This window comes from Anastrepha ludens, chromosome 2 (assembly GCF_028408465.1).
Source record: "Anastrepha ludens isolate Willacy chromosome 2, idAnaLude1.1, whole genome shotgun sequence".
Classification (NCBI taxonomy): Eukaryota; Metazoa; Arthropoda; class Insecta; order Diptera; family Tephritidae; genus Anastrepha; species Anastrepha ludens.
The window spans coordinates 107157819-107229907 of record NC_071498.1 but is presented as its reverse complement, the minus strand read 5'-3'; positions in this window follow the sequence as shown (position 1 = coordinate 107229907).

The window sequence follows — 72089 nt, the reverse complement described above, 5'->3', positions numbered from 1 at the left end:
CATGTTTTTTTTTTTTTAATCAAAGAAAAACACATTTTTTTCATTTTGACGATAATAATCATTTTATCTGGTTCAAGTAGATTTGTTGACATCACTTTTTGAATATGATATCTCTCAAATGGACGCCTTGAGCCTGTACGGCGTGTTGTGCCCGTTTTGCAGCGTTTTCCATAGTTTTAGCTAACATTTCGGCTGCAATAGCAGCTATTTCCTCACGGATGTTGTTCTTGAGCTCTTCTATGGCCTTAGGCTTATTAATATAAACCTTTGATTTTAAATATCTGCACAAAAAGAAGTCAGGTGGCGTTAAATCGGGCGAACACAGAGGCCCGTCAAAATCGCCATTTTTCGACATCAAATGACGAGGAAGCAATTTCTTCAAAAAATCGATTGTGATGCGAGCTGTGTGTGGTGGAGCGCCGTCTTGTTGTAACCAGAACAGCCCTCATATGCTTTCGACGAATAATTGGCATCACAAAAGTGGTTATCATATCGCGATAACGCTCCTGATTGACGGTAACAGCTTGACCATCTTCATTTTCGAAGAAAAATGGCCCAATAATCGTTTTTGCACTAACGCCGCACCAAACAGTGACTTTTTCGTCGTTAAGAGGTACCTCTTGAATTTCGTGAGGATTGTCAGTGGCGTAAATATGGCAATTTTGCTTGTGTACCGTCCCTTTCAATAAGAAATGAGCCTCATCGGACATGATGATTTTGTTCTTCTTCTTCTTATTTTGACTTCTTTTGTTGAATGTAAATTTCAACAATTTAGGAGCGCTCGAGTGGCGTGTACTGATCCATGGTGAAAATCTGCTTAGACTGAAGCTTCCAACGCGGTATGTCATTAAGCGATCTGACGTCTCTGTCAAAAGATACAGGGTTGCCAGATGGGTCCGTCGAATATGGGCAACCCTGTTTGTATAATATGTTATGATTCATTTCAAATTGTTCACATATACTTTTTTTTTTGCTCGCCAATTGAGCAAAATCGTAGGAATAAGAAGTCCAGAAAACAAGCTTAAGGAAACATTGAAACATAATTTTTTTTCAAAATTCACAAAAATGGAACGAGCTTCAAGAACTTCTCATTTAAATTTTCAACTTTTACCTCAGAATCTTTAGAAATCTTCAAGGTGTGCATTTTTATAACTCGTTTCATTTTTGTGTGATAAAGTGTAAGTTTAAAATCAGTCGAGTATCGCGGTTATTTTTATTTGCTTAGTTTACTTCCATATTGGCACACTGTGCCATCTTCCTTGCCATTGCGCATTGCACTTGTAGCGCTCAGTACCACATACACACATACACATATTCATATGTGGTACATACAAATGTTCCTGCCATATTCATTGCTAACGGCATATTTGTTGTTGCTTTTGCTATTGCAAATTAGCAAGTGTGTTTCACTTTAAATTTCAGCAACACGTTTTTTTATCGAGCACGAAATTCCGTATAGGTGGCATTTGCAGTGAACGCTTTTTATAAATTTCTTCAATTTTGAAAATTCGCAGCGAATGCTTAGAGGCAGTAAGTACTCACACATGCATACATGCAAATACTTTTCTTTATCTCCATTCGACTTTCCTTGGATTTTTTCTCTTTTCTGTCTACATTTACAATTCTTTGCTTTTCGTTAACGGTTTTTGCTTTGTTTGTTTTTCGGAATTTTTGATTTGCAATTGTTTTTTTTTCGTTTTTGCCTACTTTTTTTTGGTTTGCTATTCTTGTTCCTATCCTTTGTCTGTTGCTTATAAATGTTGAATGTCCTTTGGTGTCCTTTTAAATGTTCTTCCTGCCGTATGTATAGCATTTGCTTACTTTGTTATTTGATTTTTCGTTTTATGGATTTTCTTTTATTTCCGTTTTCCGTATTTTGTTTCTTTTTGAAGTGTTTTCAACTTGAGTGGGTATTTAACATTATCTGCGTGCTTGAATGTTGCAACAATGTCTGCTGAAACAGACACCGACCAATATCTGCATACATGCAGACATTTGTACATTTGTATGTGTATGTGTGTCAGCCAGAGTATTGCCTTTAAAGTGCATATGCTGCAGGGCATTCATGTGTTAAGTTAGTAAGTATGCATGTGTGGGTGTGCGTGCATGTGAGTGTGTGCCGATATGGCTTTTATTTTTATTCGTTATTGTTTTCTGGTTTCATTTTAAGAATTAAATTGCTAAAAATAAAGGCTCACAACTACAAAAGAAACAGATATGTATTTGCTTCTTAGTTAGGGCCAATTAAACAGAAAATTTAGTACCAAAAGAGAATAAATGGCTTATTCCAAAAAAAAAAGAAGAAAAATCAATGGAGAGGTCATGAATGTTTGAATCTATATACCAGAAAATTCTGGAAAAGTCCTCCGAGATTCTTAAGGACTTTATTATTTCGTTAATTTCTGACTACATAATTTGATCAAACAAGATCATGTCCAAATTAATACAAATTTATATCAGAAATAGGAGTGACCGGGTCGGTCGAGAACGAATTACAATAAGTAAAAGAGATTAAATTCTTAAGTTTCTTTTAAAATTCTACCCTCCACTATCAGAGCACGCAATACGCCTACGGAATACTTCTTCAATTTAAGTATTATACCTTTTTAGTTAGCCATATAAACACTATTTTTAAATAATTAGCAAAATATATAACATAAAACATAAAATTTTCTTCAATGATGTGAAGTAGGAAACACCGGGTGAAAACTCGTGCACTCTAATTTTTATCAGGCATCAATTTTCACTTTCAGAGCTTGGTTCAAATTATATTGATTATTTTCATTCATTTGAAAATAACTAAAAATAGAGAAAAAGTCTGTTGCTTGAACTAACATTCAAAAAAATAGATGTCCACGCAAAAAAAAAGATATATGGAGATTTCCTAAATTAACTTAAAAATCTAGCATGACAAAAACGGGTACGTGTTGGACGCCATGCGATACATTAAAAATAATATAAATACTGATACTTAAGTACTTACGACATCTTTCCTGGTAAACCTGTATAGTTGCATACCCAACTATGTTCCATGAAAAAAAGTTTGCAATTGGAATATGCGTCTGCGAATGACTTAGTAAAAGTGCGAACGATACTAATTAATCAGGGTGCATTGAAGGTCTTAGACCAGCACAAGACAGCAAGAAAAGGATCGTAAACTACCGAAAAGGTCCTCTGAAGCAATTGGGTTCTGATAGTAATATAATAGAAACACTATAGTATACTGGGTCTCAGGGCATGAGAGACACACAGTTAATATTAGGGCTGAAACGTGGGCGCCTGTGAGATCCAGTGTCTCTTTGCAGAACATTCCAAGGACACGCCGCAGAGTAGTTGAGCAAAAGGAAGCAATATTAAATTGCCATCACTGGCATGGGTAAAACAGGGGAAAAAGTGATCAAAAAGATACCTAACTCTTTTTCGGAGTCGCAATGACTTATTCGGCTCACGAAACTGCTACTGATTTCCTGACAGGTTCTCGGTTCACCAATCGATATTGCATCAGGCTGAACTCCAACCTATCAAAAATCAACGAGCCATAAGTCCGACAAGTGAAACACATGCCATATGTCTAACCAGTTCTTCATATGCTCACATAAACTCACTCAGCTAATACACTCTTCTTCTGGTTTCACCTCATCGAAGGGACTTGTTTCCAGATCACACACTTCTTTGACATCGACGGCGATGTCTGGTGGACTCACCGCGCAGTAAACTATTATAAGAGCAATATACCATCTTGGTATGGCAGAACTTTCTGAGGAAGCGAATTGCGGTCTTATACGTAGGTTGCTTTATGGAACACCAGACGTGCTTAAGTGCCGTATCTTATGCGATTGCCCCTTATCAAAAGTCAAAGGCTCATGCACTCTTGAGTGCGACTCCATTCAAAATTCGGAATTTAATCAGCCTGCGGTTAGAGTGTCCCCAATTTAACGGTCAGCAAAAAAATTCCTCTTAACTCGCGATATGACTTAACCAGAGTTATTGTTAACAACGGCCTAACGAAACCGTGTTAGGTATGGACTTATAAAACATATGTGTCGAATATGGAAATCTCTTCGAGGGATCGGGTTAAACATGTCTTTTCATACGTCCGGTGAAAAGAGTTCAGAAGGTGTAGCCAACAGCACACCGACTTGAAGGAATTAGCTGATTAGGTGATGTAAAAATTACGAAAAAGCTGAGATTATATTGATGATATAAAAAAAACATGAAAGCAACTCTTGCCACTTCGTTGCTGTCTGCACAACAACCGATTGGACGAGCGTAAGAATACTTGTGAAATGAGCGGGCAAAATTCTGCTGCCGAATCCCTGATGTCGTGGCAGGCGAAGCTACTTTCGCAATTTTGCTTCGGCTGGTCAAACTTTGTAACATATCATCCTTGCATGTTATTACACTTAGCCTGAGACATGTTTGTATTGAAGCTAGATAATGTTTTAATAGGTCAAACTCTAACCGGAACCAAGCTTACTTTTCGATATTTTTCATCTTAAAATGCCGAAAAATGGGCATGAAACAACAACCGTTCAGTAAAGGTGAGTATATCCAAATCGATCTCAGTTAAAGAATAATTAATTTTATTTAATTGCTGTATAAATTTCTTATGTTAAGTTGGACTGCGCAGGCTGATATTTAACCAAGAGTTCACTCAGAGACTCATTTTGAGCAGTTACGAGTATTTTATGCGATTAAACCATCTTTACGAATTCCATCAGCGCCTTCAAAGAATTAGTGCTTAAATCGTTCAGAATCTCGTTAAATAATACTCCAGAAATAGGAAGTGCAAACCACTGACCGAACCTGGTGATCATATGACCCACGACTAGTTTAGTACTTTGTCAGAATTCTGCTAATTTGCTAGCGCCATGAGTAGTCCACCTGCGACCGCATTCCAGATTAGTAGCTTTTAGTTGTTAGCTTTAGCCTTCTTCACAACTTGTGAGAGTAGGGAGTTATTATTATTAATATTGTTTTTGCGCCGTATTGAGGGCGTGCTACACTAAAATATTTCCATTCTTGCCGATTTCTCGCTAAAGTCTTCAGCTGGTTCCATATTAGAGCGCTGTCAGCTAATTGGAATTCAAATTGAATTGATCTTCGGCAAAAACCTTTGGTTGTTCCGCGTGCGCCTTGGAGATTCCATTCTAAGAAAATATTCGGGTTTCCGGAGTTTTTGATGGGTTTTTGCTTATTCCGCTTCATAAGTTCTGCGTTGAAGATTCATATTTTTCCGGCTACCAGATTTGCAAGAGTGTACGCAGGCATCAGTTGACAAAGGGCTGCAGTTTTTCTGTGTTACAGCAGCAGACCGACATAGATTTAATATTGCAGTTGAACAGTCGTAAGTTGGTTTTTGTGCTCAATTCTTCCGATTGATAAATTCATTTCCCAGAATCTTAGAGTAGGGAATCTTAGCTGATAGTATCCTGATACTATCTCAATTCGTCTCTCAGACTCTGTTCTCGCGCACTCGTCTACCTCCTTATTTCTTGATACTTCACTGTGTCCAGGGAGCCAGTATAGATGAGGATATTTTTTCGAAAAGATTAGAAATTTTGATTTGAAATTAAAAATAAATAATTCTCAACTGAATCTGACGGAATATACCTACAAACTCTACCTAGAGCGTTATTTAAAAAATATAAATAAAGTGTTCTTAATACTACTTTCACTTATCCGATAGCTTAAGTTTATTGGAGCCAAGTTTCGCGATACGATAAATTCTTTAACGGAGTGTAAGCTTTTTACGATGCAGCATCTATTTTGTATGTGTGTGTTTATAAATTCCCAATCTATTTATTTTTACAAATCTCAGACAGTTGAACGAATCGAGAAACACTTTTCTAAATCAATTCCTCGGTTGCCATTTTCAAATACTCTGCACAACAACATCAATATTTTCACTTCATTACAAAGCATAACATCCGAAATTATTCACTTGGTGCCACCACAACTCCCTCACTAACCCAACTTAAGCCCTGCTACACACACACACGCACGTACTTACAATTCATACATGTGCGAATCGCTCTATGCCACCCTATTGCAGCCAAAAGCAAAAAAAAAACAATTCTTCTCTCCACGGTCAAAAGATATGAATGTACATGTATATATGTATGTATGTATGTATGTATGTATGTATGTATGCATGTATGCGCTACAATTTATTGTAATAGGATGAAAAAGTTGCGTTGAGGCTCATTGACCCCTGAAAACGCTTGACAGCCAGACAAAAGAAACAAAGTCTAATAAATCTTGTTTGGTTACACTTTAAATATGCTGACTTCACTGTTTGTTCACTGCCAGTCCGGTGCGCGCTCTAGCAACTCGTCGTTCCACATCCTTGCTTGGTTGCTGGTCATTTCAAATATCGTTTTGTGGATGCAAAATGATTGGGTGGGCAGAATTTTGTATTGTATTATTGTATGTGTGTGTGTGTGTGTGGACATATATATACATACATATATATGTATAGCAAGAGTAAATAAATTTACCAACTCTTGACATCTCGAGCGATACTCATGCAAACGAAAAGTTCAACTGGTCGCCTATCAAAGGTTTGAAGCTACTGGGTACAAAGCGAAAATGTGAGTAGATGAGATAAGTTGGTAGCTTTCAGTGTTAAGTGAAGTCAATTGATAGCATAATAAGAACTGCCAAATTTGTGGACCTATTTTTGATAGAGTTTCTATATCGCATTTAAATGAAAGTGAAAGTATTAATATTTTCGGTTTACAAAATTATTTAGTTCCCTACAGAGCATATGAGAAAAAAATTTATTATTTTATTAATTGTTTAAACAGCGATTACGAGGCGCACGTTCCCACGACAGTCGGTTCTACGTAACCGGAAGGACCCGGATTTATATCCGGCCAAGGACTGTCACTTCAGCAGCACTCCTCGTATATGTACGGGGAATGTTTATGCTGCTACAACAACAACAAGGCGCATAGTACCAATTTTTCATGCGTTATGCTTAACTTTTTATCCACTGGTCAGACTCAAATTCCCATTGTATGAATGGTAATGCAAAATTTAGTTATCTGCAGCTGTTTTCTGGGAAATTTTCCATGCAATAAACTTGTTTATTGACCTGCCAATCGGTTCTATGTTACTGGAACGACGCGATTTTATATCCAGCCACGGACTATCGCTTCAGCAGTATTTGCTAAAAAAATCATGGGGAATGAATTATGCTGTTACAACAATAACAACAACGATTTCTATAAAAACACTTTACTGACACAATTTTTAAACAGGATGAATTGAATATTTCAATAAATGAAAGTTTTGGCAGAACATTTTAATGTGGTATGTAGAATCGAAAATCGAATCGAGTAAATTAGTTAGATCGAAAAAAAATATAATTATTAGATTAAAATATTGTCCAAGCTAGTTAAAAATCTATAAATACTGCTAATGAGACCTTTTTAATTATTTATTTCCAGAAGTCAAGAAAACATGATTTCAAACTAAAGAACAATGCACACATAATAATAAATTGTACACATAATTAAGGGGGGAGCCTGGTTTATAAGGTCAAAAAAATTAATTTTTTCTTTTTCGTTTTAAGCGATTCCTAATATATTTCAGAATATTCATACAAAATTACACAGCCAAATTCTCAATATTTCCGCAGATACAAGGCCAAAGGTAGGCGGGCGTTAAATAGTTACGCTGTGACCGGACAGCTATAGTACAAACTTTATCTTCTTTTCTAGACTTTTCATTTTTATGATTTCTTTGAATTGGCGTACATGAATGAAAAAAAAATAATGAACCTTTTGAAATGAATCATAGCTTGTTCCCTTCAGTATTAAATTCTCTTCTATTTGAACTAACAAAATAGATAAAAAAAATTTTTTCAAGATTTTTATACCAAGTTGAAGTGAATTTTTTTTTTATAGAGAGGCATTTTTTTTCTTTAAAACCTCCAAAAAGTTGAAATTTTGGAATTTCTCTCAGTTTTCTTAGTTCATCTAGAATAAAAAATCATGATAATTAGGAATCCATTTGAATTTTTTGCTTTAGATAATAATTACGAGCTGTATCTTGTACGCCAGTTGGAAACTCCAGCGTAGCAGCGCTCTTCTAATTTCTATGTTAAACATTTTTTTCAACTTATTTTAACCAGTACAAATATTTTTATACTTTTTAAATGTTCATTAAAAGATAGAAAAAACTTTGCAGTGCTAAATTAATTTTTTCCTTAAAAAAAAATCGCAAAGAGATGCAATTTTTAGACCTCATAAACCAGGCCTCTTAAATTACAAACTCACATCTATCTAAACTAGAAAAATAGAATCCCATAGTATAAAAAATTCTTTCGTTGAAAATAAAAAATCTAAGAAGTCAGAATTTGGGATCTCATTAAAATCACGAAGAGCACGTACAATACTAGCATAATTTGTATTGAACATATTTGAATAGAAAGGAAGAGCGTGACGAAGAAGTCTAGGAAAGTGAAACCACTCTCAAGCTCCATTTTCAGTTCCAAACAGGATGCTGGAAATGCCAAGCAATAAATACAATTGGTATAACATAAAAAAATTTCTCTATACCTTCAAAATAGGCACAAATAGGTGACTTTCTCATCTATCTTCTCTTATCTTTACATAAGTAAATTTTCCTTATCAAAGCAGTTTTTAATTTTAAGAATAACGAATGAGCTGTAGCGGTCAAATTTGGATATACATATTTGGCGTATTGTAGGCATACATAAATACACCCTGAGCCATTTTTTCCACTTCTATCCTTAATAGCATTTTTTTAGTTTTTCTAGAAGTATAGCATAATATTCTTTTTTAAATATATATATTTTTTTGCTTTATAATCGACTAATAAATTGAATTTCTAAAACATTAAGTTCAAACAGAAAACATTAGTCATAGTTTTTCAGCCGATTTTGACATCACGACTTCTCATTTGCTGCAGCTTTTCTGTGAAGCTGCATCGGTAACTACTTCAGCTCAGGTTCAAGTTCTGTTTTGAATAATAATTAATTTTATACGTTCATCCTTGTTCTCGCTATACATATTCAAGCACTCGCGTTAACATTCGACGCGCTATTACTTCTGAAGTCGTGTGAGTAGGTAACCTCATTACCCATTTCAAAATGACCTCAGGCGCACCAAGACGATAATGAAGGAAAACAGTCGTACCTATGTGATATTTAATTCGATTATTTTCGCCAACAAGAGTTTTTCATTTATTCAATGCCTGAGGTCGAAGCATCAGTCGATCTGCCTGAGCACTGGTCGTTTTCAATAGATTACTTACATATACAAGGTGGTGCAAAATTAATCAATTTTGTTTTTGAATAACGTTTTTACTAAATAAAAAAAATAATTTCTAGTGATGAGGATTTTTTTTTTGTGACCTTTATGCGCTCAATTGCCTGCCTGTTTGAATATTGCAACTGCCTTATTCACAAGTTTGCTGCTGATTGAAGTAGGACGCCATTTGATAAAATTTAAAATATTGAAAAGGACGATTAATTTTGCGCCACCCTGTACAAGGTGGTGCAAAATTAATCGCCCTACCGGAAGGTATGTTGTTTTGGGGAAAATAATTCCAATATTTTTATTTTTTATTTTACGCAAATTGTTTACAACTGTTTTATCTGATCTTTATCTTCATGCCGGTGAACTTCGATTATTTCTGTGATTTTATCGACATTTTGTTTAACATAAAAAATAACTGAATGGAATCAACGAAACCAAAATTCCACGTAATTAGCTGTTACAGTATCGCCAGCATTAATACCATTCATAATTGCGGCGGTCGGCCTTCATTTTCACCTGTATCACAGACACTTATTGACACTTGTCAACTAAACAGCTGCAGTATAGAAACAGACAAGTAATGAAGCGCGTAAAGCTCAAAATAACGGTTTCCATGACTTTTGTAAAATCATTTTTTTTTTATTTAATAACTTAGTTCGTGAAATTGGATCACTAATTTCGTTTTCCTTGGATTGCCTCTTTTGAGCCTCGGAAATTGTCTACGAAAACTAAGAGCTCTATTCAGTCGCCAAGTGGTGCAAATAAAACAAATTCTCTCTTCCTTTTTCAACACATAAATTTCACGCATATACTCTTAATTTAGCCATTCCAAATTATACGCAACATAAACTTTGATTGTGCTTAATTTTGCACACGGACTGAGTTCATACTTTCATTCAAACTGATAGAAATGGACTCACAAAGTTTTTGACATTTTTTCACAAAAGCTGTGGAAGTGGCAAAATCAAAAAGATCCCTAACAAAATGTACTAAAATCCGATATGAGTTATAATTTTCAAATCCGTGGTATCGTATGGAAAGGCTGTACGTCGGACAGTATTTGAACTTGATTATCTTTATCACTTTTCACACCAAATATTTTTTCAAAAGGCTCTTCTTTTAATATTAAAATATTAACTTGCATAAATTTCATAAAAAACTAAGAATATAGGGGTTGCGCTGAACCCACACTTTTATGGAAAACGTGCAATATACTTCCTTCTGAATCTCAATAAACGTTGGAGTTGTCATCTACATGTATCCTATGGATACGTACTATAGTGCTACGACCGACTTTTGGGTATGCAAGTATGGTCTGGTATGGTAGACTAATCTGAAAGTGCCAGCTGAGCTTGCTTGCTAAAGTGCGTCGTACGACCTGCTTGCAACCATTCGGGTATTTACTGCCGCGCCGGGAAAGACGCTCAATTTATCAGTTTACCAGCTCTAGATTTATTTCTTTTGGATGACATATTTCAAAATCTCTCTTCTGGGACAATGAAAATCGTGACTTCGACGGGATCATATTGCAAGAAATGCCTTCCTGTTGTGATACCCAGAGTTAATATACTTTTAAAAGTTAATATCGCCATAAAAACAGGTCAGGAAGCAGGTGCGGCATACTGCAGTTTGGTCAAATATCAAATACTAACGACTTAGCTTACATTTGGTAAACTTTTGTAATGGTTTTTTTGGGCATAAACAAATTACGCAATCTACTGATGAGTGATTTCATACCAAGTGATCCAAGTACGTTGGACTTGGATTTAAATTTTTCGAAAGTGTGAAGTGAAAAAAATTAAAAAAAAACTTTAATAATGATCAGATTTATTCATTGTTGAAAAATCGGGTATGGAATTTTTTATAGTGAAATATATTTTATGAATTTTTGTTTTTAATTTACAAAAAACAAATTTTTTTCTTAGAAATTTTTTGGGAAAATTTCTTTAAAAAAAATTTGAGAAAAAAAAGAAGCTTTTTCTAGTTAAATATCTTCGGTTTTTATAACATTTTATGAATTTTTCTTTTTAATGTACACAAAATTTTTTTTCTTAAACATTTCTTGGGGAAAAAATATTAAAAAAAAATTGAGTCAACAATTTAGAATGTAGAAAAATTTTGTTTTTATGATTTGTGAAGATTTTTTTCGATTTTTTTTTTAATACCTGAGACTGCTTAATGCATTTGGTAGATTTGAAAACGGACGTAATATACGAGTACGTACGTATGCTAGCGCTTCTTTGAAATAGTATTTTACACAAATTTTTCATTGGTTGGCTGAAAATGGCACTTGAATATAACTCGAAAAACTATGGGGATTCCACTATGAAACTCTCAGCTACTAAACAAAAAATCAGAGTGGGATGTTTTTCATAAATGTCATACAACTCATGATTAAATTACAAAAGATTTGCTCAGTAAGCAGCTTTCCCGTTTCCTCTTGACTAATCAGCTCCCTTAGCAAGACCAACCCAGTGTCTGTCTAGAAATTAGAGTAAAAGTGGAGGAAAAGTAAAATATGTAGGAAAAACATTTCGCTTTTAGAAGGACGTGCTTATAAGCAAGAACTTGTGTGGTATGTCCAAGACCAATATGGACCACGATATGGAGTACATCCGGACATACCGCTTAAATCAGGATATCATAGATGGGGCAATGAGCGTGAAAGATGGACATTTTGAGCCCGATGCCTTTCAAATATAGTTTGCGGAAGTACTCACTAGATTGTTATCAAAATATATAACTTACTAACAAGAGTTGATTTTGTAATATGTAGTAATTACTGACAGCCTCCGAACGGCATATGGTTTTTTATGAACAGCTTTTTCATGCAAATACACTCGGAGGTTTACCAGGGGCGATCGCTAACAATAGTTTCTATCATTTAGTATTTCATGCCCGAGGTTTCGAATTCGTGCACTTTCGAATGGTAGTCATGCACCAACCCTTCGGCTATGGCGGCCACCACCAATGTAATAATGATTAATTAGAATATAAGAATAATCATGACTTGGTGGTCAAGACTCCAAACTTACATGGGCAAAGCATAGGTTAGGTTAGGTTTAGCAGCAGCATCGCACATAGAGAAAGCGATGCCACTTAGACCACGAAATGGGTTCGTTGTGAGCCGCAGCGGCTGGGCTACATTTCCCTTTCCATATTGCATATTGGGCAAAGCATAGTTAAATAAGGCATGAGTATGTTCAACGTTGGTTTTTAGTCAACTAAATTTATGATAAATCCATTTCTTCTATGAAAGTATTCATTAGGGTCATAATGCTTGGACAACACAATAGCGTTATATTGGCAAACAATCGCGATCAATTTTAAGATTAAAAATTAATTCATAAAATATAATTTTGGGATTATATTTGTTTATAATTTAACTAATTTTTACCAAAAAGGTATTCAATTTCTCCACTTTCCCCGCCCTTCCTAAATGCGACCTTTTGTAAGGGAGTGTCAGAATTCGAATGTCACAAGTGAGCAAACCTTTATCAATTGAATCACTTTCCCAAAGAATTTGAACAATAAAATTAAGTCTTTTTCCATCCATTGCCTACAATAAGCAAATTTCAGAAAAAATCATAACAATGTGTAAAATACTCAGGACATTTAATATGTAATCGCTCTTATAAAACTGCTCAAGCCCCTTGAAATTCACTCAATATTAAATGCGAAGGAGAGAAATTTACTATTTTGCACTAGGCGCTGTCATATCAAATGGAACTATAGTTCAACTCAAGGACAAATGCCATTAGTAATTTTTAATATTTTTTTAAGTTGCTGTAAATCGAAAAAAGTTGGTATTAAAGACTTTGGCGTGTAAACAAAATCTATGAAAAAGCAATGTTTAGAGCAAAACAAAGGAATACTGAATGGGCATAACAATCCAGTGAATTAGAAAACAGCCAGAAAGAATCAACATCAATGTTATGAATGAAATGTTAAGAATGAATTTTATGACCGGAAAATAGGATGCCAGTGTATCACGAAATTCGTGTGCGCAACCAGGAATTAAAAACAAAAAATTAACAAAAATTACAAACGTAAAACATCAAAGAAAAATAAAAAAAAACGAAATAAAGTCAGTCAGCGACATGCAAAACATGAACTAGAGTAGGGGGAAAATTGAGAGTCATACAAATGAGTGCAAAGCACCACAACAATAAAACGCAACTGCAATAATACAAACAAAAATGGCATTTTGCATGAAACCAACAACAGCAACCACACAACTTTCAGCAATACAAGTGGCAAACGAGCAACGAAATGACTCACAAATGTCAAACTGCCTGAAATTTATGACTTTTGCATTGCAGAAATACAGTAAGCGCGAACATATGTTTGTATATGTATGTTTGTGTATGTGTATTTATGTCACTACTTTTATTACTTTATTTTTAACAACAGCGTCACGGCAGAAATCCTCATCATCATCATCATCACCATCATCATGTCGCAGTTATGATAAGCATGGCCACATTCGGCCGCAGCAATAACTACAGTCAACAACTGAAAAAATTACAATTTCATGTCACTTGTCAATAAGGTGCAAATGAAATGAAAATATTATATTGCCGTACATCACCTCAAACCGCGCGCATTTTCATTTGCGTGCGTCCTGCAGGATAGCGCCAAAGTCAAGTATTCATCTTCACCACTTGTTGTTGTTAGACAGTGAGTGAGTGAGAGCAGCAGGCTCCAAAGTTTATTTCTGACTTCCATAATGTTTCCCTTTTCGTTTCACACACTTAACGGTATATACATACATACATACACATATGTTTGCATTATTTTCTGCTGCTTGTGACTTTGGTACGACGGCGTAGGCTGTTTTTCGGCTTGACTTTGTTTGTTGTTGTCATTTGGTTTTATATTTGAATTTTTACGCATGTTTCCGCTTCCTATAACGTGCATTTTTATAGACTGATGACATTTCCTTCCAGAACTTTGCGTTTATGAATATATTAAGTGACAAGAACAGCCGTAGTAGAATGAGTTTGCGCTTGACTATCACGCGGTTGGTCACATGTTCAGTACTCACAGCGAGGATGAAACGTCAAATGAGATCACAACTTTTTCTTTTAATAGGTAGGCAGTTTTATATCAGTAGGCAAAGGAAACAGAAATGAAAATTTCGGTTATAACATAAGGCTGCTCATAAAAAAAACAAAGAGTGCAGCTCCTCCGACAACACTAGCACCACAAATCACAGGAAAAGCTCGGCCAAATATTCTCCAATGGATAGAACCGTCAGTTATATACTACATACGTACATATGTATACATATATATGAGCAAAATATGTATGTGTACATATATACGAGCAAAATAAAGTAATAAAACCATAACTTTCGGAATAAAGTAATAACAATAACAAAGCAGGCATAACTGCAATTCCTTTGTTTCTACAGTGTGTGCAATCAACAATTCTACGACTTCTGTAAAAATACTCGTACATATGTCAAATCCGTCTGCTCACTCGTCACACAAATTTGCGCTTTGTGACAAATGGTATGCAAATTACAATAACCTGCAGCAACAAAGGACCATTTGGAATGGAAAAATTCATGCAAATAGAGCAACAATTTTTTCGGACGGTATAAACCTAAATTGTGATGCATGGGTTAATGTTAAAGGTCATTCAACTGTATCTAAAACCAGAAAAAAACAAAAACAAAAAATAAAAACTGCTAAAAAAAATTCTGCCATAGAGAAAATTAAGCGTACTTCTATTTGCCAGAGCATTCAGAGAGCACTTTCGATATGATGACACCAGTATGTTAAGCTCATTGTAATACTAGGACGATCTACCGGGTTTATCGCAACCAAAAACAATGATGGGTAGCTTTAACCTAAGCCAATTTAAAGATTGTTTTGAATTAAGTAAGCATAATTTTAGAATCATTACATTTTGAAAAAAATTGTAGATAGAAGCATCAACTTACTTATCCACTGGAACTCGCACGTTCTGAAGGCAGGTAAATGAAACCGCCAACATATGCTGGCATCGTGCCCAGCACTGGTGCATAAGCGACACAAACACCACAACATATGTTACCATAGGACGAAAGGCAACTCAATAAAATAGGACAAAATAAAAGGTGGTTAAATTTCAACGGCCGATGTTGAATGTGAACCGCACCTAAACGTCAACGACCCCGTTCGACTTATTTCTTTGGGGTTATTTGAAAGAAGATATGTATGTACATCGATAAGCCAGCAACAATTCAAGAGTTAAAGAATGAGATAACTCGACACATTAACGGCATAGAACCTCAATTATGCCTCAGCGTCATCGAAAATTTGGACCATGGGATGGAAGTGTGCCTCTGAGGTCGCGGTGGCCATTTGGCCGATATTTTGTTCCATACGTAATTGAGCTATACCAATATTATCATAATATAGAGAAATGACAATAATTTCCTAAAAAAACTTGTATTTTATTCAAAATCAACACCGGCCCTTGAAACTTAACCATCCTTTATAATGATATATATTGATGAAATTCGACGCACAGAAATATTCTGTAGCTATGAAGGGGTCACAATTATTATTATTATTATTATTAGGCTACTGCTCACCCTATATTTTAAGGCTTTTAAAACATTCTGGAGTTTATTGTTTAATAATTTATGCACGCCAATACAACCTTTTTCAGCCTAGCGCAGACAACCAGAGAGACCAATTTTGTTTAAGTGATATCACAAGATACAGTGGCCTGTAAAGTAATCAGTTAAAAGTCTTAAGTCTACTCTACTGAGCGAAAGTAGAAGCAGAAGTTCCTCTGTTCGGCGTCAGGAATTGAGTCGTTTGTTGCTGATCAATAGAACCTTTCCCGTTTTCAACGAATTTCTACGCCGCCTGAAAAATTTGTTAATGTGGCCACAGAAAGTCCCAGGACCAATTAGAGGGATGTTTGTTTTCTTTTTGCTAGATGAGGGCCGCAATACGTCTTTCAGGTCCTAGTACTAAATCTTTTCAAAATAATAATAATGATGCGCTTATTTAAGCAATGGAGGTATAAGGCCTGAGTAAGCCTCTTTAGCCATTGCTTGGGCAAGTAACTATATTAAGAGGGAAGACCAGCGAGAAATTAAAAAAAAATTACACTTTTTTCATATAATTTTAAAGCGCGCATTCCTAAGATGTTTCCGAAAATCTTTTTAAAAATATCTAAATAATTAGAGAAGTCATGGTTACTTGAAGATAACGCTGCGCAAGGGCCCAGAGTGCTTTTTTATCTTCTTTTACATTTTACTTGTAATTTTTCCAAAAAACAGTGGGCACTGTAGCTTAAACAATTTGAAACCGATGGACCTACAACTCAGTGCATATTTTCTCAAATATATTCCAAATAACATGAGATGGGATTTTTTTGGAAAAAAAATTTTATGCAACTAATTTTTTTATATTACAAAAAATAAAATTTTTATGTCGCAAATTTTCATAAAATTTTGGTTTTGAAACGCTTTTCATCGCTCATCAGATGATTCATTCTATTTTTAAGAAAGTCTTTGTCTACTTGCTTCGGATCAAAATTGTTGTTCCTATCACACCATCACACACACCATGAAGAAGGTGTTCAGGAAAAACTGCCTCACGCGGGGCGATGTATTTCCGCCATTGAAAACATTTTTTGTTATGAATTAAACACATACGCATAAGTTTTTTGAAGTTCGTTACATTAACTGAACGTAAATGAATGTCAAAACACTATTTGCAGACCTCTAATCTTCATGCCGTTAAGTTTTTTTTTACTTTCATTAACAAATGCTAATTTTTTTTTATGAAGAAACCGCTGAACAGCGTGAAGAAAAAAAATTGTAAAAAGTCAACGATATATTTCTTCAACTGCAAACTCACAGTTTATTACAGATGTAGTACTGAAGTACTAGTCTGGCACTCCTCAAGTAGGACTTGAGCGTCGTTTTGGTACCATTTTGAGGCCTACAACGAGCAGATGTCATCAGACAGCGAATGCTGTTGATTTAATGGAGAAGGTTGATGGTATTTAGGCTGGAGCACAACCCCAGGCTATCGAAGAAAGGAGCACCCAGACACCTTAACCGTCTAACTGCCAAACCGGGACATTTACAAAGGAAGTGCTAAATAGTCTCTGTGCCCATAGCACTTTAGTTTTATTGCAAATAATAAAGGATTTTCCATTAAGAGGTGTTATTTTTATATTCAAAGAAAAATGCTATTTTTTAATATAAATGATCGCACGTTTATTTCATTATAAAGAGGAAGATATGCCGTTAATATTGCAAAATAACACCAGGGAAATGACCACCACGACCACGCTTACAGGACAATATCCTTTTCATGAAATTTTCCATACGAATTGATATATACAAATTACTTTAGCACGATTTTTTTATTTGACGTATTTTCAAAACGTCTTAGGACTTGATTTTATGTCTGGTCTAAATCTTCAAACATAAATTCTCTTAAGAGCTTTACTTAAGGGGGGAGCCTGGTTTATAAGGTCAAAAAACCATTTTTTTTTTCGTTTTAAGCGATTCCTAATATATTTCAGAATATTCGCACAAAGTTACAGAGCCTAATTCTCAATATTACCGTAGATACAAAGCCAAAGGTAGGCAAGCGTTAGGTAGTTACGCTGTGACCGGACAGCTATAGTACAGTACAGAAAAGAAGATAAAGCTTTTCTCGACTTTTCATTTTTATGATTTCTTCGAATTGGCGTACATGAATGAAAAAAACTAATGAACCTTTTGAAATTAATCATAGCTTGTTCCCTTCGGTATTAAATTCTCTTCTATTTGAACTAACAAAATAGATAAAAAAAAAAATTCAAGATTTTTATACCAAGTTGAAGTGAATTTTTTTTTTATAGAAAGGATTTTTTTTCTTTAAAACCTCCAAAAAGTTGAAATTTTAGAATTTCTCTCAGTTTTCTTAGTTCATCTACAATAAAAAATCATGATAATTAGAAATCCATTTGAATTTTTTGCTTTAGATAATAATTACGAGCTGTATCTTGTACGCCAGTTGAAAACTCCAGCGTTGCAGCGCTCTACTAATTTCTATGTTAAACATTTTTTTCAACTTATTTTAACCAGTACAAAAATTTTGTAAACTTTTTAAATGTTCATTAAAAGATAGAAAAAACTTTGTAGTGCTAAATTAATTTTTTCCTTAAAAAAAATCGCAAAGAGATGCAATTTTTATACCTCATAAACCAGGCTCCCCTTTAACACTTTGAACTCCTTCGGGTATCACAAGTATTCTTCGCTTTCAAGAGAGGTGCGTGCTAATATCTAGTAATACGCACACTCCTACTATTGACGTCCACACAATTAACTTTGTTCTTCAGACAACCACTTACTCCACTTTCTGTAAGTAGCCTGTTGCTTTCACCTATTTTTGCTGGATATTCTATACTACGTTGCACAAGAAAAAGAGCATAAATTTTCCAATTAACTTCAAAAGATGCTAATTTATTTATTTTAATAATATTCACACGCCCTGCCCAAAGTTATATAAGTCCACGCACATACATACACTGAAAGGCTGCGCTACCTTCTCGCTGATAAGGTAGCGTGAAAATGCAACAATAATAAATAAGAGCAATAAATCAAGAAGGTAGAATTTTAAAGCAGCTTTGTAGCAAATTTTACGCCACAGCCGCGATACAGTGCTTCAACAAAAGTAAAGGGCACAAGATCTGTGAGAACAACGAAGGCGCGAAATAGCGGTGTAGCTGGAAACTGCAGAAGCAGTAATTGATTAATGGAAAACAATTAAATTCGTTGGTAGTGTTAAAGTGTCTAACAGCGTAGCACTTTGCTTGACGGAAGCAGTTTTTCCGCGCACAGCGCAATCTAATAAGAAGCAAAGGGGGAAACAAAAGATAGAACAAAAATTTTTTTTTGCAATTCTCTATATGTATATGCAGGCGCCTGTGGTGGTGTAGTGGGACATACAAAAAGGTAAGTACACAGAGCAATTAAGCCAATTTCACAAGCAACAAATCAAGTTAGTTCGAGGTTCGGTGATGCAGAAGCAGCGAATGAGTTTGATGTGGAGCAGGCATATTTGGAATTTCTTGCACTAAATTTTTTCATTTTACATTAGGAAATAATTATATACGTAGCTAGGCTCTCATAAAATATATGATGTTAGTTGTTTGGCCGAGTTTCGCCCCAAATTATGGTGAGTGTTTTGCTATTGTTCCACAAATGGAGGGTACCGCAGCCTCCGTATGACAGATCGTTTTTTAAGGCAGAAATACGCTCGGAGTTTTGACATTGCCTGCTGAAAGGCCTCCGTTATTAGAAGAAACCTTTTAATAGAGTGGGCTTCGAGTTTGGGCCTTTCCGAGTGGCAGTGAATTTAATGATATTTAAGTTTGAAATTATTAACAAAAAATAAAATTGCTATCACATTGCGTACTTTTCTCAACAAAATTATTTTAAATATTTTATGCATACATTCGTTATTAAATATTTGGGAGAGTTTGTATACAAATCGAGGAACTTGTAGTTTTATTCCAACTGGGAACGGAAATGTTTATTTATGAGAAGTTTTTCCCATGGCAAAAATGAACTTAGAGGTATCCACTGATCCATTGATTTGCTTTGTTAGTAGCTTAATTTTTTTGCTTTAAATTAGAGTAATTGGAGATTTACACCTCGATCTAAATGTATTTTGTGCCGCACAGGTTTAAGTATAAACGAAACAATTTACCGAAAACTTTTAATTTTTTAGCCTTAATTTATTAAATTTTTTCTTTAAAAGATATAAAACCTGAAAAGATTAATAATTTTTTCAAAAATTATTTCTTCCATCAGAAAGCATAGACAATTTCATTACCTGTCGTTTACTTTGATTCGCATTAAGATTGCTCAGCAGCTTCTTAAAATATACGTGTCTAAGTGGGACTACCATGGATTTTTGGCTGATTAATGGTGACTTGGATATATTTCAAAAACTTGGCGATAAAAAAATTATTTTGGAATCAAGAAGCGATTCTACATAGAATTAGACAATAGTTGGGATCCAGTGTTATTAGTCAAACTATTCAAGCTATACTCAAATATATATCCGAGCCTGAAAAAAACTTTTCCTAATAGAAATTAAGAGCATATGAATTGCGCCAAATTATTTTCATTAATCAAAAAATTTAGCTTCCGTTTTTACTAAAAATTTCGCTCCCTTCTCTCGGTTACGAAAAGAAATAACTTGGTCGTCTACTACACGTTGAATAGCTTCAATTCATTCATTACGCCTTTTTTTTATCAAATGAACTTTCAATGAAGTTACAGGAATAGATAATAGTCGCAGCAGAAAGTTTGAGTTCTTAGGCTGACTTTCAGTGAGGTTCTCACACTGCTCAAACCGCCTGATATTTTGGTAGTGTGAGGCACAGATTTTGAATTGAGCTTACGAAGACTTGAAAAGGATTTGTCTTCCTATTCAAAGTTTTTTCATTCACAAACAAGTTCTTATTATTCATCAGCAAATAACGCGCTTTTATAATATTTTCTGGAATTAATGACTTCTGTGGACGATCTTGCTTTTCATCGCTATTCAGCACTTCTCTTTCTGCGTGGAAACTACTTGAACCACTTTCTTTTTTGAAAGATTTGGCGTGCTTTGGGTAAAAGATTTACTAATTCTACTGGAATATATAATGTCAAGTTTTGACAATTTGTTTATTTCTTATTTAGTCTTAAAGAAGTTGTGTAAAAATATGGTTACTTCTACTACAAAAGCCGTACAAAATCTACTACAAAGTTTGTACAAATTAAAAAAAAAATCAAGAAATTTTCATCAAATCTCAAACTTTTTAATCAGAATCTCTGGAACAATTTTGGTTATGCATTTTTGTCTAACAAAGTGCAAATTTTAAGAAGATCAAAATTAACATTGATTTTTGACAATTTTTTGCGTACGCTTTTGTTCGAGTATTCGTTAAATAGAGAAAATGCTAGAGAGCACAGGCAAAAAAATTCTCAAAAATCAGCGCAATTTTTCACCTCCTTAAAACTTATACTTTATTGTAAATACTAAAATTCAATGGGTTGTAAAACTGCATACTCGAAATGTTTTTAAGTTTCCAAAAAAAAATTCTGATTAAAAAGTGTAAAATTTTTTATGGAAATTTACAGATTTTTCCTTAATTTGCACAAAGCCAGAAGGCAGGGAGTTATATAGATTTGGCAAGAGAACTAATCACATTTAACGAAAGTATTAAAATTAAATAGGAAAAAAATAAATTGGCAAAAATTTTCAGTGAGCCCTAAAACTGGGTTTGTTTAACGCAGTGAATATCGAAATAAAAAAAGATGTTCTGTTTAAAAAAAAAAATGCGTTTTTTTGGGTTAGAGAGTACACAGATTAACGAAAGCATCCTACACATCCAAAAATCTTACATTCCAGATGAGGTAATAAGATCGAGTCCGCTGATTTCCGGCCAACGTCACGAAGGAACTCAACTTTGACATATGGTAGTACCCAGGTCTTATATTCCTACGATAGTTTTAGAAATTAAGGATAAATTATTGACCACAAGAGTTGAAAATTGAAGTCACAAGATATAGGCAATTCAGTGGCGTCTATTGGATATTTACGAACAAAAATAAGGAACACGTATTAGGGTAAAGGGTGGTTAAATTCTAAGGGCCGATGCTGAATGTGAACCACACCTAAACGTCAAGTTTATTTCTGCATTTCATTTGACATTCAGACTAACTCAATTTGAACCATGGAAAGATACATAATCGAATAACGCGTTGAAGTTACTCAGGCTTATTATGAAAACGGGCGTTCAAATCACAATGCATATCGCGCACTTCATCTTCAGTGATGAGGCACATTTTCACCTCAGTGATAATCCAAGAGTGATTGCCGAAAAACCAATGCACCCACAACGAGTGACTGTTTCCTGCGGTTTATGGGCCGGCGGCATCATTGGGCCGTATTTTTCCCAAACTGAGGCCGGTCAGGCAGTTACTGTGAATAGTGTTCGCTATCGTGAGATGATAACGTACTTTTTATGGCCCGAATTGGAAGTATAAATGTGGTGCCACTTGTCACACAGCTAACGAAACAATGGTTCTTTTGCGCGAAAAATTTGATGGCCGAATAATCTCACGTCGCGGCGATGTCAATAGGCCGCCAAGATCATGTGATTTGACACCGTTGGACTTCTTTCTTTGGGGTTATTTGAAAGAGAAGGTGTACGTCGATAAGCCAGTATCAATTCAAGAGGTAAAGGATGAGATAATTCGGCATATTAACGGCATAGAACCTCAATTATGCCTCAGCGTCATCGAAAATTTGGACCATCGGATGGAGGTGTGCCGCTGAGGCCGCGACGACCATTTGGCCGATATTTTATTCTGTGCCTAATTGAGCCATACCAGTATTATCAAATAAAGAGAAACGACGATAATTTCCTAAAAAAATTGTATTTTATTCAAAATCAACACCGGCCCTTGAAACTTAACCATCCTTTATAATTACCACTAAATACGGAGATTCGGGAGTCAGTCAAAATATTGGAATACTTTTTCATATGTGTTAGAAATATTCCACCAGCTTTTGCAGTTTTAAATGGTTCAAAAAGCTCCTCTGTTTTTCGCACTTTGCTTTTTCTTCTTTAATTTTTTTTTTAATTTTCTGAGTTCTGCCTATGAAACCAGGAAGGAATCAGCAGGATTTGCTTGGGGTAAGCACTTATTTCTAAGCAGTAAGCACTAAGCACATTTTTCATTTTGTTATGCCTGTGGTTACAAACCGACAGCTATTCATTTTTTTCGAAACATTGCACATTGTCCCCTAGAAGATTTAAATCATCAAGTCTACGGTTACAAAACCTTACAGACTAGAGAAACAAAATAACTTACAGATAAGACTTTTAAATAACTTCATCCCAGCTTCGATAAAAAAATAGATTATGGAAGGGAGAAATAAAGTTCGAGACTATTAAAAAAATCTTTCAAGAAAACGCAGTACTCTTTGGGGAATATTCAAGCTTATTTGCTCCAGTAGACCAGGACAATTGATAAGACCATAGTGCCATAGATTAATATCAAAGAGTGTATTATATGAGAAGGCCTTGGGAAAATTGATTTCAAATTTATTAACATACAACGGACTCCATAAGACGGAAGTGGTTCTTCCAAATAAAGACACAAACGGAAGAGACCTAAGTGGAACTCTACGATTAAAAAATATTCTAGAACACAGTATTGTTACGTACTTAAGAGTTCTATACTATTGGACAAAATTCTGTACCGCCATGAGACCCCGAGCAGTGTTATTGTAGACATCAACTGATACGTCCAGTATTTTTCTCTTAGAACGTCTGACAAGTGTGTTGTACACTTGCAAGAAAGCTGTCGCACTATAAATGAAGTGTACAATCTGAATTGATGCTTTTTATTTTGTAAAACTCAATTCCCTGATATATGCGCTGCATCTGGCTCTAAATTTGACCACTCTGCACCAACAAGTAACTAGGTTATTTCTTCATTATTGCTTCATTTCCACTTTGCTTCACTAACTCGATTTTCCTATGGGACATGCGCTCATTTACAAAAGCATAGGTATTTATATTGTATGCTTATAGGCACTGGGGCATTCTACTGCTCGCATCAATGTCTACGTTGGCATTATCAGCGCCCTCGAACGTTTAATAATAAAACTCCTTTCCTCAGTTAACGCCAACGCCAACGCCAATGGAAACACCATTTGCGATTGAAACAAAACTTTTTTATCTATCTGACTGTCTGTCCGCCTGATTGCCCTGTTGTTTTTACCTCCACTCCTACGCAATTGTTTAACTACTGCCATATGCCGGAGTTACGCTGCGTTGCTTTACGCGCCAAAGGGTGTGAAATTTCAATCCGCTCACTCATTTATCGCATCAATTGCAACACATTTTTGCTGTTCTCGCACAAAAGGGTGTTGCTCGATTGTATTGTTTGCAATGAGTTCGATGTTGGTTTTTGGATGCTGTTGCTAGTGTTGAGGCAGTGAATAGAGATGGTGATGGAAGGGGTCATTGGAAGCAGCCACGCCACAAAAGTGCAATAAATTTTTCAATGTCACTTGCTCGTCGGGGCCATCACCCTTCTCTCCTTCACCAACGTTGCCCTACCCAAAGCGAAACTATGTATACTTACTTGGCTGACTGCCTGGTTGCTTGGTTGCTTGGTGGCTGAGCGCTTAACTAAATCGACTTTGTGATAAATGATGCGCGACGGAGCACGAACGTTTACTGCAATCACCGAACATGAATATAGAAATGGCTTAAACGGGCGCGTATTAGCTCTGTCACAACACTTCTTACAGTAGTCGTCTGCTCAGCAACTTCAGCGATAGCAACCTTAAGGAAAAGTCGAAAACTTGCATATCTCCACTGCTTTACAACTTTACTTTGGGGCATAGCGGTTTTTGCATATCGCCTTACAAGTCAAACGAAAAAGGAACAATGCAGTTACTATCGACATAATCACACCAGAGGGACTAAGTCATATACTTATTACCACAAAAAAATAAAATTAAACAAATACCTTCTATGCAACGAACGCACCTTACAGTTTATTTAAGGAGTAAAAAAATTTGAAGAGTTTCAAAATAGTCATATATATTTACTTAAACAAAATTTGTTATTATGCTATGTTCACACCTATTTAGAAAGATTGCTGGCGCTGACTTGAAGATGGTGGGAAGTCCATTTTCCCCAAGCTATGTAATATATTAAAAAGGTGAAGAATTTTGAAATACTCATACAAATGTATTTATTTTACTTACTTTTTTCCAATTAGACTATGTTCACACCTATTTAGAAAGATTGCCGACTCTGCCGTGAAGATAATTACAAGTCTGAGCTTATTATGAATTTAAGTTTTAACATTTTTTAAGGTGAAAGCTAAGTTCTAAGTTGATATGATATCAAGGGAAATATATCTAAAAAGGTTTCCTTCACAAAATATTTTTAAATGGCGTTGCCACCTAATTTTTATTTGTTGAATTACGAATGTATAAAAAATTTATATAACTAAATGTTTTTAATATTATGATATGTTCATGTCTTGTAAGAAATGGAATGGTTTCTTTCACAAAATATTTTGAATGGTATTGACACCTTATTTGTAGTACCAAAAAAAATGTATTCGTAGGCGGACTTAAATATAGGAATGTGCCGTCAGTACGATTTACCTAACAGAGCTCTAAATTATTCTACTCAATCAATACTCCTGGACAATTTTAGTATTTTACAGGCTGAGTCATGAGAACTCCACTACGAAACGCTTAGGTATTACAGAGCAAAATTCTAGCAAATAACGAAAAAGTAAAGGGCGGTTAAATTTCAAGGGCCGATGTTGAATGAAAACCACACCTAAACGTCAAATTCTTTTCTGCATTTCATTAGACATTTTTCAATTTCAACCTAACTCAATTTGAACCATGGAAAGATACACAATCGAGCAACGCGTTTAAGTTATTCAGGCTTATTATGAAAACGGGCGTTCAAATCACAATGCATACCGCGCATTTCATCTTCAGTGATGAGGCACATTTTCACCCCAGTGGATTCGTTTTTTTTTTTTTTTTAATTTGGGGGACTGCCTGGCTGTTAACAAATTTTGAAGTGGTTTAACCATTTGAACACCACCTTTTTTTGACTTTGAAGATATATGTACATTTTGAATATTTTAAAAATTGTATGAGTTATTTGGGTTATTCACAGATCATCGTAGGTATTCCTCCACCATTTTTGGACAGTACATAGGCAGCATTTCGGTTCTTTAGTGCACTCTTTCATGGGCCCAGCTTCTCCACATCCGATGCATATACCTTTTCCGCTTCTATCTGGTCCTTTGCAGTTTGATTGAAGGTGCCCGACACCGAAGCACCGGTAGCATCCTTGCACTAACCCATCCGATTTTGATATTATTTTGCTTGAGCAGCTTTTCTGCGCTTTCAATAGCGGGAGTAACATAAGCGCGTACTTGTTGTCGTTGATTAGATTTTGTGATCCTAACACCGATATTTTCGTTAGTGCCGGCTAGCATTTTTCTCACAGCGTCATCAACTTCCTACTTCTTCTTGACGTCATCCAAGTCTCTGATGTTTACAGTTGAAGTTGGTCTGAGGGTTGTAATGGAACCGACGCTTTTACGGTTTTCTCAAATTGTTTCAAAAAATCAGGGTTAACTGTTTTTTCCTTTTCTAATTCAAGTAAGGTTCTTCTTATGACTTTCACCGTTGTGGTTTCGTCTGGCATGGCATTTTCTCGGATGGCCCTCTACTGGCTTTACCAACACAACCTCCGATTTTGGTTTTGGTATTCGTTCATTCTTCTTTTGATTCGCTTTAGCCTTCTTTTCTCCATCGTTCTGCGCTCCATCACTTTCCTTTGGCACGGTATTGGGCCTAGATTTTTGCCGGCTTACCACTTGCCATTTCTCAGGCTCTCGAACTCTTAGTTTCTTCGAAGAATCGGGTGCGGCAGGACTTGGTACATTCCGTTTTGCGGTTAAAGAAGTACTCTCCTGAACAACACCTGTTTTTCGAGCTGTTGCGGGGGTGTCACCTCCGATTTCTTTCGTTGATGTGTCCGGTTTTCTCAGCTCGAATCCAACCTCTTCTGCAGTTTTTCATGACGTCGAATAGTTCAACAAGCTCTGAGACTCTGGTATTTATTTCCGTGGATGTATTCCTATTCAATATAAATGCTTTCATCTTCCTAAGCACTCTCACACATTTCTCTGCGGCTTCCTCTTCTTCAGCACGCATTTTGAGAATAAACTCTTGTCGCGGAGATGCATTTTTTCCCCTTTCTGTGTTAGCGCCCCCTTTTCCGTCTAATTTTTGAGACGTCATTTCAGCTCCTTCATTGACCGTCTTTGATATTCCTAAAGTTGGCGATGATCCACTCGTAAGAGGCGTATTCGCCTTTTGTAGTGGCGAGCGAAGCAATCGAAGTTTCCTTACTAAAGGGATCTGCTCTAGATTTCCGACATTAATGGCCTTCTGCTTTTTGCCTTCTCTTTGTCCTTTTTCCATAATTTTTTCAATACTTTTTTATTTAACCAGCGCATCGTGTGCAGGGGAGCGGGCCGAAATAATCAAGAGCGGGTGTACCATCGGAGGCAATGCTCCTACCCCAGTTCCCTGAGGCCTGACCTACGCTTTACCGATCCCAGAAAACACGGACGGGCCGGCGCTCGTCTGGAGCAACGAAAGCTACTACTCGTTCGCCCAATGAACACTGCCTGACCAGGGTTCAAGGCGGCTGGTTACCGATATACACCGGAGCTAACACATCGGAAGAGCGAACTCACATCACCGCTTTCAGGTCGCAGGTGGAAAGCCATAACGACCTATCCAGGGACTCCCAGTGCGCCTTGTTGCATACCGGTCCTGCTTTTTACATACGCTTTACCGATCCCAGAAAACACGGACGGGCCGGCGCTCGCCCGGATCAACGAAAGCTACTACTCGTTCGCCCAATGAACACTGCCTGACCAGGGTTCAAGGCGGCTGGTTACCGATATACACCGGAGCTAACACATCGGCAGAGCGAACTTACGTCACCATAACGACCTATCCAGGGAATCCCAGTGCGCCCCGTTGCATACCGGTCATGCTTTTTACATGCATTCAGTTGCAAATGGTTTTTCAAGTCGCGGTGCTAAATTCTCTCATAATGAAAATACCTTATCATTATTTTATATAATATAATATGAGGGTATCCTAAGCGTCGTATAGTTCCATATCGTTAACTTCAAATGGCAAAAAATAAATTTTATTTAAGCGGTCCCACAAAAGTCTCATTATGAATTTTCACACCGCTCAAAAATTGTTGGTTGTGGTTTCAAGTCCTGCGAACATTTATTTAACCAATACAAACTTAACGATATAAGGCATTTACGACCTCTTGTGAATCACCCAATTTTGCGCGAAAGTTTTCAAAGGTCATATTACAAACAACAACAGTGTTCCTAAACTTCCATACAAAAGCGTATTTCGCTTTATATGCGTAGGATGCCGCGGGCACCAACTAGTAATAAAATGAATTTATTATTCATTAAAAAATGTAAAATTCACTTTTTTCTCTGCACTTTGCGCTAAGTCACACTCCACTCCTCTATCATCCTTCATATTTAGCTCCTGATTTATTTCTTTGCAATAAGTTAATTATATGCGTTTTCGGTGTCCTTTTTCTCACTTCCATGAAAACCCAAACATTTTTACTTTATTTTTATAAAGCAATAAATTGGCGAATGCGGTCGAGTCCTTGGTAAAAATATAATATATATGTAAATAGCAGAACTGAAAGTGGTGAAAACTTTTAGCTTCGCACTTTACTTTTGTCTTTTTGAAAATAAAAAAGTTTTTTTTTTATTTCAAATCTTCACATTGAATTAGTTGACGGAACAGCAAAAAAAGAACGCATTTAATGAATGCAATTACTGCAAAGTTTTTCCGACATCAGCGCCGTGAAATGAGCAAATGAAAATCTGCTATTGTATTGCACGATCTGATGGTTTTATTTTCTATGTAAATGCTTTGTGTTTTCAGCACTCGATTTTTCTTTGTGCCAGAAAAGTGAGAAATTGAAAAAACAGCACAAATTTAAATCAGCTTAGATATTTCTATGTTTTTTTTTTGTATTAGAGGATGAGTTTTCTTTTTGTGTCGAAAGGTGGAAGACTATGACTGAGAATTTATCATAAATTAAAGACAAATAAAGGCTTAAAGTTGTGCGCATAAATTAATTAAGACTTTCACTCGATTTAGCAGAGCACAGAAATATTCTCATAGCTGTTCATTTGTGCGAAATTATTTCTCCATTTCATATACAATATCATAACTTTTAATTACCAAATACATTTGCTGGAATGCTTACATTCACTCTTATCAAAACTCATGCGTTGCATGTGACTCTGAATACGTTTTGCTTTGCTTGCTTACCATAGAAAATGCGATTTCAGCTACATTATCTGCCTTTAGTTGGGATATTCAAAATTTTTCTTTCTTAATTTGAAAATATTATACCTACGAGTGCTATCTTTGCCGCTGTCAACACAAAAGCAGTTGTTTTGTCAATTCACACTCCGCATCATCCGCCACATAATGACTGCTGTTGTTGCGGCTTGACAGTCGCAGTACTTACCTAAATAATATTTAGCACTGCTTTAACTTTTTGCAACTTTGCTCTTGTTTTTGTTTTTCTTGTTTTGCAGTTTTATGTAGCTTGCTGCGCTGATTACAGTTATTATTGTCATTGTACTAAAATATGTAGACACACGTGTAACTGCACTCAAGAGCAAATGCGGGCTCGCCAGGTCCTTGATACGCCCGCTTACACAGGCTATACGCCCTCTTCTTCTACAAACTTCACTTTTTGGTTGGCATTTTTCTCACAAACAAACGAATTCATGTGCAGCAGCGAGCAAAAAAAATAGAATACACAAAATTTACAATATATTTTATTTGTTTCACAATTTTTTTAAGATCGAACTCGCTTTAAACTCTGGCAGACAATTTTTTCACGTATAATATTTTGAAATTTTTTAATAAGGTTAGAAAACCGAGAAACCCAGCAAATTTTCTTCGTATAATATTTTTGACTTTTTTCAGAAGGTTAGAAAATGGAAGACCCCGTCGAGTTCAGAAACTGAGGATTACCCAGAAAACTTTTTGTATTGAGGTGGTCTAAAATAGAGGCTCGCTGTATAGATCCTACACGAATTGATGCTCAATACTTCTATTGACAGCCTGGACTCAGTGCTGAAACGCAACAAAGTCGATCCAATATTTATGCAGATGGTAAGTGAAGATGAAGAATCGGTCGCATACGAGAACAACAGTCAAATCGGTGGTCAAATCGCGCTGAGTTGGTCCAAGCACTCGCCAAGCCCACGTAAGCGGTAAAGCAAATTTTTCCGTGTGTTTGGTGGGATTAGAAGCAAATTATGCATGCTGCACTCAAACACCCATTTCGGAACTCTAAGGCAGGCAGCTGACTGTAATGAAGCAGGCAACTAGAAGCGACCAGAATAGGGGAATCTGAATTTGGGTGTCACGTTCCAGCAAACCACGGTAATCTGCAAACATCTTTAACGATACGCCAGATGCAATGAGAGCCTAAGTGGGAGTTTCTATGCCATTCGGGGTATTGTCCAAGCCTTGTACCAAGCGATCATTACCTAGTTGCATTTGAACATTTTTCTTGATGGTACAAAACTATTCTCAGCGGAGGGAATGAGCTAGACAAATAAGAACACGGTAAGGTAAAGAGACAGTGAAGAACATTTTTTGCACACGCAAACATATGATTGTAAGCCAAGAAAGGAAGAAGAGGCTTACATGGATTGTACCAGTTGATGAAAAGTAGAAAGCATTTGACATTTTGGAAAACTATGAAAATCATGTTTCGCTCACACAAAACGAAAATCCCCATTTATGACAAATTGGAGATTGATAGTTGGTTACTAACAAGGCGCCATCTTATACCTTCTTATGTGGCATAAATAGGACTAAGCCTTTCTCGCTTTTTCACTGCGAAAAATCTCCAAGTTTCTCCTACTACATCCACGGCAAACCTTTAAAACTGGACGAAAGAGGTCACACAACAGCTAGAGATGAAAGTGGATGACACACAAAAACCGACAGTTAACAACCCCAAAATCTGGGATGTCATTTTCGATAGATTACTCTCCTTTTCAGCCTATTTGATCGCAATTCCCACTGGGGTTCAAAACCGCAATAAGGTCCTCAAATCGCTAGCCGGTAGCACTTGAAACAGAAGCAAAGAAATGCTGCCGTCCGTTTCTGAATTATGGTTACCTCATCTCGACGCCTGGCACTAGTGATACGCAGTGGACAAAGCTCCAGACCTGTCAAAATACTGCAATCTGAACAGCCACGGGAGGCCTTCTGAAGGCTTCTGTCTAACACCTTCACAATGAGGCTTCCATGTTGCCGGTTAAGGCTCACACAAAGTGCTCAGCAAATAATTTCTACTTGGGTACTACCGTAGTAATCACCCCTGCAGACATTTGCTGGAGCCTGAGCCAACTTCCAGGCATGCTAGGAGGCATCTTTCTACTACGAAATCCAGGAAAAAATACAAGTATATACTCGTAGGCAGACGTATACTCTGTCGAGTGAACCAAGAATAGCTAAAATACAAAGTTCCGAACTTCGTAATGTCCACACAATGGCTATGAAATCCACCAGATGCAAATGCGATTGATTATTCTCTTTGCGTCATTTTGGAAAGTCCGAACTATAAGATTCACCCGTCTCGAGGCGCTGAAAAAAGTTATTGACCTCGAGTGGGCCAATATACCTGCAAGTCATATTCTGGCAGCTTGCAATTCGTTTCTGGACCGTCTCAAGGCCATAGTGAAAGCAAAAGGTGGTCATATCGAGCAAAAGTAAATTGATTCTTAGTTTTGTATAATTTTTACTCATTTTTTACTTTGAGTGAAATAAAAGAAATTTTCCAAACTAAATTTTTGGACTTTTTAATTGTGCCGAACCCTGTAAACGATATTGGTCGGGAGACCTTTACCATCTTCCCAAAATTCCGATTCCCGAATGCTGTTAATGCGGAGAGCAACCACCATCTATTGCAGACGAAGAGAGATCCGCGAAACTTGGCGCAATTACAATACAATCTGTATATTGTAGTACGTTTAACTTCTACTTATCCAGAGTAGACCCCGGCATACTCAATATATGTCCACATGTGAAGGCACACCGCACGACCGATTCACATGCCCTCTAAACTCACTCACCTAACACTCCTCTCTCTCAGGACCCAAAATTTCGAAACAGTACGTTTCCTGGGACTAAGGTTAGACGACCATACTGTACTGGAAGGCCTAGAAAATTGGTACAAAAACAACAAAACATATAATGGAGACCATATCAAAGGTACCTAACAAATAAATGCTATGCCAGTACCCAGATCTTACAGATCACGGCTTAACTGGCTGGTTTCTATGCTCTTCCTCTCAATGAAGGATATTGCGAACCAGAGCAAAATCAATTTGCTAAAGCTCGAGAACTAGTGTCTGAAACCTACGGCTCCATATAATCTATTGGCACTACTAGATATAAGCTCTGGTATAAACGTTTATGATATCACTGTTTATGGGATAAGTTAACTCATACCAGCCTATCCTAGTACTTATCCTAATACGTTTTAGATAAAGCCGCGCTACTTTTTAATTATTATTTTAGAAATATATAACAAGCACTGAGTAGATGACTAAAGGCTGTAAACTCTGTTTTTCTCTAGTTTTCGCTCCAAGATGAAACCCTTATAACATTGCTACTATCGTGCTCGCTGCGGTATTCATATACCTACGCATATCCCACCTAATACACCATTCCTTTTTTCCTCCTTTTACCCACTTTGATAAATGCTTTTTACACTTGTCTACATATATATATGTAAATTTTTTTATCTTTCAGAAGTTCATATACATAAATAAATATACATTAGTGGCTTTGATGGTCTGCCTCTAAACTGCCTAAATGCATGAAATGTATGCCCTCCGCTTTGTCTTCTTCATGCCATGTGCTTTTGTGTGTATGTGCATGGTGTCAATTTATTCTCGTGTGAATTTGCACATATTTTCCACTTAGGCGAGCAGAGATTTTATAGACATTTTCATACTCATACTCGTTCTCATCATCATTTATATATTTATTTAATGACAATATGTATGGGCAAATATGTACACACATACATAGGTATGTATATATTTCCACCATAGGCCAAATACGTATGCAGAAAGTTACAGAACGCAAATGGCTGGATTTGAATGAAATGAATATTTTATAAATATACGTGAACTCTAGTGGGGGTTGAGGAAAGGCAATAATATTCTTAACAAACACTTTCATGTAAGAATATAGTTCTGAATATATTTTATAATTTGCCAACACAAGTACATTTGCGCACTTAGACCTGTAAAGTATAGTTAATTTTCACCTGTCTGTGTGTGTTTTCGCTAGCTGTTTTGCAAAATAAATGCTACTTCTTTTATTCAGAAAATATTTCTATTTTAAGGAAGTGAAACAAATTAAAAAAAAAAAAAAAACAATAAATAAAAAACAAACAAATTAAAAATTTAAAAACATTTCAATCACTTTGCAGATATCTGAGAAATAATATTCTAATATTTCAAAATTCTCTAGTCAGAAATAATAATCTTAGGGTACCCACGGAACAAATCAAAAATTTTAAATCTCTACGCCCTAAATTTTTTGCTTCATGAGGAATAATTCTCTCTGTTTGTTAAAAATTTTATATTTGTATAGGTTAGGTTAGATTGAAGCGGTTGCCCTGTGGGACACACTCAGGCTCATAGCCCATTGTGATGCCGCGTGGGGAGCTTGTCCCTATCTCTCTTAAAACCAGTGTGTGTTTTTCAAAAATTTTAAAATATCTCTAATTTCTATAGAACTGAGGTCTTCTAACTCATTAAAAAATTGTCTACCCAGAATAGTAAACCTGCGTCTGGATAGAGCAGGGCAGTGGCACAGTAGGTGCAAGAATGTCTCTTCCTCGTCCTCATCTAGACAACTTCTACAGAAGTCATGTGTTTGCACACGCATCCTTTGGGCGTGTCTACCTATTATTCAGTGCCCCGTCAATGTGCTAAGACTGTGTTTATTTTGGCTTAGCAGAGATTCTGTGCGTTTAGCATTTAGAGTCGGCCACACTTGACGGGCGATTTTGCAGGTGGCTTCATTACGCCATCTTTCGTTTGCTTTCTTTACAATTTCTTCAAGGATGAGTAGCTTACATGTTTGTAAGGGTATCCCTATGTCATTATCTATGTGCTCATCCGACAATTTAGTGCCGAGTCTTGCTAGTTCATCGGCTCTACAGTTACCCTCAATATCGCGATGGCCAGGAACCTATGTTACTTTTAGGTGAAATGACTCAGCCATCTCGTTATGAGATGTGCGGCATTTCATGGCTACCTTGGAGGTTGTCGACTGTTTTGTGAGGGATTTTATCGCCGCTTGGCTATCAGTGAAAATGTATATATCATTTCCGGATATCGCATCGCACTGTATCAGTATCGCGGCTTTTATTATTGCCATCAGTTCAGCCTGAAAGACACTACAGTAGTCGGAGAGCCGAAAACTGAAGGAGATCCCCAGATGTTCGGAGTATACACCTCCGCCCACCCTGCCCTCGAGCTTTGAGCCACATGGATGGACTCGCCCTGTATCACGTCGTCCCGTTCCCACTCTTCCCTTCAGGGTAGGAGGGTCATAAACGATGTAATGGCAAGTATAGGCGGGAGTGCATAGTCCACCAGTCCGGGAAGCCCCAAAGTGCCAGCCAGGATTTTACCGTGAACATAATCCGTGTTTGACCACTTGTTTAGAGTGTTCAGCCTTATTGCCGCACTGCGTGCGTTATATATTGCCTGCAGATTTACCGGAAGGAGGTTTAATGTCGCATATTTGTATATAAAATCTGCAATTTACGACATTAGACGGGTGGATAAAAAGCGCTGTTCTGTTGAGATACAAAAAAAAAAATATGCTCCCCTATGTCGTTTTGATTTGATTAAACGGATAATTCAAGAGCTTATCATAAAACAAGATTTTCAAACAAACAAAAATATTATTATTATTTTATTATTATTAATTGTTCGACTTTTACATTTCATTACATTTCATTTTTAATCATTAACATTAGAACGTACGACAGTGACACTAGGTCGTTTGTCGGAAGAAAAAAGAAAAAAAAAATCTTACATTTTACATATGTTACTATGGTACTATATATTGAATTCGCTTAAAATTAATTTTCTATATTCTATAGCACCAGTGATGAACTTAAATAAATTATTATATCCAGAAGGGCCAACACCATTTAAAATGTCTATGATTTCATCTCGGTTTAAACTAAATTTTCCAAAAAATCTTTGACGAATTCTTTTAAGTATCGGGCATTTTCCTAAAAAATGTGTGATGTCTTCTAATTCATTTAAGTTACATAAAGTGCAATTTAAATCCCTTTGGCTTCCCAAGTATATTAAATCACATCTGGCTTTCATAATCCACATAATTTTATAGATTCTAGTATTATCGTTTAAATAGCTTCTGGCGTTGTTATGGTCTAATTCCTTATATAATCGGGTGCTTTGGTGTGCCCTTTCCCATAAAGTTCGAATATTCGAATCATGAAGATTTTCTATTATTGAAATTATATTTCTATTCCACTCTCTTTTATTTGAAGTGCCCCAGTTACATGTTATATTTAACTTTTGTGCTAGATTACTAATTTCTTCAACCAAAATACAACCCAACCCAAAATAACAAACAAAAATATTTGTTTCGCATACTGAAATGCAAGTCGCAGCTATTAATCGAGTATTCAGTAAATTTTGTTCACAGAAGAGCCGGAGAGCGATATTCTGAAGGTTATGTGCTTCCAAGAGTCAAAAATACTGAATATATATATATAATACCAGGCTATATTTCAGTGTAAGGTACTAATGGTTTACAATACAAGGCGTATAAAATTAAAATTTAAAAATTTATACAATTTGAACTTAAATGTAAAATTTATTAAATAAGAATTAAATTACACTCTGCATGAAGAGTAAGATTTGAAGGAAAAATAACCATTAATAAAAGAACTTAGCGAACTAGAGTTGAGACAAATGACGCGGATTAAAAGTAAAAATTATCATTTATCGTGCATAGTATTTGAGTAATGCTATTTTAAAATGCAATGTATCTTAGCCCTGAGCTTAATGGGTAGTATATTCCATAGACAGACAGCATAGACGACAAACTGATGTTCAGATATCACAGAATTGAATTCCAAGTGCAAAAGCAATTGTAATCGTGTCGATTAAGTAATTTGAAGAATTTGTTTGAGATGCGGAAGCTCTTTCCGCCGTAGGTGTGAGACTACCATTCGGAATTCAGAGAGAACGTAGGTTCGAATATCAGTGAAACACCAAAAAAGAATAAAAAGGTTTTTCTAATAGCGGCCGCCCCTCAGCAATCAATGACAAATCTCCTTATAAAAAGTCGACTTCCGCTCGGAGCCAGCTTAAAACTGTAGGTCCCACCATTTCTGGAACAACATCAAGACGTACACCACAAAGAGGAGGAGGAGCTCGGCCAAACCCCAATTATAAAATAAATCAAATAAAAATCTCCACTATAAGCCAATACACTGATAAAATTAGCCAAACAGTCGATTCATGTCTAATTGTTGAGAACGTCGAAATATCGATATTAAAGGTTGCGCTACAGCAGCAATATTCTCAACAGAACGTCCTCTTTCTCGTCTCTCTTTTTCTATCCTCGACAGTACCAGTTTCTTGAAATTTGAATTTCAATATAATTGAATTGTCCGCACATTCGGGTGATTATTTCAACCAAAAAAATTAAGTATTCTGTGATATGTTGGTGTTAAGGATAAACCATTTCGAATGATTTTAACGCTTTGTTTCACTTATTGTATACTGGATAAAGGCAGTTAACATCGAGGAATTATTCACTGCTAAGATCTAGGCCTCACTTCTGAAAGGCCCTCTTCAAACCGTCAAATTGAGCGTATTTTTGTGAAATTTTCAGTAAAAGGACATTTAGATGGAGTGGTGGACTAGTAGATGGAGTGGTGTAAGTATATGGTATATATATGTATATATATATATGTATACATGTATGTATACTCATATAAGTGCATACTCGTATAAGCACACTAGTCTATAAGTAGATTTAGATACAACTTTTTCAGTCATGGGTTTTATCATGTAACTTGTGCGTGTTACTCACTTGTTTGCCAATATTTTACACACTTTCATGGAATGCAGGCACTCATTCATACATAGGTATGTACACGTATAGTTTGCAATCACCATAAATTTAAATTTGTTGTTAATATTCGTACTGTGGTATTGCAGAAATGCATGAAATATAACCAAATAAACTTAATGTATTATATGCAAGAGTGTATGTGTCTATTTGTACTAATCTACATACACACACACATAAATAAATGTGCTTATTTGTGAGTGATATGCATTTGTTAGCTGGCGTTGAGTGCTGTCAACCACATCAGCCTCTTTGTTGTTGGCTGTATTATAGCTGCTCTTGTCTATTTTGTGCAGAGTTTAGGCAACTTAACAAGGATTTAAAAGGTTTTCGCTGTCATCGACATGCAAAATGAAGCAACGCAAAGCACTCATACGCCCCCTTGTGCGTAGAAATTGAGCTATTAACAAAACCAGCCGTAACAAGAGGCATAACAAACTCCTACACATGCACACACACAGAGAATACATAGTAGGAGTGCGCCTACACAACACTCGTAATTGTTGTTAAGTGTTTTGCAAGTATGTGCGGAAATATAGAAAGAGCAAAAAAACGTGAGCCAAGCGATGCATGTGTGTGTGTGTGTATGTGCGAGTGGGGAAAACATTTAAATACATAAATAAAAATTAAAATAAAAAGAAAATGAAAATATGGCAAGGAAAAAATTGTAAGCGCATTGTTTTCGGTGGTGGTCGAACAGAAAGTGTTTAGATACGCAAAAAATTGCGGTGGATAAATTGGCGGATTTGTGACACACTCGTGCCCACTAACTAAATACATACGCACATATACTAAATACTTGTGTATGATTTTGGAAGAATATAATATCTGTAGAGAGTTCCAGAACCAACTTTCTACATTTGTAGGTACTTAATTTTTTAAATGAAAATCCACTCTTATGCTGTCAACATGGGTTCCGAGCGGTATTTAAGCGATCATGTGAGTAGATGGATTTTTTTTCTGCCATACATACCAACATATACATACAAATGCGCGCATGGCAATCCTAATGTGACAAGTTGATACATTTCCTTTCGATTATATATCCTTTGATGCATTTCCTATTACGATAATGAAATAGCAAAGACTTTTCAAATGTAATCATCTCTTTAATTGACGCATAGCGGCGCGTTAAGCTCAGGTTTAGTTCAGCTACAACTAAACATTTGGAACTGGGTTTATATCCTTCACTAGCTTAGTCACTTTAGTAACACATTTTAGTAGGAACCGGCTTTGTCATCTGAGAAATGAATGCTTATAAATTTATATCCAAAATTTTTTGTTTTCCTACTTTATTACGTTTAAACTTAAAAATGAGAAGATCAAAAAGTAAGTGAATTTCAACTATCAAAATCAAAATAAATACCCCATTGCAAGATTTATAATATTTTCAATAACGAGAACTAGACCACTGCAGTATAAAAACAGACAAGCAATGGCGCGTGTAATGGTGAAAATAAAGATGTTCATCACCTTAACAAATTTTTTATTTAGTAGAAAAGTTATTCAAATACAAAATTCGATAATTAATTTCGCGCCACCTTGTATTAATATTATTTTGGGGAAAATAAATCCATTATTCTTACGTAAAAAGTTTGCCTAAATGGTTCAGCGCTGTTTTATGGTCGATACTTAGCTCCTGGGAGATGCTACGACTACTAACCGGCCGGTCAACTTTGATTATTTCTGTGATTTTATCGACATTATCGACATTTCCTTTAACATCAGAAATGCCTGAACGCTGTTACAGTATGGACACCATAAACACTATTCAGAATTTCAACGACCCGGCTTCCTTTTCCGCCTTTATCTAAGAAAAACCGTAAAAGGTACTGAATTTTCTCTGTGTTGACTTCCGTTATAGACATACTGAAACTCTCAACTGAATAGAAGAAATAAAAAACGGTAAAAGAATTTTGTTAGTGTGAAATGTCACCTTGACAACGAGCATTAACTTTAAGCTGTTTGACCGTTTCTCATGACTATTTTCGCAAACTAATTTTTCACTATTTACTTACTTGTATTAACTTTTTAAGTTTCACACTTAATATATATGTATATATATATAATTGGCGAGTACACCCTTTTTGGGTGTTTGGCCGAGCTCCCCCTCGAATTTGTGGTGTGCGTCTTGATGTTGTTCCACAAATGGAGGGACCTACAGTTTCAAGCCGACTCCGAACGGCAGATATTTTTATGAATAGCTTTTTCATGGCAGAAATACACTCGGAGGTATGCCATTGCCTGCCGAGGGGCGAGCGCTATTAGATTATTAATTTTACTTTCACCGAGATTCGAAACAACCTTCTCTCTGTGAATTCCGAATGGTAATCACGCACCAACCCATTCGGCTACGGCGGCCGCAATATTAAAAATTTCAAAAAACTATAAGAAAATGTACAAAAATTTCAAACTTTTTAATGAAAAGTTTTACAAAAATTTCGAGTATGCAGTTTTGTAGCCCATTAAGTTTCGGTCACATAAGGTATCAGTGTGAAGTAGCTCAAAATAAGCTTTGTGTTCTGAAATTTCTTTATGTTGATAAAAAGCATTTTCAACCAATCCTGGATAGATCAGTGTGTCCTAACAATCTTCCGTGATTTATTATATGAATAACTCTTTCAATATCTTCAGGATATCATTTAAGCCTCTTGTCATGTACGAAATTACGACTTCATAGAGACCTGCAGTTGCACACAGCCAAAGAAACGAGAAATCTTTGCACTGCAACGCATCCCAAAAGGATGAAGCGTAATTTCTTTGGTGACTAAGCAACGTGAAGACCGAAGAAGATTAAACCATTTGATCTAGTAATTTCTAAAAATTCATGAATTACGCAAAAAAAGAAACAAAAACAAAACAAAAATGTCAACGTTACTTTTAGTTACCTAGGTATAATAATATGAACTACATTTATTATTTTAACGTTTCAATAAGAATTTTTTTTTTAATTTCTTTTCAAAATGGTAGCTTTTCTATTTAGTTTTAATTGCCGTTTTATAAAAACTAAGAGTCGAATAGTCGAACTTTCCTCTAATGAAGTAAAGTACACGCAGTGGATACTACAAAAATCTATATTTGTGCAGGAGAAAAGTAAAAATGTCATATTCCGTACCAAAGACATTACAGCCTTCATCCGACTTCACTTTGGACACACAATCGGTCACACGCGCACATTTTAAATGAGGAGAGGCCGCCTTCCTGCCTGTTCTGCCCATATTGTAAAGAAATATATCAAATATATCAATACAAATTGTAAAAAATATATCAAGCACCAGTTTTTTAAACGATCATGATGACGAAAGATGCTATACGGAGAACTTTAAAAGCAACTAACTCTAGTAATGCTGCATAGTAATGTTGCACCAGGTAATCAACAGAAGGGCCTTGCCACTGCCAATGAATATTGAAGCAAGCCCAGCGAAGTCTGAAATTAGTTGGCTCACATAGATGAAAGCTAATTCTGTTTTTTTTTTATTCTTAGCGCTTATACAAACAACAATGCATCAAAGTGTATTTGGGCATCTTGAAAGAAAATATAAAACCCCGACAGTTGGATTGGGCTTATACTATATAAAATTTATACCAATTGGATGACGACCCCAATCATACTACAAAACTTTGATTATTACATAACGCTCCAAAAACTCCTTCAAAGCCACTTAACTTAAATCCTGTGAAACATATATCCGATTTATGAGAACGTAATGCTCGAATGAAGGAACAAGAGAAAGGCGCGAAAATGTAATGATGAAAGAGTGGCTCAAAATTACGTCTGAAGGTACAATGAAGTTAGAACAATAGAATCTGACCCAAAAAAAATTATGAGAGTTACGAACTGTAAAGGGTCTTCAAATCCACACTAGCAAACTGCGTTGCATAACTAAACGTTGAATTAAATTATACTAAATTTCAATGGGCTATAAACTGCATATGCGAAATTGCCCTACAAATTCTTATTAACTAATTAATCCTTATATATTGTAGTGTGAAATTTCCATGAAAATTCACTGATTTTTTTTTTGGACCAAATATAAGTGTATTTTTTGTACAGAAATTTTACTTCTGTTGCTGTTGTTGTTGTTGTTGTAGCAGCATAAACATTCCCCATACTTACATACGGGGAATGCCGCTGGAGTGGCAATCCTTGGCCGGATATAAATTCGGGTCGTTTCCGTAACGTAGAACCGACTGCCGTGGAACCGAAAATTTCACTTCCATTGTTGATTGGTTGGTTCGTTAGAGTGGTGATTCGCGTCGTTTCATGTTTATCAATGTCGACGATTGCTTGAGGTTGTAGATGGACCATAACGTCCTGCTGATTTTGCATTTCATCTGGGCTCTCCCTCTACAATCTGCGATGCGAAAATATTTTAGGGAAATTGCATTCTTGACTGCCCCCAATGGTGTGACTACCGGTACTGCAGGAATGCTATTCATGGCAGATCCCCTTCTTGCCAGTTCATCGGCTTTTTCGTTACCTTCTATGTTCCGGAGTCTTGGGACCCAAATTAAGGTTACTTCTATTGTACTTGCTATACTTTTTAAGCAGCCTTTAGCATGTGCAAAAAAAGTTAAACTGTGAATTTACTAAATTACGAACTAATTATGTTTGTAGGTTTAAAAATGTCACGTACTTTGTACGCAAATCATTGCTACTGACTGTACATGGATTGAATTTATAAAATAATATTTGTGAAATATTTTAAACCAGTTTATGTGAGCTGCCCATCAACTAATCTTTGGGAAATTTAAAAGTTAATTTGCTTTTTTTTCTTTACCTGCATTTCTTTCATATTTACAAACAATGTTAGTGAGATAATCGAAAACTTGGACTACAACTGCCCGATATGTATTAAGCTATGAAAATCAATTGAAATATCTATGCTGATTGTTTAGTTCAAATTCTTTAACAACACTACTCAACTTCTAGAATTTACTTTCGAAGGAGACTTTTGCTTGCTTATTCGCTTCGGTTCATTGACAAATGAGAAAAGGTCACGTTGAATTATTAATAAAGGCATTTGGATGTTAGTCAAGCAAACAAAATGACCAGGCAACATATGGTGCACGACCCAATACACACTTTTGTGCATCCCATACATTAGAGTGGCTCAATTTTTTTTCGACTACGCTCCTAGCAGATGCGCGAGGGCTACATAAAATTCTAAGAAAAAAAATCCATTCGACCAAAACGTAAAGTCAATTTCGAATCCCCAAATTTGTGAAGAAACTATCTTTAATTTAAACGTAGTTAATATGGAGGTTGATATTTCCTGAAATAACACGAAACAGCCTTGGGGAATTCATGCGTTCATAGGTGCAATGTATGAACACGCGTCGTTATATTTAATATAAAATTTTCTCTCTTGGATGTAACTTTTTAACATTAGGAAGTAGTCACATGGCAATCAAGATTGGAGTTTGTGCAGTAATCCAGGCTGCCATACTTTGTCAAAGGCTTTAGCTACGTCGAGATATACAGCTATGCATACTTGTTTATAGTTGAAGTCTTTATTAATTTTGTGAATGACTCTGTGCACTTGTTGGATTATCGAATGTTTTCGCCTAAATCCGAACTGATGTTGGGGAATTAAACTTATTTTTGTGATAATCGGCTCTATGCGATCAAAGAGTAGCTTCTCAAATATTTTTGATATTGTCGGCAGTAGACTTATTGGTCGGTACGACGATGCAAACGTCGCGTCTTTATTGGGCTTTGGGATCGCAATGATTTCGGGAATTTTCCATGTCTTTGGGAAGCATTTGAACTTAATAGCAGCATTAAAAGCGTTCCTGAGATAAATTATTGCTCTGTCGGGCATATGCGGTAAAATTTTTCCCGAGATGAGATCATATGCCACGGATTTGTTGTTTTTTAATGTCGAAATTAATTGCTTTATCTCTGTTACTGAGGTTGTTTTGAAAGTTTGCTCGTCTTTAGTGCTCGTTGTATGAGTGAAATCGAATTCGGTGTTATTTTCATTTTGAAATATATTTTTAAAATGTTGAGCTAAATAAGTTGCTTTTTCCGATGATGTTCGGGCCTATTGTCCGTTTGTGGTGCTTATTAGTGGGAGGTGTATTGTAGCTCCGACCATCTTTTTTGTCGCCTTCCTGAATGAATAGTGTGTAGATTTTGTTGCGTCAATATTTTTCAGGTAATTGCTTAGGTTTTTGTCTTTTTCATGTTTCAATATTTCTTTAATTTCTTTAGTTAATTTGTTAAGTTGTTTTTTGTCATCTGGAAATCTTATAGTCTGCCATATTTTTCTCAGTTTTCTCTTTTGTTTTAGTTTTTTTTTATAGCGTCAGGAATGTTATATTTTGTGTTGGTAGAGTTGGTCTAGATTGGCTTAGTGACGAAATAGTCGTGCCATTAAAAAAGGCTATTGCAGTTTCAATATCGTTGGTATTTTTAATGGGATTTTCCCGTCCAGACTTTATTCCATTATGTCCATAAAAGCCTCCCAGTCTATTAGATGATTACAAGGTGTCCGACTAGGTGTTAGTTGTGGGCGTTTTTGAATTGTCAGGATTATTGGTGAATGGTCAGATGAAAGTTCAAGGCAGGATTTATTTGTCAGTATTTTTAAGTTTCTTGATTTTGTTATGAAAAAGTCTAGCAAGTCTGGTACTTTACTAACACAAGTTGGCCCGTAAGTGGGTTCGCTCTACTTATAAAAACGCAGTTCTCTGATGGCGTCAAGTAGAGCTTTCCTTTTGTTATGGGTCAGTCTTGAGCCCCATGTCATGTTCCTTGCGTTGAAATCACCCCCGGCTATAAATTTGTTTCCAAGTGTCTTTAGGTAGTCGACATAATGATTTATTTTATTATTAAATTTTGGTGGACAGTATGCAGCTGATGTAGTTAAAAAAATTAATTAATTAAAAATTTTTGTTTCTAATCATAGATTTTTTTTTTTAATTTTTACAACTCATAGATTTTTTTTGGCTTCCCATTTATTTTATTTCCATGACGAGGTGTATTTTTTCTACTTCCTTTTTGTATAGCTATCACTGACTCCCTCTCTATTTTCGCATGAATTTAAAATAGCTTATTTTTCTATTTCCTTTTTCAATTTGGGAGGGAGTGCTCGAAATTGACTTCAGGGTTATGATCGAAAGGAATTTTTTTTTTTAGAATTGTATGTAGAATCTGCCTCTGCTAGAAACGATGGCGAAAAAAATAGTTCCACGCAGATTTACCCGGCCTAATATACAAATATACTCACACTTGTGTTTCAGTAAATCCCCTGCAGGAAAACTCTGATGAATTTGAAAACGGTGAACCAAATAATTTTTCCATTCAAGAAGCTGATGAGTTACATTAATCTCAGAAGGTTATAATTTCAATAAAAAAAAATCCAAACACTTCCCTACAGTTGTTACTTGAATGCCTTTAGTCACTGTTATCATATATTGCTGCACATTAACAGGAATAGTTATATGTTCAGAAATATCCTGCGCTTGAAAACTTCCCTGCAGGGACAGAACACAAAGCAGCAAATCAAAATTGAAGCTGACCTTAACAGAAAATAATAAAATAAAAAATAAATAAAAGTAAAACAAAACAAAAATTATACAAAAAATACACAAAATTAAAGTAAACATCTGTGGTATACTCAGCAACTCCCTGAGTGACCTTGAGGTAGTCAAGCATGAAATTCCATTTGATGCTATCGAAAACTTGGATTATGTTTGTATAATTTCGAATTGATGTTAGCGACGGACAGTCACAGTCACGAAATGTCTTGAATATTTGTCTGAGCTAGGTATCATATTTATTAATATTTTTATTTTTTGTTGTCATTTACTTATTGAAAATATTTAATCCAATTCGAGACTTTTTCTGCAGATTTCCCATTTTCTGCATTTTCGCTAAGACCTACGACAGCTTGCTTTTTTTTTTGTACGTTGTAATAAGCATAAATTTATGCCATAAACGTTTTGCCTGATATTCGAGTGTTTATGCTGCATACGAATGAGGGTGGAATGGAGAGCTGCAAGGAATGATGAAAAAATAGAAAAAAAACGGTATTCCACTTTCTAAGAAACTTGGACGCAGCAAAAAGCCTTTATCTCATAAATAAGAATCAATTGCTGATTGCATGCTATTATATTCACCTGAGAGAGGCCAACAGGCGAAACGGCACATTGTTTCGTATTCCTCTTTCTCATCTTATTTTTGGGATACTGTGTCATAGATTCGCCTTGCTGAAGCGTCTTCGTTCATAGCCATAATATTTTTACACGCTTAACTATGTTAATGTCCCCATAGAGCTCATACAGCTTGCTGTTCTTGCAGTACATGATACTGTTCACTAACGCGGAAAGGACGAAAGATCTTCAGAGCATTTTTTTCTCATGAAGGCTAAAGTTTCTTATCTTCTATTGACATCGTCCATGCTTCTGCGCTGTATAGCAAGATATTACAGTTTTTATATATATATTAAGCTTTTTGCAGAGTATCACTTTGCTCCTTCGAGGTAGAGCTCTACTTATCAATTACCTACTCAGTTCACAGTAACACCTCTTGGCAAGAGGTATACTCCGTTTGATCTCCAGGCTGACGTCATTTTTGTTGTTGATGCTGGTCCTAAGGTAGATAAAGCCCTTCACAACTGCGAATTGTTGGATGCTAACACAGACATATTGTCCACGATGCGAAAATTCCTTGTGTGTTGACAGCAGGTACTTTATTTGGCCCTCTTTCACCGTAATACCCACTTTGTTCGGCTCTCTCTTTAAACTGGAGTGTGCCGAGCATACAGCGCTATTGGTGTGGTCGATAATGTCGATGTGCTAGTGGCATAGTACTCTTGTGTAAGATAGTACCAGTGCCGCTTAGTTAGGAAGCGTGAAATATTGGTTTCCTGTAAGAGGTTGAAAAAGTCACAGTTGTATGTAAACGCTTTTGGTATCGAATGGCTCACAGTGGTTACTTTTGATTTTGACGGAGCTTGTGATAACACTCAACATCGTTTGGGTAGTCGTATTAGTTTTGTGGGGATACGAAACTCAGACATAGCGGCATAGCGTTGACTTCTGTCTGTGCTATCAAATACGGCTTTAAAATCGATGAAGAGTCGGTGTGTGCCGGCTTGTTTTTCGTGGATCTTCTACAGGATTTGGCGTAATGTAAACATCTGGTCTATGGTGGACTTACCAGTTCGGAAGTCGCACTGATAAGCCCCAAACAATTTGTTGACGATGGGATTCAATCTCTCACTTGTCAGCAAATTTGATGCTCATTTCTGGCATTATGGCATTTTTATAAGGTTGAGCAATACTACCGGCGTGAGATTGTTGTCCGCTTGGCTCGGTCAGTAATTTAAGTGAAAAAGGTAGGCATTTAGAGAATTTAAACTTTTTTTCTAAAAAATAAAATGTTTTTTGTCACAAAATAAAATATGTAAAAATTCAAAATGGCTACAAATACATATTTTCTTCTTTTGTTCGTGTAAACTATATAATAATAAATATTTTTGTAGATTTTGAGTCCGTTTTTGAATACACATTTCAGCAATACAACAAACTGTCTCCGAAATATTTATTTTTTTTATCCAAAACCAACTACTACGCGGCTCCTTATGTATGCCCATGCATTTATTTACACCACCGCATTGGAATACTTGTAAGTTGAGTAATTGTATTCGTACTTATGCCGTGACATACTCTTCTTTATAAGTTGCTAGTGAATACTAGACAAATTGTGGTCTCTGGGGTGCTGCAAGTCAAGCGGCAATATCAACATGACAATCAAAACAAAATCCAATAAAAACGACAAAGTGCTCCAAAGACACACTAGCAATATTTAATATACAATACAATACGAGAATAACTGTGCGCAGGAAAGTATGCTTCATTTGCCACTGTGTAGAAATGTTAATTGCCCAATCGACTACAACTTAACTAATCAAAACGCAATGTCAAACAGCCTAAGCCATCCACAGAATATTACATAACTGTATAATTAAAGCTCTGCCTTGCCTCACTTGTCACTTTTCATTTACATTTGAGATGAAGTTGTCTGCTTCGCGTACTAATTCCCGCCGAATGCCAATGTATCTAAGTAATGCTAAGTTGTAATTACAATGTTTTGTTTTGGTAAATATTCGTTGCTGTAGCAGTGTGCAAAGTGTGTGTGCGTTCATTCGTGCCACTCACATAAATCACAATTTGTTGAAATATTCTCATTCCTGATGATTAACATGAGCCGTTGCCATTTATTGCCACCAACCACAACCCACTCTCGTGCCTGTCGCTTTGTTTGCATTGGCATACTTTGAGGCGCTACGACTGCTGAATTATTGCTAAGGCCAAAAGTAAGTGTACACAAGTAAGTACTGATAATAAAACCACAAAACTTATTTAATTGGGTTGTTTTGTAGCTGGTAGGGCCGTAAGTTCACGGTCGACCTGTTTACTAAGTAAATGGAATGGGGCTCTATTTACATGGAATACGCAGCGAGTAATTTAATAAATAAATATAGCTGTGAAGGAAACTAGTCAGCTATGACTTACAAGTGGGTAAAATTTCCCAGAAATATCAAAATTGATTGCACATTTCTTTGGAAATTGCCTAGTCTTTAGTGATATGAGGAGAGTTTATTTTGGGCCAAAAAGTTTTCAGACATTTTAAAAATTCTGGCATATTTTCTTGGGATTTTTCTTTTTTTAAATAATATTTAGATGATATTTATAGAATTTGTGAGTCAAAAACTTTTCAGGCGTTTAAATTTAGCTCGGTTATAAGGCATGCATTTTTTCAAAAAAATTATATTTCTGTGAAATTTGAACGGAATTTGAAGAGATCAGAAGTTTTCACTTTCGCTAAGTTTTTAAATATGAATTTTGAATTGTAATATTTCTATGATATTTTAATGGAGTTCTTTACAGACTTGTAAAAGAGCTCTTCACCTTTTAAAAGGAAATAACTGGTTTCAACATTTTCACACAGTTTGACCCAAAAACAAAATCCAAAAATTTTAACATTATTTTTTCATACGCTTGACCAACCGTCAGGTTTTATGAAACGTCGATTTTCAAATTTCCGAAAATATTCTGCGTCTAAAAAAAAAACAAAAAAGCAAACAGAGACAAGGAATAAACGAAGATAAGAAATATTGGCTATAGATATGACAAGAGGATAGGTTAGGTTAGGTTGAAGCGAATGTGCGCTATGGGACACACTCAAGTTCATAGCCCATTGTGATGCCGTGTGGGGAACTTGTTCATATCTCTCCTAACACCAATGTGAAATTTTCAAAAATTTTAGAATATCCTTGATTTTCACAGTACTGAGATCATTTAATTCATTAAAAAATTGTCTACCTAAAATTGTATATCTGGTGCAGAAAGGTGCGAGATCGTCTCTTTGTCTTCCTAGACAGCTTCTGCAGAAGTCATGAGTTTCCTCCTATTCAGCAGAATTTCCCGTTATAATGGAAATCTGTGCGTTTATCATTGAGATCCATCAAAAGTGTCGAGTGATTCTGAAGATGGTTTCACTACGCTAACCCTGAGTCGCTGCTCTTACAATTTCCTAAAAAATAAATAGCTTAGATTTAGATTTATTGGAGGTTTACACTTCGACCTTGTGGTCTCTGGTGTCCTCTACTCCTCACAGTACCTCATACAGACTCCGTTGCCTTATTAAACCTAAGATAGAGTTGGGTAGAACTGAGCGTATGTGCCTTTCTTCTGGCTGCAAATATCCGAGATGTCTTAACTTTCTTCGCGCTATAGCGCTGCATTCAGCAGAAGCTTACCATAAGGAGTATGATAATTCATAGATACCATTTCCAGTTATCGCATCACTCTATACCAGTGTCAAGGCCTGAGAGATGATGTGTTAGTTGGGAAACCGAAAACTATAAAAATTAGAGGAGATCCCCATATGTTTCGATTACACACCTCCGCCCACCCTGCACTCGAGCTTTGAGCCTTCTGTGTATACACGAATGGAGCCGCATTGTGTTACATCGACTCGTTCCCACTCTTTCCTTGAGTGTAGGAGGGTCGTGAACGTTGGAAAGGCAATTGTAGGTGAGAGTGTGGTCAGACACGCTTGAAACCAACAGGATAAGAAGCATACAAACATTTCAATTTATACACTTCTAAAACAAACAAAAAAAATAACGAGAGTTTAAAACTTATATAAGATACATTCTATATGAAAAAACACACCCAGAAAATTTTAACAGATCAGACAATTTTGCATCAAAACCCTTTCAAAGATTTTTAGTAGAATATTGGGTTTAAAAGTTATTGATATTTCAAAATTAAGTAGCACGGAAGACCAAATCTTGTTAAAGCGACAAACCACGCTTTGCATGTGCCTGAAACTATGCTACAAAGGCTTTTTTATGTATATATCTATGTAAAGGGTGGTTAAATTTCAAGGGTCGATGTTGAATGTGAGCCACACCAAAACGTCAAGTTTTTTCTGCATTTCATTTGAAATTTTTCAACTTCAGACTAATTCAGGCTTATTATGAAAACGGACATTCAAATCAAAATGCATATCGCGCACTTCGCGAAGAAAATCATCTTCAGTGATGATCAATAAGCAGAATTGCCGCGTTTGGGCGAATGATAATCCAAGAGTGATTGCTGAAAAACCAATGCACCCACAAAGCGTGATCGAAAATTTGAGCCATCGGAGGTGTGCCGCCGAGGCCGCGGTGGCCATTTGGCCGATATTTTGTTCCATACGTAATTGAGCCATACCAATATTATCATAATAAAGAGAAATGACAATAATTTGCTAAAAAAATTGTATTTTATTCAAAATCAACACCGGCCCTTAAAACTTAAGCACCCTTTATATATCATTGAACAAATTTGTTCATACTTAAATTCTGGGTGACTTTTTTCAAATAATGTCTTATCAATAGCATTTTAAAAAATCCAACTACGAAATACGTATGCAAGGGTTTTCGCATGTGAAAGCTTCGCTGTCCAAAAGGGTGAATATTTTTTTTTCTCCATGTACTAATTATCTTTTTCATGCAGCTTACACAGAGCACTTTTGGAGTATAATAAAAAACAAAGAATATAAATATTTATCTTTATTTCGAAGATCTGCTTTTAAATCTTCCATTGACGCTCACTAATGTTAGTTTATATTGTCTCTTTATGGGGAATGTTATTCAGATTTACATTAGTAATAAGATTCTAGTCTGCAAGATTTCCCGGTCATGTCAGAGGCTAAATGAGTGAAAATAAAATGTGTAACTACTTTTAAGTCTTCTCATCCAAGTCATATCACTTTATACCTTTGTAAGTCGACTCCGAACGGCAGATATGTTTTATGAGGAGTTTTTTCATGGCAGAAATACACTCGAAGGTCTGCCATTGTATGCCGAGGGGCGAGTGTTATTAGAAAAAACATTTTTTTATCAATTTGGTGTTTCATGCACGGATATTCGAACCTAAGCACTTCCGAATGGTATATTATTAGATATTAAAACGAGAGTCTCTTAATTATTGCGGAACTTCGATTTTAGGCTGGGCTGGCCTCCCAACGGCAGCTGATTCTTTATAAAAAGCTTTTTTCATGGCAGCAACACACTCGCAGGTTTGCCATTGCCCGCTGATCGAAAATTTGTTAATCACCTGATACTTCATCATGCCCACAGCGGTCATCGAATCCGTGACCATGCAAAGGATAGGCACGCAGAAACCTCTGCAGCCGCAAAATATTGAAACAATAGTTCACATTATTGGAGACATTGGTTTTTGTTTTTCTTTTATTATAGAAAAGCCGTAACCGGATTTTTCCTTTCATACATAACGAGTGCGATTACATACAGTTGTACAGAAACATTTTGCAGGCACTCAATTTTAAATATACAATACATAAAGACAAATTTTTAAATTCACTTTTATGGCTGCCACATAAAAACAAAATAATAATTTTAATATTTTATAATATGCAACTGCTACATGTAATACTCATATGTAAGTGTATAAGTAAGTAAGCATCGAGTTTCAAATATTATTTCATTTCGGTCACCTGTTGTTGTGTGTGCTTTCAAATTTTTCATAAGAAATTTATGTCTTTATTTTGTAAAGGCTTTTAATATTTCTATGAGATACTTTGTGTGCTTTTCACAGCTTAGGCGGCTAAGTGAGAAGAAAATGGAATGCTGTAATTGAGATGCATATTTTGTTAAACAAAACTAAAAGAGAAGAGATGTAAATAAAAAAATATTTATAGAAAATTTTTATAAAAGTATTTCTTGCTTAACATTTCAATCATCCAATATTGATGCTATTTCTCTGAGCTGCACACAGACATATTTAGTTTGTTAGTTAATTATACTTTCGATACCTCATACAATAAAAAAAATTCCGAATAAAAATACAAAACGATCCATCTCAAATATAAAATCCAAGCAGTTATTCGTGGTGCTTGCATTAAAATTTTATTTTGCACATATTGCAGAAAGTCATGCCACATTTCGGTCTGTCAAATTATGCCGATTGTATTATGGGAATTTTAAAAGCCTATTTTATTACGTACTATATTTCCGGCATTTATACACGGTAGTTCTTCCCTTAATATTGTATTCCACAGGTAAAAATATTCTGTATTTAAAAAAAAAACAAATATTTATAAATTTATAAAATAAATGGATTGGTGATATCACATCTTTGGTATGTAAAGTCTAAATGCTTTGTGGATAAACCAGCTGCGGCCCAAAATTATTTAAAAGAAAATAAATATCATGAATGGTCCTACACAAAAATTATAAAGATTGTCCAATCAATTTGAATTTTCGTTGTTTTATTTGAAATTAAAATTCAATACCTTTAAATTGATCACCCTTTAAGAAAGTAATATATGTAAGTCACCGGATATAGCGACAGCCCTGGGCGTTCCTCTGCCTCCGTGTAAACTCCGACTTAGATCCGCTTTCATTACCCCGCCTAACTAACAACAGTTGAACCTTTGAGTTGAAGCTTTGTGACATGGCAGATTTGGCCAAGGTTCGATGAAAGGATATCTAAATCGCTAACCTCCCTTGACTGTTGATGCATTAATGTTGGGCTGATTGCAGCTGGATGCGTGTCTCTTACGAATGACTTTAGGTTTGGCAGCCGCATCGCACATAGAGACAACGATGCCACTTAGACCACGAAATGGGTCCGTTGTGAACTTTAGGATAGGTTTGGCACTTTAGACTTCTATAACTTATGCCTACATCGGCGACTAGCCAGCACTATTGCAATTAATGTATTCCATAATTTGATGCACTTTATTCACAACGAGCTTCGAAAAATTAGCTTCTAAATAGTAGCTACTCATACAAAGCCACTTGGTTAGGGCGGTCGAATTTGTTCAGACTTCCAAGGTATCATATTTAATGATCTTACTACATGCCTGAATCAAATCTGCCTGCTTCTAATAGTCATCGCTTTTAATAAAGAAAAAATCACACAATTTTCAATGTCACCATTTCCACGGCGAGTCTACGGGCTATTGCGATCCTGCTAATTTTCGTAAAACATTGAAAATAAAATAATAAAAATAAAAGCCTTATGCGCTGTAAACTAAATTTGTATTCCTAATCGTTCAAAAATACCTAGAGATGAAATTGCAGAAAATATTGGCTTAGAGCGTTCACCAACAACCACAAGTAGAAAAAAAATCGTACACCTTATAGGAATGATAAACAAGAAAATGTGTTATATATAATGTAAAGCTAAGATCTAGTCTTCAAAAATTGTAAGCCAAACCCACTGCAGTACTGAGAATTACAAGGACACCCAATTTTTACTGCAAGTCTAGAGGAACTTAAGAATCCTGCGAGTTATAATAGTAGCTTAAAAAAATTTTAATTAGAAAATTTTAGTAATTTTGAATTTTACTCATATAAAAATATGTTTAGTAATGATCGATACAGCAAAGAGTCGACCACAATACCAAGCTAAGCTGTTACAAAAGGTAAGCATTTTAAAGTATGGCAACACCATTTCCAATTTATCAAATCTGACATTGGAATCGTAGAACTTCACATTTTTAATAGCAATCGTGTTCAAAATGTTTGTCATAAAAGTGCCATTCATATTACATTACATGCATTTGAAACAAACACTCGAGCGTGTCCATGCAAGTGATCCAAGTATTGGGTTGGCAACTAAGTAGTTGCAGATTTCACTCATAGATGGCTTCAGTTGAATTTTTAGGTTTCTAGACGTTTGATCGGTTGAGTAGTTTTCGTTTGGCGTTCGTTGAAAAATGGAAACTCAGCAGGAACATTTTCGTCATATTTTTGCTTTTTTATTTCCGCAAAGGGAAAACCGCATCGCAAGCTCATAAAAAGGTATGTGCTGTTATGGTGATTTTTCACTCAAAGATGACTGATGATCGTCCAGTTGAAGTTGATGACACCCTAATCAAAAAAATAATCGATTCAGATCGCACAGTACAACACGTGAGATTGCAGAGAAGCTTCATGTATCACATACATACATTGAAAATCACTTAAAACAACTTGGCTATGTTGAAAAACTCGATACATGGGTTCCTTACGATCTGAAAGAAACGCATTTAATGCAACGCATTAACAGTCTCGATTTGCTAAAGAAACGTAATGGAAATGATCCATTTTTAAAACGACTGATAACTAGCTATGAAAAATTGTTTGATTATAACAATATCAAACGGAAAAGATCGTGGAGCAGGCCAGGTGAACCAACTTAAACAGTATCAAAAGCTGATATTCATCAAGAGAAGGTTTTATCATCAGTTTGGGGGGATTACAAAGGGATTGTCTACAGTGAACTCTAACCACCCAACCGAACGATCAATTCTGATGTCTATGTACATTGAACAGTTGAAGAAAAGCCACTTTGGCTACTCGGCAAAAATTGTTGGAGCTTGGTTGGGATGTTTTACCACATTCACCATATAGTCCTGACCTTAGTCTGATTACTTTTTGTTTCGATTTTTACAAAACTCCTTGAATGGTAAAAGTTTCATTAATGATGATGACGTCAAATCGTACCGCATTCAGTTTTTTCCCAACAAAAACCAGAACTTTTATGAACGTGGGATTATGATGGTGCTTGAAAGATGGCAAAAGGTCATAGATCAAAATGGGCAATACATTGCAGAATAAAGTTATTTTGTTCCATGAAAAATTTGTCTTTGATTTTCTAAAAAAATCCGCAGTTACTTAGTTAGTTTATAAAATATTTTGGACATGGTCTTAAATAATTTTGTTTTTGTTTTTGTAATTAGTTTATTTGTATAGGTTTGAATATAATTAGAAGTAAACTAAAAACAAAATTTGATATTTATGAGAATCCTTCAACGTTGAAGATTTTGTATAGAGCTTTTCAGAGTGATACGTCTTCATTATTTTTTTAAATTTTCATAATTTTTTTTTAAATTAAAATAAAAAAAAAATTTGCAAATTTTTTTGTCCAATTTTTTATTACTATTTTGTTTTTATCATTATTGTATTATTAGGAGCAAAATTACGGCTTTATATACAGGGTGGGCCATATAGCATTTGCTTTTTGAACCACCTATTTTTTTTTTGAGAATGGTAACACAAATGACATGTCAAATGTGTTCATAATTTACTTAAAGGTTTGACATTTACGAAATGGGACGCTATACGCTTGAACAAAATTGGGAAGTATTGAAAACCTATTTCCAAAGTGGTGAGTCTTCTTCTTCTTTTCTGATTTTCACATCGGTGGCTACGTCAACAAGCAAAATTGTCGGATTTGGGGCTCAGAAAATCCCCACGTTGCTGTAGAGAAGCAAATGCATCCACAACGAGTCACTGTTTGGTGGAGTTTTTGGTCTGGCGGCATCATCGGGCTATTTTTTTTTTCGAAAATGAGCGAGGAGCCGCGGTTACAGTAAATGGCGAGCGTTACCGTGACATGCTCAACGAGTTGTTTCCAAAAATTGAAGAGGATGACATGGACGACATTTGGTTTCAGCAGCACGGTGCAACTTGTCACACTCTCAAAGTTACACTCGAACTTGTGGCTACCGTTTTTGAATTCCGATATCAGTTGGGCGCCTGGGAGCCGTTAAGGACAAATGTTATGCGAACCATCCAGAGACGATTGATGCTTTAAAACACGAAATCGAAGTTGCCATTCATGAAATTGGAGCCCAAACAATCGAAAATGTGCTTAAAAATTGGGTTGATCGAATGGCCTACTGTAAAGCCAGTCGTTGCAGTCATTTGAACGATATTATTTTTCATTCATAAATGACAATGTTCAATCTTCAAAATAAAAAAAAAAGTTTGAAAAAATATTGATTCGTTTTTTTTTATAGCCGATACAAAAACCAAATTTTACATGGTCCACCCTATATATGTGTATATGAATTTTTTGGTGTTTTTTTTCCTTTTTATAAAATTAAATTATTTCTAAACAAAGTTTCAAACATTGCACAAGATTTATAAAAGTTCGGGAAATTTTCGAAGTTCTTTGTCAGTAATTTGAATAAACTACGATCACTTCCTGATCTGTATATAGTTATAAGTACATACATTCACTTTCTAGCCTATTCTAGTTATAACCCACATTCTCCTTAATTCATATAAACCACGTGCTGATACTTTAGGATTCTTGTGTGCCCACATATTTCATGATTTGCTTGCTGGTAACTTTGCACCTTAAACATAAAAAGCGTACCCAATTATTTGAATTTTATTTTTTTGTATGCTATTTATTTCTTTTCGTAATTTCGCACCAACTGTTTACTCATTAGAACCGAATTTTATGACATGCTGGGGTGCAATGAATTGCGGCCGTGCCATTGCTACAACATGCAATTACTGCATATATTATACGTGTATGTATGTATATATGTCTACACTATGTAGCAGTAAGAAAATCATAGTTGCACAAATGCTAATTTGGTTGCATGAACTAGGCCTAGTGGGAAAATCTGAAATAGTGCAGAACATTCTGGATGAGAACTAGTATCGATTTCATAGATTTCGAACCACTTCGCTGCTTATCTCACGGCTTCTACTTTCAGAGAGTGAGAGTGTCAAGGCAGAATGTATGCAAACAAATGTTTTCCCCTGCATAGTAAGGCAGTCATTTCTTCGCATATAAATCATTTGCCGTTCGGAGTCGGCTTAAAATTGGAGGTCTCGCCATTTTGTGGAACAACAGCCAGACGCACACCATAAATATAAGAAGCTCAGCCAAACACCTAACAGAAGTTTATGCGCCAATTATTTATTTATTTTTTAATTATACTGTGCAACACAAAACAGAATTCCAAGCTTTCGACATTGGATTCTGGTAGAAAAGACAAAATAAATATATATGTACTTATATCGGCGCTTTAAAAGTTTATGTCAGAATCTTATTTTGCGGCGTCAAATCTCTTACGCTTTTTTCGTATTCTTATGGTAAATTCAGAAAGTTTTCATACGTTTCGCGTTGCATAATTTATGCTTTTCGGATCCTTTTCCTAGCTATGAGGCGCGATGGTTACTGATTAACTTAAAATCATTGCAGAAAAGCAGAAAAGACATATTTTTGTATTTCATTTTTTATTTGATTCGTGGTGCTGTTGATTGTCCGGTGCTTCTTGAGAGGATTTTCTTTAATATTCCGCCCAGAGCTCTTCGTAGTTCGGAGTTTTCCTATGTTGGTTTCTCAAAATCTCGTTATGCTCGAATTGCCGCTATTACTAGAGCCTTAATTGAGTTTTGTGGAGATAGTTCTTTTTGTGTTCAAAAAATTGCATATTAAAATTTGTTAATATTTACTATAAATGGTTTCCAAAAAATGTTATATTTTTAACCTTCAAATATGTCTACTAAACCTATAAGAATCTATTACATTAATTATCTCAATAAATAAAAAAATAAATCGGCATAGGGAACCACGTGATGGGACAACGCGTTCTGGTAGAGCATAGGAAAAAACATTTAGAAATGTTTCGGCGATTTGAAAGTTTGCATCTCAATTTAATGTGAGGGAGGGCCAAAGCATATTGTTATGGTAAATCGGGATAGATTCTCATCTTTTAGGTATATGACATATTCACCACTTCTTTGCAAAAAGTCACGTGGAACATTTTTGCGGAAACTTTTAAAACACTAGCTCCTCACTGATGCGTCTATTTTGCCTCTTTTGTGGAAAAGTGCCAAAAATAGTCATAATAAAGAGAAAAAGCGGATTATTTGTCATAAAATTCTATTATAAATCTCCTAATACTTTAAAGCTCGAAATTCAACTTAAACACCAGAAATAAGCAAAAAAAAGCGTACTGTCACTTTTTTTCTCCTGGTTACTTCTTTGAAGAGCATAGGGCCTCTACAAGGCTTCTCCAACGTACGCGGTTAGATGCTATCGTCTTAGCATTGTCCCTGCTTGTGTTAATGGAGGATAAGTCATGCAGGATGAATCTTTCCAGGTGTTCTTTGACAGATCGCGGCTTCTGCTTCCCTGAGGATTCCAATCTAGGGCCATTCTTGTAAAGCTGTGGGGAGCGTTTCTATGAGCGTGGCCTATCCAACTCCATTTCCTGCGTGTTAGCTGGCGTAATGAAAATACCTATCATTCGGAGTTCACAGAGAGAACGTAGTTCCGAATCTTGGTCAAACATCAAAATTAAGAAAAACATTTTTCTAATAGCGGTCGCCCCTCGGCAGGCAATGGCATACCTCCGAGTGTATTTCTGCTACGAAAAAGCTGCTCATAAAAATATCTGCCATTCGGAGTCGGCTTGAAACTGTAGGTCTCTCCATTTGTGGAACAACATCAAGACGCACGCCACAAATAGGAGGAGGAGCTCGGCCAAACACCCAAAACGGGTGTATGCGCCAATTATATATATAATAATGAAGTAAAACACGTCTTCTTCTGTCAAAGAACTTTATTTCACTCTCTCTTTTACAAAGACTCTTCTTATCTTAAAGCTTAACTAATATTTTACATTTAATGAGAATGGGAGAAAGTAAAGCTAGCAATGAATGTAGGAATGCATGTTGTGTGTATGTTGAGTGCGTGAGTAAGCGTGTGGGTGTTGAGTGTGAGAAAGTATGTAAAGCAGTTGTTGGTTTACATTAAGGTTAGCATAAGTAATTAAATATAAGAGTAAGATTAAGTTAGAATTAAGAGTAGGTATAATATAGGAATAGGGTGATCATGTAACTAAGTATAGTAGTATGTACAATAACATTATAATATAACTACATGTAAAGTCCGATGTATCAGACTTATACATAAATTGAAGTGAACTAATTTCAGAAAGATATAAAGAAATAGAGCCTGAAAATTACGTTCCTCTGTGACGATTGCAATATCGGGAGCAGCGCAAGCTCAGTCACAGTTGTGTTTATCACACGCGTACATAGAAATAATTTGTCAAATTCACCATTGATTCGAAATAATCGAAAATGTAGGTGATTTGGAACTTCTTGCGACTCCGCCGTGCAGAAATGAAAAAGGCACTAGTTATAGTTCAGGCCTCACCAGCAGCACGCCAGTTCGGCGTTGTTGGATTTTCCTGCAGGGATCGAAACTCATGTTAATTTAATGTGCATGTGTGCTAGCAAATGTCCCAAATGTGTGAGCGCAGCGGTAGCAGCTCGCAGTGCTGAATTTCCAAATGCTCCTTTAATGTTTATTTCAGTCTCCGTCTCGTTCTGTTATTGTTGTTTTATGACCATTGCGGTTTGTTATTTGACTGAGTAGCAACGGAAATACACATGCGCTTATACAACTACATACATATGTTAGCCATTACCACTACATTCTTCCTCCTCTAGTTACCATTTCAAGCACACCCACAAAATGACTTTTTAATCCTGCAGGAGTCGTAATTCTAAGATGATTTTTTTGTTTGTGCAACTGCATGGAAAGCAAAAAAACAAAAAAAAAGAGGCAAAAAGGAAAAACAAAGGAAAACACAAACAAACCAGAAATAAAATTTGCCAGCCAATTTAGGTGTGTGGCTGCGGTGGTGCTGCGTCTGGATACGCTGGATACGAGTATCATGTGCTATGGTCATGCAATTATATAATCTGTGTGTGGCCACAAATTTTATATTCAGAAAGAATGTGGAAAAACAAGAAAAAATGCCTGCAATAAAAGCGAATAAATATTTGAGTGTGAGAACATCAGCAAGAAACAAGCGTTGGGGAATTGGCAGCTTCAATGTTCGACACTCGTATTTTTTTGGAACTAACAATAGGGAAGTGCGGGAGGTGTTGCATTAATAAACCACTTTTGTAGTTGAGGAGCGTTGCTTGTTGGTGGTGCTTGGTGCTTGACACCAGACGACGCTACAATTATTATAACGTAATTTTTGTATGAACCTATGTTTCAAGGGCGTGTACGTGTGTGTGTGTGTGTGTTAAATACATATCAACATCAACTTCCACCCCAATTTCGCTCGGGTGACAGGTGTGGTAGGTGTAAATTGAGTTTTTGTTTAACAACAACTTGAACAACAGCAGAGTGACAACAACAAAACGACAGTTAACATGAAAAACAAAACAGTTAACTCCTGAGAGTTCTGGTTGAAAAATTCGCAAGCCTCAGACTCACACTCACACACACCTGCATACGAATTGCCTGTCATGTAGCTCCCATATAACTACATTCACCGTTGCTTCTTTGCAACTGTCGCTAACATTCCGTTGACATTCGTCAGTTGACATTTGTCACCATGTTGCCACAATTTTTTTTCGCTTTTCCCCCCGCCACTTGCGCTCCTTGTCTGCTACCGTTAACTGGTTTTTGTATTCATATTGTGTTTATTATTTATTTTGTTGTTATTATTGCTTGCTGCCGCCTGATTGCGACTTCATGTCTGTATTTATAGCACACACTCTCACGCATACATGCACACATGCATATGTAGGTGCCAGTAGGGATATGCATTTTTGCAGAGTTTATATAAATACTCCACATATGCCCTTTTCACCGTCTTTATGCCCTACGTCAAATAGTCGCTGAACAAATAAATATGCGACACCCCAAACAAAGCAGCCAGGTGACTGTTGACACTCCATCAGTCACCCAGTCAGTTAGTCAGTCAATTCGTTTCTGTGTGTGTGTGTGCGTGTATGTGTGTGTGAGTGCGTGTTGCATGTTAGCATTGCAGTTTGTTTGTGTTGAAGTTGCATAAATCGTGATGCCAGATTGTCATGTGTCAGTGAGAGCATGCGTGTGTGTGTGTGTGTGGGTTTGCGTAAAAAAGGGGCGTTGAATGTTTACTGGAACGATTGTGAATACGTTTGAAGAGAACGCGGAGGCGTTGCACTTAGTTGAACGATGGGAGAAGAGGAACTGGTGGAAGTATTGTGTGACTACTAAAGCGGTGCAAAGTATTTGCAAATAAAAATTTAATTGCATTTTGACGCGAGCTGTGACGAATTGGTTTGTAACTAAAGCTCATATATTCGGCTCGTGCTACCACAAAACGACACTCACACACATATATGGCATTTGCTTATGTGTGTGTACACATACACTTATTCATTTCGAGTTCTGTATATCCCTTAAATACTCCACGGTATTCTGATTGTCCTGCGTGTCAGCTTACAGTAGAGAATGTGACCCTGTCGACATGCACCCCCCTCCCCGCCCCCCATTTCTGTTTCCACTCTAGCGTATTATTGTTGTTTGAATTTTTATTTCCGTCGCGTTATTGACGCTATTTTATGACATTTGCATTTGGCAGCTACAACAAAAATGACAGCAACAACAACCCAACAAAGCGAGGGATAACAAACGGCGCGCGGCGACAATAGGCACTATGCAAAGCGCACTTCAATGATATGAATAAGCACCAGAACAACAACAACAACAGCAGCAACAGCAACAACAACGCCTGTGGCAAGGCCCAATAAAATATTTTTGATAAATGAGTTGGCGCCAAACTCACTTCATTCACATGCCTTTGATATGCAAATTTTTTATTTTCTTGTTTTATTTCAATTATGATTTAAACTTTTTCAGCCACTTTGGCTTTATTTCATTTCTGCATTGCCTGCTGCATTTTGAATTGCATGCAAAAAAGTGTGGAAATTCATTGAAGATTATTAAGGTAAATGAACGCTCAAAAACGAGGTTCAGATTTCAATGTATGCCACCTAAATGTATGCACTAAAATTTTTGGGTTAAAATTCAATAAATGTAATAGAGCAATAGCCTATTTCCTTTGGTGCAGTTAAGTTCAGAACTTTTTCGTTCCACTTCAATAGAGTTGGCTCAACCTGCTGATTTTTGCTTAACTTGAGACTTTTTGACCGGTAATTTGTTACCATAGTTGTCCGCATTACTACGAGGATTAGTGGTTGCTCGATTCCTGGTGATGGTTTTTTTGTATGAGCATCTTATTCCTGGCAGAAATATACTCGGAGGTTTGCCATTGCCTGCCGAGGAGCGACCACTTTTAGAAAAAAAAACTTGTCTATCATTTGGTGATTCATGCACGGAAGTTCGAACCTGTGCACTTCCGAATGGCAGCCACGCACCACTCATTCGGCTTCGCTTGCAAGTAATACTCGATGTTTTTTCTTAGCTTGGCGCTTGGTATAATACACGCGGAAACCTTTTTGATTATTTTTTATAATTAAACATTAAGTCCTGAATTAGCCAGGACGATATTTTTGTATAATATGTTATGCTAAATGTAAGTTTTCTTTAAAAATGTAAAGTTTTGTGCATTTTCCTCTGAAAAAATCGAACAAAAGTATTACTTGATTTTTATAATTTAGATTTTCTACCTGCGGCTTGAGTTTACGCGATACTTGAATTTTCGCGATACTATGGTTTGTTTTTTGCATTTGCTATTTCCTAAAAATGTAGCTACTGATTAGCTTACTATAAAAAATACATATATAAGATAAAATCAGAACACAAAATTGTATTTATTTAATTTTTATTTTTTTATTTATTTTTGATTTTTATGTGTTACAAGGTGGCGCAAAAGTAACCTTGCGATGTTTTTTGGTTGTAATTTAAAAAAAAAAATTAAAAACTTTGATTCTTCTTGTGGATTATTTTTATTTGGTCTTTTAATTTTTTTTACATCAAGTCGAGAATATGATGTCATGTAAATGACCGCGGCCACAGTTGATTGCCATTTGAGCCCTTTTTATGGCATTTTCCATCACTTTGGCCAAAACTTCCGGCGATAGGTCCTCACATTCTTGACGGATATTGTCTTTAAGAGCTGCAAGAGTCTGAGGCTTGTTGACATAAACCCGCGACTTCAAAAGGCCCCATAAAAAGAAATCTGGAGTGGTCAAATCAGGCGATCTTGCTGGCCAGTGCAGAACGGCTACTCCGGGGTCTGCCACGCCTGGCAACATCTCGTGTTGTGCCAGTCTCTTCGAGGCGAGCGGCTAAACGTCGCAGTGTTTCACCAGTAGGCGTTGGACGGCGAGGAAATCTGCGACGAAATTCACGTTGTGCCAAAGTCACCGACCGATTATTGGTAAAATAAATAGTCAACAATATTCCGCGTTCTAGAGCAGTGTAGCGTAACATTGTTTATTAACGTGTATTTCGCATGTGTTTACTACAGAAATGTCAAAACAGAACTGACTTTAGGGGCCAATCGCAAAATGTATAGCATTTTCTGATAGGAGGATTACTTTAGCGCCACCTGTTACTACACAATTGAAACAACTGAATGCAGAAGCTATCTATCTAAATCTTTTATACGACTTTAGCTGTGCCTGAAAGCAGCTTATAAAAAAATGATTATAATTTCTAATATTGCTACCACTATTAACATAACATTTTCTGTTATGCCAGCACAGTTGATTTTACTCCATTCTGAAAGAGAGTATTGTACGGTCTTTGATACTACAACAGTTGATAGATATTTCAGCATTTAGATGTAATTCATTCATTCCTTTGGTTTGCGACGCTCAATCGGCTATTACGCTACTAAGAGCCGGATGAGCACAATATTATGACGTAGGCGTGTGTTATTTTAACAGAAGTTTCCTCAGAGTCTCTCGCCTCACTGGCCACTAGAAAGCTTAGAAATTACAGTTCGAGTACCCCTGAGGGTAATGATTTTGCGAATGTGTTCAAATTTGTCTATGTAAGACTTTATCCGCAGGACTTCGTAAGAAAAGTTTGGCAAGCATTTTTTATATTCTTCTAGGTTCCAAGCATTAGCAAGCAAAGTGTTATAAACTTGTTCTTCTTTTCACTGACAGTGACCTGTAAACATATTTGGTAGTTCCCAGGCCCAAAACTCCGGGCTTGAAACACCAAATGATAGAAAAAAGTGTATTCCTGCCATGAAAAATCTCCTCATAAGAAATCAGCTGTCATGCATATGGTGGCATAAAGCTGTAGTTCTCTACATTTTCGGAAAGGCATCAAGACGCATACATCAAATTGGAGCACCGGCTCGGCCAAATACCCAGCAAAGTGTGTCAGGGCGAATTATGTACGTCAAGGGCGATCAAATTGAAGTTACTTTAGATCACGCGTAACTACTGTCAAACTAAGTACATAATTTTTTCAGTATTCATTCAATTTATCCGTTTACAAATCGTGTAATTTTGTTACGAAAATCGATGCTCTGTGAAAAGTGTTCATCGCGCGCTCCAGCGAGCGTATGATGTCCAGGCCTATTTGGGCTGAAGAGCAGCTCGAAGCCATTCAAGCCATTACATCCATTTGAAACAACCGGCCTAAATGCTAGAGGAATCATCGGCCCATATTTCTTCAAAGGCGTGGCTGGCGCCAATGTACACAGCGAATGGCGGACGTTATCGCGCTATGATAAATGACTTTCTGATTCCAGAAATTGAAGCTCGTGATCTCCACATCATTTAGTTCTAGCAAGACGGCGGACGGCGCTACTTGCCATACAGCCCGTCAAGCAATAAATTTACTGCGACGTCATTTCGGTGAGCAATTTACCTCTCGTCTCGCACCAGTGGAGTCATTGCTAAAGTTATTCACGAGATACCGACCGAAGTGCTCCAGCAAGTCATTAGTGTTTACGGATGACCGAATTGCGGCATGGTTGCGGCCAACATTTGAAAAGGATTATCTTTAAAAAATAAATGCCATGAATGGTTCTACACAAAAATAATAAAGATTGCCCATTCAGTTTTAATTTTCGTGTTTTATTTCAATTTAAAATCCGATTCCTCTTAATTGATCACCCTTTATATGTATATATCAGTCTAGTTGGCATGTTCTTTTACGCTGTTTTTATGAAACTTGGTAAAACTACTTCCCGCTGTGGAATTGCCAAGTAATGCGAAGATCCATCATTCCACATTTCGGTTTCCTCACGCAGTAGCCGTCATCTGTCGCGAGGTGTATAATCCCATGTCGTACATAACTCTGCACTTTTTTATAATCTTTGTAGCTGTTTAAATGCTACTAGTTTATTTGATGTAGGCCACCAAGCTAGAGCTCCCTAGAATACGACAATGACAAGCAAATACCAGGGTTCAATGGTAAGCTTTAACGTTTTTTATACCTTTTAAAATCACTAATAAAAACAAGTCCTTTAAGAAAGACATAATGTTTCAAGAAGCTGTTCCTAAAACGAACCGTGGTACTACATTCTGGCCTTTCTGAACAGCCCCTTCTATCCACCTACCTGTATACTATACATACTGAATCACCCACTCGCTTGTGTACTATTAAAATCTGCCATAAAAAATGCTTGCGTACAACTACTTCCTCTTAGCTAAGCTTCCTGCTTCTTGAACCTGTACTGGTTTGCTTCTTAACTTTTTGTTAAAAAAACTTAAATGAATAGTAACATCAAAAATACGTAAAACGTTAACAGCAATAGCTGAATCGACAAGTTTAACGACGCTGGAATAGAAACAGAAGAAAAACAACAACAAGCTGCTATATCCGCACAAATAAGCTTGTATTGGGGATGCCAGTGCTCATGAAATGTTAAAGGCATTATAAAATAAAATGAGAAAATTATATAAGAGCCAAGCTATTACAGTTGTTTTATTTAATGTGCGAGGCGGTCCTAGTTGACACCAAAGGAGGAGAGGCCAAACTGTCGACATATATTTTCGCCAAAAGAAGCATTGGAAGAGAGCGTGATGAAGGAAGAAAGCGTTGAGCGTACGAGCCCTTTTAACCAAACCTACAAATACAAACAAAAACTTAAAAACATAACCAGCAGAGAAAATTTGAAAATTTCTGGTTTAGAGTAGACACGATTCGGTAATCGTGAACCACTTCAATAGTAGCGAGTAGCGAGCAATGAGTTGGAGTTACATAGAGAGTGTTAAAGCCGGAAAGTAGGCGCAATTAGTTGCGTTTCTCACGTCATGTGAGGAAATTTTCATCTAATGCAATGAATTGCTGGTTTGGGCCACGCAGGAATATGAGGTGGTTGAGATTTTGGAGCCTAGGTGCCTCACGAGCGCATCGAAAAAACAAAAACAAAGAAAGTCCGCTTCAAATTGCTTCTCCGCATGTCCCCCGCCATAAACAACGCTTTTTGTAACGAATCGTTACGGAAGAAGCAAAATGGTGCCTATACACCTCTATGAAGCAAATAAAAGAGTGGATGGCTCCAGGAGAGGCGGCCACCGCAGCCGAATGGGTTGGTGCGTGACTACCATTCGGAATTCACAGAGGTTCTCTCGGATCGAATCTCGGTGAAAACACCAAAATTAAGAAACACATTTGTCTAATAGCGGTCGCCCCTCGGCAGGCAATGGCAAACCTCCGACTGTATTTCTGCCATGAAAAAGCTCCTCATAAAAATATCTGCCGTTCGGAGTCGGCTTGAAACTGTAGGTCCCTCCATTTGTAGAACAACATCAAAACGCACGCCACAAATAGGAGGAGGAGCTCAGCCAAACACCCAAAACGGGTGTACGCACTAGTTATTTATATATTATATATAGCTCCAGGAGATACGTCAAAGCCGAGAGTTAAACCGAGTCTTCATCCGAAGAAGATGTTTGATGGGACTGGGAGGGCATTTTGTACTGGGAAATGCTCGAAATGAATGTCACGGAGGCGGATCAGCTACAATGCCCAGCTACACCACGTGAATGACGTTATTCGACTGAAAATACCTAATCGACTTGGTCGAATCATAAACCTTCGCGACAACGCCAGGCACCATGTTGCACAAGTCGTCAAAGCCACATTTCAAGTGCTCATATGGGAGCTCCTTCCGCATCCACCGTATTCTCCGAACCTAGCACCGACCGATTACCATCTTTTCTCCTCCTGTCAAACGATCTGAAGGGCTTCCTGTTAAACCTTCGATAACAAAGGTGGTGAATCAGTTCTGAAGATTCAACAACTTCTTTCACAGCAGATCAGGTGATTTTTATCGGAATGGCCTCAACAAATTGGTCGAGAGATCAAAAGAGGTTATAAACAAACGAAAGTAAAATCATACAATTGAGGGAGCGCTAGCTACAAGGATTTTCGGCTCTATAGCACTAACCTCTGATCGCATTTCACGTGAAACTAGCTTTCAAAATCCACAAAAATTTTTGCCTTTGAAATACACGTGAAATTTCACGGCAAGGTGCTCTGTTGACGCTGTGAAAAATCTCGCAAGAGTTCCACGGCAAAGTACTGATGAATTCGTCTTCTTTCATTCCGGGCTGATAGCCACATGGATACGACGAAAGAAAAAAGCAAATCAGCTGATTTACCGACAGCCCCCTTTAATAAATTCGCCTAGCTTTTTATTTTATTGCCGAAATCCAACCCAAAGCTCCAATAAGAAGAAGAAGGTGGTTTTTATCACCTCAATCAACAATCGATTTCTGCACCCTCTATGAAAGAAGTTCCTTTCAATAACATTTTATTTTTTTTCATTTTTTTCATTTTTCCTGTTTTGACTCTTTTTACTTTGATTGATTTATTTTTCAAAATAGATGCTGTCAAATGTTCACGTGAAGTAAAATAGTATTGCCAGAGAACTTTTACGCTCATCATAAAATAAAAAATAAAGAAGAAACAAAACTTTAAATAAATTCATTTAAATTGCAAGCTTCAATGAATATGCATTGTTCGCTCTAAGAATAGAAACTACAATTTCCTGAGTGTAACAACAATATTCTATACTTCCGATTACTGCAACAGCAGCAAAAGAGTGAAACGTAGCAACTTTGTTTTTCGTTGGAAAAAAATTTTGAGCTACCAAAACGAGCATGAAGTGGTACTAGTCCTCATCTGTCGCAATTAGTACTAGTCCAGATTATCGAAAAGGTATGTAGCTGGAAAAAAATGAACCTACCTAGTGCAACAATGTGTCAAGTTCACCAGTTACGTGCATAGCAAAGAGTACTAACGCGAACTAGTTATGCCCCTATACGAGTATTTACTAGGAGCGCCTCAGAGCTCGTAGTGTTGAACTATTTTTCCTGCAGGAAATGTATAGAAACGCACACCCACTTGAATAAAAACACGTCTTTGCGTGTGTTATACACCGCGTGTACATTTATGGCACAACAGTGCCCACAAGAGCGTGACCCAGCAAAGCGGCTGATATGAGAAGAGAGAGAGGGAGAGAGAGAGAAAGAGAAAGAGAGAGCACTGACACCCGCAGAGCAGTGAAACAAATCAGCTGCTTGTATGCCATTGCTGTAGCTTGAGTTCACAAACCCGGTTGGAGCTTTATGGTTGTATTTATGTAATGACATGCTTTCGCAGCCGGGTGGGCGTCTATTCATAGGTGGCAAGAAGAACGTGACTCGCTGTTAATGCCACTTTTAAATATAATCTTAATGTTACAATTACGTTGCCACATTACTTTGCGCTACCATCTTGAGCATTTATGGCGGCGGTTGACGTGTTCGAAGCCAACTGCACCCATTTGTAGATAAATATATATGTATATATACAGTGCGTTTCATAACTATATCACAGAGACTCATTGACACTTTTTGACAATTTATTAGTTTCTTATTTTCGGCATTATGAGCCCTAGCAACTAATAGTAACACTAATAAATAGGTTCCTATTTCATTTTATTATTTTTTTTATGAAAATTTAGTTCATTCCTACTAAAACCGTACAAGTCCATTTATTTATTTACAATATTTTTTATTTAACACGTTGGCTGCCATGTATCACCGGTGATCACAAACAAAGTAATGTTCCCGTTTGAATTTTAACGAGATATTTTTACCAGGAATAAAAGTCACGCTCCTGACGCGTATGAGCACGTTTTTGTTCTGTGTTCACCGGTGACCACTTGCCGTTGTTTTAAAACTATTCTCACATTTTGAAGAAGTAAATCAAAATAAATCAGTATCAAACTTGAGTTCATAGCGAGCAGTTGGTTGCAAATTACACTGAAATATAGTGAAGTGAAGTTGTGAAGTTATGAATTCCGAGGAAATACGTGACGCGTTGAAATCAATGGAAAATTCCAGTGTTAGTGGTGAGGATTTTAGTCCAGATGAAGATGAGTACATCCCAGATTCAGGCAGTGATACAAGGAGTGATGACAGTATTGATGAAGACCTCGATGTTAGTGCTACAAATGTTAATAATACTACTACAGCATGGACCTCGCCTGCTACCGGAGAGACTTTGAAGAATTTCGAAGAATTTACCAATCCACCCCAGGTTTTGCAATATGATACCGGTACGCCATTTCAATATTACAGAAAGTTTTTGACCGATGAGATATTGGATATTATTGTTGAAGGGGCAAATAGGAATGCAAACTCTCAAGTAACTGGCATCGGTACTCGCAGCAGCAGTAGGATGAATATGTGGAAAGATACTGATCGCCAGGAGATCATGGAGTTTCTGGCCATAGTCATGTATATGGGAATGGTAAAATACCCTGCAATAACCGACTATTGGAAACCAAGCACATTGTTCAAAAACGCATTCGTCCCACAAGTTATGGCTCGTAACCGGTTCCAGATCTTGCTCAAATTCACTCACTTCGCAGATAATGCCCAGTCCTCTGAAACAGTGTCAAAAACTTATAAAATGCAAATATCTGACTTTCGTCAAAGCACTATCCTTTTCATGAGTGGAAAAGATAGCGCTTCAATAGCGCGCTCACCTCCACAGGGAAAACACTTTTTAATAACGTCGACAGAAGCAACAAAGGATGGTAGGCGCAAGAGACATTGTTGCGGCATGTGCTATTCAGAATTAAAGACGACAAACTCGTCGTCAGTCGCCAGGAAGAAGGCCAAACTTGTGGCAACATACTGCGCACAATGTCGGAGGTCACCGTGCCTATGTCTTAAATATTTTCAACAACTACATTAAAATTAAAAACAAAAAATATTGTTTTTTCTGTTCCCAGAATTGAATTGAATTTTCTCATTTTTAATTTCGTATTATTTCAAAACTTTGTAGTTTACTATGAAATAAAATATTTTTTCTTTTAAAATAAACTTTCAATTTTCCCAAAACTCCTTCCGTTAGGGTCCCAGCCCCTAAAATCTAGGGGACTAAGCATGTATCACTGGTGATACATTGGCACCTGGGGGTAGTTTTTTGAAATGATGGCAGCCAACGTGTTAATAGTAATAACTTTTTAAGAATGTAGAGTTAATTATACTACAAAACCTATATTAAACCAAGTATAAAGCTTTGTGTAAATTTAAAAACCAATTCATTATATTTTCATACAAATTTTAAGCGATTTATTCAGAACTTTTCCAAAAGTTCTGGGGACCGAGTTTTATAACCAACTGAATTTTATTATAAAAAAGGAAGCTTCTAAAGGTTTAAAATTCACCTTTACATCTGACAATTTATTGAAGGTGTTCGGTGATTTCTACCGCACAAAACAATTAGAGCATTCGTTATATGGAGAAAATGCACAAGATTGTCAGCAAAACAAAAACAAACAAACAAGAAAAAAAAAATTGTCAAAAATCAACGCATTTCTTAAGCTACTTTAAACTAGCATTTTATTATATTATAACAAAATTGAGTGGCCTACAAACTGCATGGGTAGAATTTTTTTTGATAAAATAAAAAATTATAAACTTTTTTGAATTTCTTTTTGAATTTACACATAGTTTTAAACTTGGGTTTGTATAATTTGTGTAGTTTAATTAGCTATATTTTTTTTTAAATTACAATATTAAAATTAAATAAAAAATAAATAAATGGTCAAAATTTGTCACAAAGTACCTGTACTTTCATGAGGCAGTGTATATATGCATCTAAATATATATTATATATGTATATGAGCTTGTGTATGTGTGTAAACAAACGAGTTTGGCATTATTTTCAGCGCAGTTATTTTAATGAACTTTTGCCACTACACCAAAACGCTGGGGATTATCATACTTAATAACATCGTAAAATCGTCGTTACTGCTGTCAAAGTAAGCAGAGGTAGATAATGTTATTGTTGCTTTTCATTCCTCTCAGTAGCTTTCGACAATGGCGCTGTGCTACCTACTACCGGTCATTTTTGAGAAAATCTTCATCCTCTACTCTACATGGCAGAACACCTTTTGACAGGATGTCAACTGAGTATTTGCTAACTAAGTATGAGGAGTAGAGAATAAGTTTGTACACTGCATGAAAGTAGTGTCGCCATTTTTGTATCAAGCTATGTAAGTTTAAGAGGTTTTTCCTGCAATTGTGTGCCTTTTTTCGGGGGAGTCTAATTTGTGTTTGCTCTAAATGTTTTACAGTAATTTTGTTTATTCTCACGCTGGTAATACTGCAGTTGTGTATTCTGTTTCTTTTATCTACTAATGGCTCTAGTCTTGGAATATATTTAATATAAGCGGTAGCATATTTCGCTTTTTAGTTTTTGCTTAGCTTCAAAAATGCGCTGTGGTATTGAATATTGTTTAAAAAAGGAATGCAAAACAAAGCCTTAAGAGAAATGTGAGTGTACAAAACTTAATGACACAGAAGAATAATAAATATTAAATAAATCTGAAATAGTCTAAAGGGAAATCTAAATTTTGATAGCTCAACCAGTGAGCTGCCTCAATAAGCTGGTTGACGTACCAAACAGCCAACGGAGCAATTATTGCAAGGCCATACACAGCTGTTCTAGTTATAATTTCGTCCGAAATCAAATAAAGGGTGATTTTTTAAGAGTTATAGGAAACTTTTTCATAAAAACACACGTAAAATTCAGAAAAATCCATGAAATTTTTATTTAAATCGATAGTACAGTCCGTATAATTTAATGTTTGAAAATTATTTCATGCAAATGTGGACCGCGACTGCGCTTCAAATATTCCATCCGCCTACAGGTAGTCCAATTTTGGCGTACTCTTTCTAATGTTTCGGCCGGTGTCTCACATATAAATGATTTAGTGTTGTCTTCCAATGCGTTAATTGAAGCAGGCTTGTCTGAATAGACATGAGCTTTAACATAGCCCCACAAAAAATAATCTTAAGGCGTTATATCGCACGATCTGGGTGGCCAATTGACAGGTCCCGAACGTGAAATAAAATGTTCACAGAACTCGCCTCTCAACAAGTCCATTGTTACGCGTGCTGTGTGGCATGTGGCACCGTCTTGCTGAAATCACATGTCATGCAAGTCAAGCTCTTGCATTATGGGCAAAAAAAAGTTGGATATCATTTCACGTTAGCGCTCACCATTCACAGTTACGTTACTATTCGCAGCATCTTTGAAGAAATACGGTCTAATGATACCTCCAGCCCATAAACCGCACCAAACTGTGACCTTTTCTGGATACATTGGTAGCTCTTGCAATTCTTCTGGCTGATCTCCACTCCAAAATCGACAATTCTGCTTATTTACGTTCCTATTGATGCAAAAATTAGCTTCGTCGCTGAACACAAGTTTTCGATAGAAACAGTGGATCTTCGGCCAACTTTCCAAGAGCCCGTTCACCAACAGTTCTGCGTTGCGGTAGGTCGTTCGGCTTCAATTCTTGCACCAGCTGTATTTTGAAAGGCTTCACACCTAAATCCTTTCACAAAATTTTCCACGTTGTTGAGTAACA